The following is a 72,089-nucleotide window of genomic DNA, read 5'->3' on the forward strand; positions in this document are numbered from 1 at the left end:
AATTCCTAAAGCAATTCCCACTATAAAAAGTCATCCACTGGATAATGTGCTTGGAGACTTAAAGAAGGGAGTTCAAACGCGGTCACAAGTTCAATACCTTGTGAATCATCTTAGCTTTCTATCTCAAATAGAATCTAAGACCGCAAAAGAGGCTTTATTAGGCGATGATTGGATTTCTGCTATGCAAGATGAATTGCTCCAATTTACTCGTAGTAAAGTGTGGGAACTTGTCCCTAAGCCTCATGATACTTCTATAATTGGTACAAAATGGGTATTTTGAAATAAATTAGACGAAAATGAAACGGTAGGTCGAAATAAAGCAAGATTAGTCGCACAAGGATATACCCAAATGGAAGGCATAGACTTTGATGAAACATATGCACCGGTAGCAAGAATTGAATCAATTAGAATGCTATTGGCTTATGCTTTTCATAAAAATTTCAAAGTCTATCAAATGGATGTGAAATCTATATTCTTAAACGGGATTTTGGAAGAGGAAGTATATGTGAAACAACCTCCCGGGTTTGAAGATGCAACACATCCTGACTATGTCTATAAATTATATAAAGCTCTATATGGCTTAAAACAAGCCCCAAGAGCATGGTATGAAAGGTTGAGCAAGTTCCTACTAGACAATAAAGTTAAGATATGAACGACCGATAAAACCTTATTTACGAGGCAAGGAAAAGAGGATATATTGCTCGTACAAATATACGTAGATGACATCATATTTGGTTCAACAAATGATGCACTATGTAAAGAATTCTCTGAAAATATGAGTAAAGAATTAGAGATGAGTATGATGGGAGAATTAAACTTCTTTTTGGGATTGCAAATAAGGCAATCTGATGAAGGCATCCATATCTCTCAATCCAAGTATTGTAAAGAGATGTTGAAAAATTCGAAATGGATAATGCCAAACCCATCTCTACTCCCATGTCTACATCCGATAAATTAATGGAAGATCCAAAAGGAATTCCCGTAGACACAAAGAAATATCGAGGAATGATCGGTAGCTTGCTCTATATAACTGCAAGTCATCCCGATATTCAATATAGTGTTTGTAAGTGTGCTAGGTTTCAAGTAGCACCGAAAGAATCTCATTTATCCGCGGTAAAAAGGATATTGAGATATCTTAAAGGAACCACTGATGTTGGTCTTTGGTATCCAAAAGGAATACCATTTGACTTAGTATGTTTTTCTGATTCGGACTATGCCGGGAATTTAGTCAACAGAAAAAGTACTAGTGGTACTTGTCAATTTCTCGGTGGATGTTTAGTTTCTTGGTTTTCAAAGAAATAAAATTCGGTATCTATCTCAACAACCGAGGCTGAATATATAGCAGCCGCAAAGTGTTGTGCTCAAATACTGTGGATGAAGTAAACACTAGCTGACTATAATATAAAATTTGACATGATCTCAATCTTATGTGATAATACGAGTGTTATTGATCTTAGAAAAAATCTCGTATTACATTCAAGATTTAAACATATAGATGTGAGACATCATTTTTTACGTGATCATGTCAATAAAGGCGATATAAAAATGACTCATATTGATACTGAGATCAATCTCGCCGACATATTCACAAAATCATTAAATTCTGAAAGATTCACTAAACTCTGCTTGGATTTAGGAATGTTGGAATCTGTGAAATAATGGTTTATAAAAAGAGAGTTATAAAGAAATCTCAACGATAAGGATATTTTCCCGATCAAGTTATTAAGTTTGTCTTAAACTCAGATTCATCAATAAAGAAATTTATTGATCGGGTTAAGATAACTTATATAGCCCTAATTAACCGGGATAACTCATTTAGAAGTCACTCTCATATAAATATTATAATTGTTTCAGTCATTTATATTTATGTTATTATATATATATATATATACTCTCAGTTATTTACTTACTGATATATATATATATATATATATATATATATATATATATATATATGTTAATTCTATCTTTCCAAAATAGAAATTATATATATAAAATTTCTGTAATATATGCAATACAAATTTACAAAATAAATATATATAAGGATAAAATAATCCGGTTATTTTTGGAAAATAATTTTATAAAAGAATTACTTTTCTTAAATTGGTTCTTAATTAACCAAGCCCAAATCAAATAAATATAAAAGGCCCATATACTTTTAATTTATAAAGATATATCTATATCTTTTATTTCAGCCCAGTCATAAACCCATCCCACATTTTTTTTAAAAAAAGCCCAAACTACAAACCCTCTAATCCTGACCATTCATCCCTAACCCTAATAAATCCTAGCCATTTATCCCTAAAAATATATATTAGTACACTGTTTCTACAGTATACACGGCCTCAAACCCTATTCTCTACTCTCTTCTCACCGCTCTCATCTACTCTCTCTCTCAAACTTAAAAACCTAGTTTCTTTTCCGATCAAAAACTCTTCTTTTCCGAAAAAACTCGATTCGGTCATACAAAGCTATGCTTATATACTTATTCATTGAATCTCTGATAAATTCTATGAATTATTTTTGGGATTGGTTAAAATCAAATCGGTTTTCGGTGATAAAAATCGACGATTCGTATATAAATCGAACGAGAATCATCAAATCGAACATTAGATTAGATAATTTTAATACTTTTATGTTCATATTTTTTATTGATTTGAAAAACCCTAACATTTTTTTGAGTTTAATGACAGGAGAAGACTGGTTAATGGAATATCTCCTCGAAAACGAAGATACAACGGCTGAATGCGACGGAGAAAAGTGAATCGGAAGTTGACTCAGTCCGCGACTGAGTCAACCTGGTAAGACCTATTAGTCCGGCCAGACTATAGGTGTTAGGGAAAAAATATGCGCTAAAATTCACGCAAGTATACGTATTCACAAGTAGTATAAGATATAAATCAGATTCGTTTCCACAGATACTGGTTTAGGTTAAGTTCAATTTATGCACCTATGCAACAATGTATGGTTATCGCTCAATGCTAAGACAAATAACAAATTGGGTTTTGATTAAACTAAGAGATTATACTAAATAACATTAACTAAGAGAATTGAGGTTGAATTACTATATATGACAAACATGGGATTCTAACTTCACTAAATACTTCATTCAATAGCCTTTTCGTTCTTAACCTTAACATGTGATGGTGATGACACTAATCAGATAACACGAAACTGATAAACGCCAACTTTCGTTGCACGAGTACCATTCTACTAGACATCCACAAAAGAGATAGAAGCTGAATATGCACCAATTATATTGAGACCCTATATATCTATAGAATTTGACAACATAACGGTTTAAGCACAAGTTATCTATCTTGATTACATAGGGAAAGTAAAACGGTTAGAGTTACCTACGAATCATGCATACACATACATGAACCTATGCTAGCATGGCAAGTTCTAAACCTCTCTATATTCACTGTCGCTTCAATAGAGATTAACACGCTACCTTATATGTTAGCTACGCATATAAGACAAATAAGCACAACCAATACTAGGATATCAATAGATCACCACACACCAAGATATCAAAACAATTAACTATTGAAATCCATAAGTAAATCCGCTAGAATCCCATGACAATGATTAGTTCATAATTGAACTCATCATAACCATGGGTTCCAATAAAAGCATGGTATAAACAAGGTCTTCATAAACTGAATAATAATTAAAGTACGAATAAACGAGATCTAGGTTCAACAAGAACGAAAACGAGCATCCAAAGTTTTAACTAATTCAAAGAATCATAAGTTGAAAACAAGATCTTCTTTTTCGGAGTTGTTCTGTGCTTCTAGGTATCTCCTTGGTATCCCAATCTTCCCGGATGATGAAAACCCTTTTTTTTAAATATATATACGCCCCTAGTGGACCTGGACCCTTAAAATTGTCAAATTTTACTCAAAAAAGGTTTTTTCAGCAAAATCAGCGAAAAACCGCGCCTCGAGCGGCCGCTCAGCTCTCCGGGCGGGCGCCTCAGCTCCCGGGCCGCCGCTCAGCTCTCCGGGCGGGCGCCTAGAGCCTTTCTGGAAAAATTTCTGATGAATCTTGTTTTGGCCATAACTTGAGTTCTACTCATCAGAATTAGGCGATTCAACTGCCCACGCGAAGCTAACGAGATTATCTACAACTTGACAATGGCTTGGCTTCCAAATCTGATCACTTTTTATCATATTTCCTTTAAAAGCTCATTGCTTCATATAACTGATACCTGAAATGCAATAACACAAAAACACATCAAAATACCAACAACTTGAGTCTAAAATACCAATTTAAGCTTGTAATAAAGCATTCCAAGTGGATATAAAATCCACTTGTCACACCCCCAAACTTGAATCGATGCTTGTCCTCAAGCATAAACAGATTCAAAACTACAAAACAAACCTAATGCGGGAATGCAACTACGTGAATGCAACTAAATGATAATGCAATCGATCCCCTCAAAATAACCATAACCAAATTAATAAGCCAATGCCTCTAAGAGTGTAATGACTTTAAACAGAGCTCAAATAAATCCCACAAACCAACTCACAAACCTGAAATGTGCCTGTGTGGAATGCTTAACAGATATCTTTCGATACTAGATCAATAACCATAACTTATCTATCATCGAAACAATCAAAAGTTTATAAACAGAATAGACAATAAACGCATTATGACTCACAACACCTCCTTTCTACTAGAGTTATACAAGGATTCACACTATTATTGAACACATAACAAAGATGCTTATTTGATCATGCAATGAATGAGGTTCCAAAAGACTTATGCAATAATACCCATGTAGTGAGCGTTAGGTTAGCGGATCCCAGATTATAAAAGCCTCAGGTCACTAGGCACAAAGTCCCCTAGAACTTAATAACTCGAGTAGTAAAGAGCTCACTCTTGACCAATTATGCATAAACACATACTTTTTTTCTTCTTTTTTTTCTCTTTTTTTTTCTTTTTTTTCAAAAATTTCTGAATGAGTGCGTTTCACTCCATCTCATTTAACCCTAGATTACTCATAAAAATATGAGCTGGCTACTAGCCATTTGACGCCTAGCCTTACAATAACAAGCAATGAAATCCAAGTTTTTCTCCAGATAAAAAAAATCAGTATTTTTACGTCATTACGAAAATATCACAAATTCTAAATATAACCAAGTGATTAAATCTCAACAACAAACAAGTACGATCATGATCTAGATCAAAAGCAACCTTATAAGACTTTGTGAAAATATTTGTTTTTGGCATGCAAATCAATTTATTAAGACTTAAAAATCCCTCTATTCATCATCACCACACTGAAATCTACATCAACTTATCAAATATCATAGTTCATCTTAAGGGATCATGCTAAATATGCATGCAAATGTAACTATATAAAATCACATAAAAATAAACAAATATGTCCTAAATGACCAATCATGCAAAAATATGATGAACTACAACTAAACATGAAATATGAATCTATATGAATCTATATGGACACACACACTACTAATCCTTACATTATCACCCCCAAACTTAAAATTTTTAATGTCCTCATTGAAGGTAATAATAAGGATTTCAGGCATACCTAATTAGCGGGAGAGTCGCCCTCGTCGGGTGGAGGATCAGGTGGCCAATCAACCTCGCCACTAGTGTCTCAGAAAACAGTACCGAAAGCGTATGTCAAATCTTCAGCAAAATAACGGTGGATGACATGCATGGCCTCCATACGCCTAGTCAATCTTCTATACTATGCATCACCAACACCAGTCCTATCAACTACCTGTTGCACATGAGAAAAACACTCTGTAGGCACGGGAATATCCGTCCAGCCACTCTCTACATCATCAAAAATATATCCCAACCCTTATCATGGGGTGCACCTAAGAATGAATAACTCAAGTGATCTGGTAGTGGGTGAAGCTCAAGTGTGGAAACATCTTCAATAGACGGCTCGAGACGCTATTGAGAAATTTTCAGCTCTGCTAACCCAAGAGAATCAAATGGCATATCTAACTTCCTCTTCCACGGAGGTGCATTCAAAACCTGCAGTTGCTCTGCTCCTTCCTTGTCATCAATAACTGATGTCTTCATTAAGGATCTCTCCGAGGTCTCTGACTTTGGCAATTACTCAAGTTTCGAATTCACGACAGAGTCTACCAACTCTACTTTAAAGCACTCCTCTTTAGTTGTGGGTAACTTTATTTCCTTGAACACATTAAAAGTGACCTTTTGATCGTAAACCTTCATCGAAAGCTCTCCTTTTTGCACATCGATCATAATTCAGCCTGTAGCCAAGAATGGTCTTCCCAAGATGATGGGAAACTTCTTATCCTCCTCAAAATCAAGAATTACAAAGTCAGTAGGGAAGAATAGTTTATCCACCTTGACGAAGACATCCTCCACTAAACCTCGTGGATAAGCGATGTAACGGTGATCTAGTTGTAATGACATGTATATTGGTTTCGGATCAGGCAGACCAAGCTTCTTGAAGATAGATAAGGGCATCAGATTGATCCTAGCTCCTAAATCACATAAACACTTGTCGAACGACAAGTTTCCGATGGTGCAAGGAATAGTGAAGCTTCCAGGATCTTTAAGCTTCAGAGGCAACTTCTGTTGCAGCACAACACTGCATTCCTCCGTGAGAGTAACGGTCTCTAAGTCATCGAGCTTCACTTTACCAGAGAGAATACCTTTCATAAACTTCGCATAGCTAGGCATCTGTTCAAGAGCTTCAGCGAAAGGTATGTTGATATGAAGTTTCTTGAACACCTCCAAAAACTTCTCAAGCTGCTTATCCGGCTTTTTCTTCTTCAGCCTCTTAGGAAAAGGAGGTGGATGATAGATCTGTTTCTCCCCTGTATTACCCTAAGGAGGAGTGTGTTCCATAGTAGTCTTCCTTGGTTCCACCTCTGCTTCCTTCTACACTTATTCTTCAGCCGCAACTGCATTTTTTGAAACTTGAGATTTTGCAGGCTCTTCGTCTTGCTGAATTTGGGGGCTTGCGACCTTTCCAGACCTTAAGGTGATGGCGTTCACCTGTTCTTCAACTTCCCTATTTCCTGGATTTGTTTATGTATCACTAGGAAGCGTTCCTGGTGGTCGATTCAATAAGGCATTAGCAATTTGCCCTATTTGGTTCTCCAGAGTCTGGATAGAAATAGCCTGGCTTTGGCATATAAGAGCCTGGTTTTTGCATATAAGCCGCAACTCCTCCAATTCAGATTTTTCATTCGAAGATAGACATGCACCATGAGTTTGTTATTTTGGTGTAATTTGTTGCTAAAAACCAGGAGGGTTGAATAGCTTATTTCCAAACTGCTGGAACGGCTGTTGCATCGTATTCTGATTGTTGCTCCAACAGAAGTTAGGATGATTCCAGTTGTCAGGATGATAAGTGTCTGGAACTGGTTGTTGCGATCTCTGGAAGTTGCTCACAAACTGAGCTGAGTCACTAGATATAGCGCATTGCTCCATCACATGCGGACCGGCATACAACTCACAAACACTAATTATCTGTTTAACACCATAGTTAGCCAGAGAATCGATCTTCATAGACAACGTCTTTATTTGAGCAGTGATAGTCGTAGCTGTATCCACTTCAAGAACTCCTGCTACCTAGCCCTGTGGACATCTCTGGATTGGATACTGATATTCATTAGCAGCCATCAGTTCAATTAGATCATAAGCTTCCTCATAGCTCTTTGCCCATAATGCTCCGCCTGCTGCTGCATCGAGCATGGGTCTGGACTATGCTCCCAAACCATTATAGAAGTAATTGATGATCATCCAATTAGGCATTCCATGATGAGGACACTTCCTAAGCATCTCCTTGTAGCGCTCCCAAGCTTCACACAAAGATTCTCCCGTTTGCTGCATAAATTGAGTAAGAGCATTCCTGATTGCAGCTGTCTTCGCCATAGGGAAGAATTTAGTAAGAAACTTCTGAGCAAGATCTTCCCAAGTAGTAATCGAACCAGCTAGTAGAGAGTGTAACCAACTTTTAGCTTTGTCCCTCAGAGAGAATGGGAACAGTCTCAGCTTCACAGCATCTTCAGAAACACCGTTGAACTTGAAGGTATCGCAGATCTCAATGAAATCCCTAATATGCATATTGGGATCTTCCATTAGAGAACCCCCAAACTGGACTGAATTCTGTACCCATTGAATCAGGATTGATCTCAAAGGTATTAGCTGTGATAGCTGGCCGAACAATGCTAGATTGAATGTCATTGATCTTGGGTTGAGAAAAATCCATCAAGGCTTTCGTTCGTGCTGCTGGATCTTCCATTGTACTGAGTACCTGAAACACAAACAAATAAACTGTGAGAGTAAAAGAGTCCGAGTCAGTGAACTATAACGACCACTGAGGATAAGCACATAAACTAAAAATTAACACCGAGTCCCCGGCAGTGGCGCCAAAAACTTGTTAGGGCGAAAACATGCGCTAAAATTTATGCAAGTATACGCATTCACAAGTAGTATAAGATATAAATCAGATTTGTTACCACATAGACTGGTTTAGATTAAGTTCAATTTGTGCACCTATGCAACAATGTATGGTTATCGCTCAATGCTAAGACAAATAACAAATTGGGTTTTGATTAAACTAAGAGATTATACTAAATAACATTAACTAAGAGAATTGAGGTTGAATTACTATATATGACAAACATGGGATTCAAACTTCACTAAATACTTCATTCAATAGCCTTTTCATTCTTAACCTTAGCATGTGATGGTGATGACACTAATCAGATAACACGAAACTGATAAACGCCAACTTTCGTTGCATGAGTACCATTCTACCAGACATCCACAAAAGAGATAGAAGCTGAATAGGCACCAATTATATTGAGACCCTATATGTCTATAGAATTTGACAACATAACGGTTTAAGCACAAGTTATCTATCTTGATTATATAGGGCAAGTAAAACGGTTAGAGTTACCTACGAATCATGCATACACATACATGAACCTATGCTAGCATGGCAAGTTCTAAACCTCTATATTCACTGTCGCTTCACTGGAGATTAACACGCTATCTTATATGTTAGCGACGCACATAAGACGAATAAGCACAACCTATACTAGGATATCAATCGATCACCACACAACAAGATATCGAAACAATTAACTATTGAAATCCATAAGTAAATCCGCTAGAATCCCATGATAACGATTAGTTCATAATCGAACTCATCGTCACCATGGGTTCCAATGAAAGCATGGTATAAACAAGGTCTTAATAAACTGAATAATAATTAAAGTACAAATAAATGAGATCTAGGTCAACAAGAAGGAAAAGAAGCATCCAAAGTTACAACTAATTCAAAGAATCACAAGTCGAAAACAAGATCTTCTTTTTCAGAGTTGTTCTGTGCTTCTAGGTCTTCTCCTTGGTATCCCAATCTTCCCGGATGATGAAAACCCTTTTTTTAAGTATATATACGCCCCTAGTGGACCTGGACCCTTAAAATCGTTAAATTCCACTCAAAAAAAGCTTTTTCAGTGAAATCAGCGACCAGCCGCGCCTCAGGCGGCCGCTCAGCTCTTCGGGCGGGTGCCTCAGCTCCCGGGCGGCCGCTCAGCTCTCTGGGCGGGCCCCTGGAGCCTGTCTAGAAAAATTTCTGATGAATCTTGTTTTGGCCATAACGTGAGTTCTACTCATCAAAATTAGGCGATTCAACTGCCCACGCGAAGCTAACGAGATTCTCTACAACTTGACAATGGCCTTGGCTTCCAAATATGATCACTTTTTATCATATTTCCTTTAAAAGATCATTTCTTCATATAACTGATACCTGAAATGAAATAACACAAAAACACATCGAAATACCAACAATTTGAGTCCAAAACACCAATTTAAGCTTGTAATAAAGTGTTCCAAGTGGATATAAAATCCACTTATCAATAGGCTCAGGTGAGATTTTTGTGTTTATTTCAGTCTCATTTTTTTGAATTTGTGGTTAAGGGAATTCGACTGAAATTGAATCAAACATTATTTGATTAAATCGTATCCTAATCATGATATGGATGTTCTGTGATATGTTTTTGATAAAGTTATGATTTGATACTACTCTGTTTTTGATCGAATTAAAAGTATAAAGTTTTGGATTATTGATGTAGAGTTTGTGACTGTGATTTGTGATTATTTGTTGGATATAAAGTTTAGTCAAAGAAGCTATGTTGATCAATCTGGATTATATCTTTGAATGGTTGCTTAAAGTGAATTGATTACGATAATTACTTTATAATTATTGTAGTTTAAAGATATCAGATGCAGGTTTTGTTGATTAATCTGGATTGTATATGTGTGGTTGCTTAAAGTAATAATTCGAGTATGATCATAACTTGGTTAATTTAGAATAATTATTCTTAGTACTTGAAGCTTAATTGGATTATGAATATGATTATCAATTGTATGTTATGAGCTTAATAAGTTAATTTGTTAAAATATCTAAATTACTAAAGCTTAAGTTGAAATTTGATAGTACTCTTGTAATCAACAGAACATGTTTGGTTGAATTTAAAATATATGAGATTGTTTATTTGAAATAAGATCTCTATGAAATTGTCTGTTCAAAATGAGGTCTCTGAAAATTTGCTTGATTAATTATGGAGTTTTGGTATAATTTTGTTGATAACAGCTGAGTGTTGGTATTCTAAATAACCTAAGTCCAAGAGAGTCAGTGTCCTGGTTGATTTAATTTTAAGTCCCTTGATGATTCTGTGTACTTCATGAATTCTTATTTGTTTAATGATGAAATTACCTAGGTGTGTTAAAGAATGCTGTTGGACTGATATTTTAATATAGCTATATGCATCCATGATCTGATTATCTGATTAAGCTTTGCAAAAAAAATAATCATATGTACATGTGATCTGATTATAAGATTAATCTTTGTAGAACAACAATTATATGTGTTTGTGATTTGTGTGTTATTAAAAGTATATTACTTGATTTATTGACACAGCTAATGTGCATCACTTTTCTATAATACTTCAAATGTGATCTGTCTTGGTTGATTTTTCACAGTTCTGTCTTAACAGTTCACTACTAGTACTTTCTTTTAAAAAGAAAACAAATTCTTGTTCTCATTATCTGTCAAGTACAATATGTATAATCAAGATTAAACTTGAACCTGGTATGTTATTTCTTTAGTGATAAAATCTGTGTGAACTGGACCTTAAATATGCTACCACTTGATCCTCTTGTTTACTTGTTTGAACTGAACTATTTACATGTTAACTGTAATTGTCTTTGATAATACCTTGACTGTTTAACATTAGTCTGTTCAAAATCTACCAAATTGATCTAAGATTACTGAGATATTAATAAAGAAATAAGTCTGTATAAGTGTGTGCCCTAAGTTTTATAAATAAGTGCTCTTCTTATATTTAAAGTTTATTAATATTTATGCAAGTTGTCCTGATTGTTGTCTTAAGACTGAATATATTGTATCTGGACAAGAAATATCTTATTACTTCCAATCTCTACTTGTCTACTTGAAAGGTGTACTGAGTTTGTGCATCATGCCTATATAATCTGTGAATTTGAGTGCAACATTGTTTACTATTCTATGCATTTCTTTTGCTTATGCATCCATAAGAACTCAGATAGGTATAATCAAGACTGGTTTGTGTAATCTCAGATTAAAAAAAATAAAAATAGTATACTCACATACCAGCCCTCATAGTAGGACCTGGCAGGAGAGCCTTGAGCATCCCTGTATCTGGATCACTGTTGTGATTAATGGCCACTTAGAAAATTTAGGTGACATTTTATTCTAACTTACTACATTTAAAGTGTTATATTTGATATAAATGATCTGAGTTTTGTATTGCCTTGAATGCTATTTGAATTAAATGAAAACTGATTGTGTATTAATATAGATGCATTGTTCTATATTAAATGTATCTAACATTCTCTTGGTTGTATTTTATTAATAACAACATGTCTTGAGAAATAAATGTTATATTTTTTGTTTACATTCAAAAGTTTTCAGAAAATGAAATTCAGTCCAAAAAGTAACAATCTGTCTGCATTAATCTTTTCTCAAATCTGAACATCCTTAAATGCTTTGCTTGTCACTTGCTAGAGTCTATGTGGTAGAGTGAGCTGCTTTTCACCTTTATGTCACATATTCTCCCAAATATGTGTACTTTTTGTACTTCTAACAGTGCTAAAACAGTATTTCCTAGTACTAGTTGCATATGTCATCTCTCAAACTTTATACCCTAACTACATTATACAGGTGTAGAACTTTGTTCTATTTAATCAGTGAACCACACTGATTGATATGAACTCTTTTGTTCCATGTAATATAATCCGCATTCTGTTACTTTTGGTGTTGAAAACCCTATCATACTTGTACTGCAAGTTTGCTCTTAAATTCACTAACCAATCTATGCAGGAACAATCTGAAACTTGTCTTTAGCCACTTATAATATGATATGGAACTCATTGCAATTAACTGTTATTACCTTTTTAAGTATGTTCATTTCTGTATTATGTAGAATTAAGATAAAAAGGCAATTCCTGGAAATCTGACTTGTTGATGTACACTACTGAGTCTAACAACTAAATGCAGCTATCCAACTACTTAATGTTTATCTTAGTTCTTAAGAGTTGCTAATTCAAATTTTAGAACTGAGGAAAACTGGTATCTCTGTATTTTCTAACCTCCTGCATGCATGAAGCAAAAATCAACTTCTAAGGCATACAGGGAAATCAACTCTCAAGCCTTCCAGCCCAAGACAATCAGCAAAGCCTTGCAGACATGAGATCTCAGGTAAGAAAGGTATGAAATTTCATTTTTTCCCTCTTTTCATCACACCAACCCCAAGGAATCCATTTTTGGTTGCTCTGCACTAAGGTAAAACATGTAAAATTTCTCAAAACTGTTTGGTTAGTTACTTACATCAGGCTTGCTTAAAAGTTTGTATACTTTAGATAGTGTTTCTGCAGTTTAGGAAATCTCATATAGAATGTATTAGAATTTCTTATATGTAAACATATTTTTATGAAGTCTGTGATTTGTAGTAGAACTAGACTTCTATAGCATGAACTAGTACAGGGACTTTAAATGGTTAAGTTACCATTATCATGTATTAGTGCAAACTCTTGTGACTTGTTATCGTTTGTTGATATTTGATAAAAAGCACTGGCTTATAAGGTATTAGGTCCTTTGACATGTACTTATTGCTAAATGCTTTACTTTGCATTAGGATTGAATTGTGAGAACTACAGTCGATATAACTTGTCAGATATATGAATTCTTCTTACAATTAATCGATCCGGGATATGTTCTACAAGACACATGTCACAACTCATGTATGAATAAAAACATAGTCTCTCTCTTTAAAACATGCATGCAACACGATAATATAAATCACGTTTAAGTTAATTCTACTTAAACATAATGTTCAAAAAGAAATTCTGTCTTTACATATGAACTATCATAGTTTGCTTAAAACGAGATCAACAATTATAAACTCAACTATGATATTATTTCTTTTTAGAAAAGTATAAATACACTGTAATTTTTAATATATCTTCCAATTACATCTCTTTTGATCTGTGCAGAACTAAATTGCCATGCCTGATCTAAATCTGCATGAATTATATACAAACTATTTCTCATCAACCTCATGCTACTATCAATCCATTTCAATATGTAAACTTCTAGCCTTCACATATAGTAAAACAAAAGGGGAAGCAACAAAATGAAATTAAATGTTTATCTACATTGCTTGACCATTATATAATGTTTTCCCATGATAAACTATATATTCTTTTTGGCATGCAATAACATACTCTTTTTGGCATATACCAAACAAAAGGGGAAGAGAATTAGACTCCTCTTTTTAAAATTTTAAAATATTGCTATCTTTTTTATATATAAGGATCTATCTTGTGCTTCAATATATTATTGTATGATACATCTCACAAGGTATTTTACAGGGCCTCAAGAAACAGATTTAATCTCTAAGTAATTAAATGTTTTATGTGCAAAATATGTTTCAAAAATTCATGCATACACCAAGGGGAAGCACACACTGTTAATTTTATGTTTGTTTGGAAAATACCAAAACGGAGAAGATTGAAAGGATATCTTCGATATATTATTTATTTTGGTATTTGTACGATTAAACATAAAATTAAGAACACATAGATTCTCTCCATTAGGACATGAATTTATTTGATCCAAATCAAAGTCAAAAAGTCAAACTAGCAAAATCATTTTTTTCAAACATATAAAAAGAGATATTCCATTATTGCAAAATATCAAAATTATATCTTTATGGAATATATATATAAGACAATATGATCAAAGAATAATTATCAAGATATGATATTTCTTAGATCTATGCTGCAACAGGAATATGACAACACTCGAATAAGGAATATATCAGAAATATTCTTTAGAGGACTCATGCTATATCAAAAATATTTAACTCCTCGCTCCAAAATATATCCCTACATATATCAAAGATTTTTTATTCAAATTTTATTAATATTCATGATTCAGTTCTGCAACTCAATTCTGTATACTTACAGTAATTTTCTCATGGTTCGTAAAATCAGCATTTCTCGGAGAAAATTACTCAAAAATACTAAAACACATTTCACATCATCCAAATATATTTTATATATTAGGAAATATATTTTAAATATTTATTCAAGTCAAAACTTTGGTCAAAAGATCCATCTCCTTTATTTCAAGACCAATGATATTTTTACTCGGAAGAAAGGCTGATAAAACAGTTTTATTTTTAGATAAAATACTTCCACATGCTAGAATGACTTTCAATTTTCTATGGATCATTTAGATGGTATTTTCTAAGTATGGTAAAAATTTCATAGCATTCAGAGAATTTTTGTCCGGGCACAAAAATCAGGGCAGTTGGTCCCACAGTTGACCACGTTTGACCTAGTTACCATTGACTGAAGTTGACCAAAATTTGCAGGATATCATTTTATATTATTTAAGTATTTATCATATTTTTTATGGTATTTATTTAGGAGTTTTTAAGGTGGGCTAGTACAGTAACATACTAGTTCAAACCATCTTTTCTATACGTGGTTGGTTTCGTGGATTGTCTTATTAGTTTGGTAGTGAGGTAAAGTGACGTGATGTGATTCTCATTCTAAGATCCAAGTCCTAGACGTACTAACGGGGAGTTAGTAGGCTTCACACCGTGAAGAAGAGAAAAGGCCCAAGACCGGATCACTAAGATCCAAGAGCGGCAAAAGCTAAGGAAGCCAAGTCCACACAAAGGCTCTACAACAACTTTGAAGAAATAGTGGGGAGTTATTGTCTAAGATAAGTTGTGTAGGTAATACATTTATTTTGAGGTGGTGACCCTTGTGTTATGCACCAAGACAAATACTTGTAAAGGGTGTAAAGGCTTCTCCGCCTACTATAGGAGCGAGTTTATTATAAGGGAAAATCCCGAGTTCGGGAGAGGAGCTCGGGGCCTGGAGTAGGGGTGAGCGAATCTATTAGAGGTTGTGCCATCGCGAACCAAGATAAAATCACTGTGTGGTATTTTCTTTCCTTGCACTTTATTTTCCGCACACATAAACTGCATAACCTCTCGGTAAAGTTTTGAAAACGGATAAAATATTTTTAAAACGCCACAACAATTTTTAAATTGGTAATTTTTAAATTGGGAGCAACTGGAGCTTCACTCGACTTTAATGGCAAGTTTACCCTCGTCTCGAGAGCCTACACAAAATAATAATATCCTCATTAATATATACTCACTAACTCAACCTAATTATAAACGGAAATTACGCACATTGGCACTTAGGCCTATATACACATAAACGCTTATAATTACCTTATAAGCATAACAGTTCACATAGCCACTCATGTTCACATAGCACATTAAGTACATAATAATATATCCATACACACTATATTACATCACTAGGCTTGGATGTTCTCACTCCACTTACTCAAGTCACTTAGTTATGCTAAACTAACCAAAACTCTTAATATCGTCCTCATAACTCGAAGTGCCTTTTCTAAACCATCAAGTTCTTATGGACCCTGACTTAGGCCTTACACTCTACTGACCTCATACTATCTTACAACTATGGTGGTCAACCTAGGCCTCACTCATAAGTGCCCTAAAACTAATGGTTAAGTGATTTTGCTCATTATAGTGATTTCAGGGTGACACCAATGAGTCTATGAGTACAATTGACACCCTTACACTTTAAGTTTACCTCTAAAACTTCTACACTAGACTCTTCTAACCATAAGTCAACTCTAAAACTTAGTGTGGCTCAAGGGCCTAGCTTGGGCCTACCTGGGCCTAAGCTTAAAGTCCAATGTTTCCCTGTTTTCTGGACAGAAAAGTGTCATGTTTTGCACTAACTTATGACACATGATTCTAACTCAATTCCTATGAAATATGGATGGAAAAACTCATCTGAAACTCCCTCTAACTAGGGCTAACCAATTCCTAGTGAGGGCCTACCCATGACATTTTCAAAACTCCTCATTTCTAAGTTGCAACAAAACTGTCCCCTGCTGGACATATTCTAAATTTTGGTGTGTGCACCTCACTAAATGGTTGGGTTTCTCTAATTTGTGACTTCTAGACTCAATTATTCCCCAAGTATTAACTCCCCGTGGCTTGGGCCTAACAATGCCTAAGAAATGCCCATTCAAAATCAACATAAAACTCACATGCAAATCTGGAAAAATTTTCAGGATTCTATCCTAACCTTTCCACCTTAACTCCCACTTTAAAACCATGAATTAAATCTCAACCAAGGGAAATTTACTACTATAAGACTCTAAACTAAGGCCTCAACCAATAATGGAGATCAACCATGCCCTATAGTACCAACATGCAAAATAAAACTTAACATGCAACTCAAGATGATCACAAAATCAAGTTCGACTAAACAAGAGGGTTATTAGCTCATAAATTCGACTTAAAAAACTTAACTACTTCAAGAGATCATGCACACTACCTTTTAACAACTAAGATCAAGCATAATATCAAGGAAACAATTCGTTTTAAGCACATATAAGGTCGAATTTAACACAAACTAAGCATGCATGTACATTTTCGAAAAGAAGAGCATATATAACATGATTATACTTGAAAATAATGCCCTATCTCTAACATGAAAAGTAGAATATGACTTTACAACTAAATATCAGTAGCATGCAAAGGTTTTAAAAGAGTTTTATTCATGGAAACACTTAGTTTATGCACATAAAAAGTATATCTCATAGAGAACTCTTTAATCCACATGAATTAAGAGTTTCTCTTTGGAGATCACATAAAATCAAGACATGTAAGCATTAAACTTCATCTCCTATACATGGAACCTCTTGTAAAATGTATATTATATGAATGGGTAATGGAATTACACTAGAATGGCAAGGATTTGATGAAGAAAAATTGAAGGGAATGGGGAAAGGGGCTTCGGCCGAATGAAGAAAAAGAGAGGGGAAGGAGATAAAATTTGAAAGTGAAAATGATGAGCTTGAGTGGAGTGTGGTTCTGGGTTAACTCCTCTCTTTATGGTTCATCATGCACTAATTCAATAGTAGAATTTGGAATGTACTAAAGTGCCCTTCTCCAATTACCAAGCAAAAGTGCATGCAAGGGTATTTTAGTCTTTTGGTGGATAGAAGAAGGTTAGTGGGGTATGAATTGTCTCTTATGCCCTTTTAAATTGAATTGGAGGGTATTTGCATGCATGGGCAACTAAGTAATTTGCAATTTAAAAATCAACTAATTTATATAAAATAATTTTTATAAATATAAATGCACCTCCATAAATCACAAAATAAATATCATAAAATAGCTTATGATTTTAGAAATTTAATGATATAAAATTTGAAAGTTTATTGTTAAAAGATTTTTAAAATCGATTTTTCATATACAATGAAGTACTTTTGATTATCATTTAAAAATACGAAATAATAAGATTTTCTTTTCAAAAAAAATTTATATAAACTAATACATTAAACACTTAGTGTTAGATATATTTGAGATGTCATTTCTAATCTGATTTGTGTTTAGTTTCAGAACTTAATATCAGGACTTATTAGGACTTACTGGAAATCAGAACTTACTGAAGTCAAAACTTATATCAGAACTTAAGGCCGTCAGGATTTATATCAGGACTTAAGTGCGGGTACTTCAGATAAGGAATGTAGCTGATTTGCAAGAGAGGATCATGACTAAAACAAAGGAAGATATGCTTTAGGAGTTGGACGACTAGAAGACTTGAAAAAAAGATAATATCTGATTGATATATTTTAGGAGACAGAATTATATTCCATATCAATTAGACGATATCTTGTAACTGTGTACTATATAAACACAGCTTAGGGTTTACACTATATGCATTATCATTCATGAGAACATTATTCATTGTAACCTGGCAGCTCTTAGTGATATTGTTCATCACTGAGAGAGTAGTTTAACCTACTTTGTAACAGAGCTTATTATATTGAATAAACTTGAATACTGGTACATACTTGTGTTCTAAATCGATTTGATTGTATAAACACTATATTCAACCCCCTTCTATAGTGTTGTGTGACCTAACAAGTGGTATCAAAGCCTCTCTGTTGATATAAAAATAGTGATATCCAGTTTACAATCATGTCTGACGAAACACAAACTCCACCTAAGCCCACCAAAACTCAAGATACTCAAAACAATCAAACCAACAGTCGATATGAAAGTATTAGGGTTCCCATACTGAGAGCATCTGAGTATCCTATATGGAAGGTAAAGATGGCTATGTTTCTGGAAGCCACAGATCCAGAATACCTTGATAGAATTAATGATGGACCATATAAGCCTACCAAGCTCTCTGTTGCAGTTGCTGATCAACCAGCAAAGATGATACCAAAGGAGAAAGGTGATTGCACACCTGAAGACATATCATCTATTGCCAAGGATGCAAGGGTAAGGCATCTGCTTCATAGTGCAATTGACAACCTCATGTCAAACAAGGTAATTGGATGCAAGACTGCAAAGGAAATATGGGATGCTTTGGAGACAAGATTCCAGGGAACTGAAGCCATCAAAAAGAACAGGAAGACTATACTCACACATGAGTATGAGCACTTTGACTCAAAAGCTGATGAGTCATTAACTGATTTATATGACAGGTTTTCCAAACTCTTGAATGATCTGTCACTGGTGGACAAGGAATATGATCTTGAAGATTCAAATCTAAAATTCCTTTTAGCTCTTCCTGAATATTGGGATTTGAAGTCTACTACCATAAGAGACAACTATGACCTTGCTGAAACTACTCTTGATGAAATTTATGGTATGCTCAAGACTCATGAACTTGAGATGGATCAAAGGAGCAAAAGGCATGGAAGAAAGTCAAAGACAGTTGTACTTAAAGCTGAGGAGGAATCTCCTAAAGTGGTTGTCTCAAAAAAGGGCAAAGGAAAGGCTCTCATCATACAGTCTGATTCAGAGTCATCATATTCTGATGATGATGATTCAGAATCTAAAAATTTATCTGAAGTGGATGTTGATGCAGAGATGATGCAACTATGTGCTCTTATGGTGAAGGGTATCACAAAGATAGCCTACAAGAAATTAAGAAAGGATAAGAAGTTTTCCAGGAAAGGTGGAAGTTCTGAAAAGAAAGGGGTCCGAAAGAATGAAGGCAAAGGAGGAAAGTCTGACAGAGGAGACAACTCAAATGTCAAATGCTACAATTATGGTGAAAGAGGCCACATCTCTCCTGACTGCAAGAAAGGAAAAGGTGATAAAGGCCAGGCACTTATCACAAAGAAGAAAAACTGGGCAGACACTTCAGATTCTGAAGAAGAGGTGAACTATGCTTTAATGGTAAATGTTGATAGCAGTTATGGAACTGCTGAATTGAAGGTACCTCATTCAACTCTTGATTTTCATACTGATGATATTTCTGAGCTAAGATTATATCTTAAAACCATGTTCATTAGTTTTAGAGATCAGACTTTAGAAAATGAAAGATTAAAATCTGAAATTCTTGCTCTTAGAAACAGAAATGACTACTTAGAAAAAGAGTTAGTTATATTTCATCAAACTCAGAAAGAAAGAGATGAGGCTTTGTATGTTAAAGATGAACTGCTAAAATTGAATAAATCTCTTAAATCTGAACTGGAAAAGGAAAAGTAGATAATCAAAACTTGAACTAACTCTGGAAGAACAACTCAGAAAATCTTAGAAAATGGAAATTGCAAAGAAGGACTAGGTTGCCTAGATGATAAAGAAGAAAAGGAAACTGTGTCATCTAAACCAAACTTTACCAAGAGAGCTGAAAAGCCTAAAGTTAATCCTGTCCAGTTTGTGTCAAATTCTGACAAGTCAAAATCTGAAAAGATGAAAGACTCTAAAACAGAAGTCAAAGAAAAGTCAACTTTTGACAAATTAATACAGGATAAACCAGCTGTAGTAAACAATGGCTTAATGACAAAGAAGTAGCTTAAGTATAAGCTGAAAGAGATTAGAAATATGAACAAGGTCAAGGAAGCTAGGAAAAATAGGAATGGAAAGGAAGGTGTGAATAAAAGCAATAATTATATGCATGTTCTTAATGTTCCTAGAAAGAAATGTTATAATTGTGGAAACTTTAACCATCTTTCTTCTTTTTGCAGGAAAAATAAAGATATAAACGCTTTACCTCCTAGATCAGGAGTTAAGAGTCAGTCTGTTAGGTTTAAACCACAAAATCCTTGTTTTTATTGTTGTAGTTTATGGCATTCTATTTATACTTGTAAGGAATATCATAGTTTGTACTATTATTATTATCAAATAAAACCTTCTTTAAAGAAAGTTGGTGTAATTCCTTCTAGTGTAAATTCTGATGCAAAGTCTGATATAAAGTCTGAAAAAAAGCATGTTAGCATAAACTCTGAAACTAAATCCGCTGCAAATACTAACAAACTTAAAAAGGACAAAGGATCCAAGCAAGTCTGGGTCCTTAAAACTAACCAATAGTGGGCTTTGTGATTGCAGGGCAACAGGACAAACATCCTGGTTCTGGACAGTGGATGTTAAGGACATATCACTGGAAATAAAGCCCTGCTATTAGACTTTGTGCAGAAAGCTGACCCATGAGTTTCTTATAGAGATGGAAACATTGGAAAGACTCTGGGATATGGCAATATCAATCTTGGGAATGTCATAATTGAATTATTAGCTCTTGTCTCAGGACTTAAACATAATCTGCTAAGTGTGAGTGAAATATGTGACAGAGGTTATCATGTGGATTTCTTTGAAGAACACTGTGAAATTGTAAGTAATTCTACATGCAAAGTAGTTTTGAAAGGTTACAAACATGGTAACATATATGAAGCCAGATTTTCAACAAACTCTGATAGTTCTGCAATCTGTCTGTTGAGTAGAGCATCAATTGAAGAAGAGGTATATGTTGAACAACCTCCAGGATTTGTAGATCCAAAATTTCCAAATCATGTCTACAGACTTGACAAAGCACTTTATGGCCTTAAGCAAGCTCCAAGAGCATGGTATGAGACTTTAGCTCAATTCCTTCTGGAAAATGGATTTCACAGAGGCATAATTGATAAAACATAATTCTATCTCAAGCAGGGAAATGACTTACTTTTCGTACATATATATGTTGATGATATCATCTTTGGCTCTACAAATACAAAACTTTATGAAAGATTTTCCAAATGAATGCAGTCAAGATATTAAATGAGTTTGATGGGAGAACTTAGCTATTTTCTAGGACTTCATGTCAAGCAAACCGAAGAAGGTACTTTCATAAATCAATCCAAGTACACCAGAAATTTACTCAAGAAGTTTGGAATACAAGACAGTTCTACTACATCAACTCCCATGGCCACTGCCACTAAGTTAGATAAAGATACTGGAGCATCAGTAGATATTACTAACTACAGAGGTATGATTGGCTCTTTACTCTATGTAACTGCAAGTAGACCTGATATCATGTATGCTACCTGTCACACCCCCAACTTAAATAGCGAAATAAATATAGCTATTACATCATTTTAATGAAGGATACACAACCAATCCAAGATCTTACAGTTTAGGGTTTGGAACAGCCCATCACTACCAGCTATTACATCTGATTACAAATACCGAATCCTCACAGCTATTATTACTTATTCTACCTGAGCTCGAACATAAGCATCAGCATCACAGGTCTTACGGGCAGTCTGCTTGAATCTAACCATAGCTGCTAGCTGTAATATCAGGGTAAAGCAAGAAGTGAGCCAAAAGCTCAACAAGTGCTAACAGTACAACGCAAAACATAATTCGAGATATACCTTTAGGAATGACAATGGAAAGACATAATCAATGATAACGAGAGATAAAACTTATGTGAGTTGGCATCATTTTGCTTGCATCAAAACAATTTTAAAATCATTCTTAATCAAAATCATTTTATGACGCTACGGATTACAGCCGGTGATCAGCCGTGAAGTAATCCCGAACCTCGCTGGGTTCTAAAACATTATTGGGAATCCCTAGGCAACTTTTAAGCCTAATATAAGTGTGGAAAGGACTCGCGTCTCAGTCCAGATCCACCATTCAAAGAAAACATTTATCCCCCTTTGGGACTGAAAAATCCATATTTTAATCATTTTAAAAACTGATGCCGATTTATGACAAAATCTCTTTCGACTGTAATCATTTTTATCAAGGGATTATAGATCAACTTGAAACACTGGAAATATGACACTAAATCTCAGGGCCATGATCCACTAGACTTTACTATATTAGGGTAATTGAGAGGTTTCCATAAACAAGAACTTTGACAAGGAAATTGAGCAAGGCTATTGGATAATATGAAAGAGTAATGCCAAACTAGGCTTAAAGCAATGGTTGTAGACAAGGTATAGGTATTAGAACATCAAGAAGATAAGCATCACTGGTTCCAATAGGATAGAGGTGTTAAAATATAAAGAAAGTGATCATCAACTCAAGATATAACAGGGTATCAAGCTTTAGGGTAAGGATAGGGTTATCAAACAATCATGAATGAATTTAAGAAATGATTGGCTTTTAGGTATCAAGATAAAGTTTCTATCGAGGTTATTTCAAGAGTTGAATCAAAGCATCAGGGTGCAATATCAAGATTTCTCAGGGATCAATAGCATGATAATCAAAAGGATCAATAAAGTATTATAACAAATCTCTATTTTATCATGGCATTAAACTATCATGAAAGACTTTTGAACTACTTGCAATACGTACTCGAGGGTTCATGGCATCTCTATGTAACTCAAAGATAAACAAAAGATACGCTTGATTTAAATATATCAAAATGACTCAGAATAATTGCATCGATATATATATATGAACTGTTATAGTAAATACGAAGGTCAAGTTGAATCACTTGCCTTGAGATAGACTGGTCTGGTCTGACTGGTAGGAGCAACAACTGGAGCTTCACTCGACTTTTATGGCAAGTTTTCCCTCGTCTCGAGATCCTACATAAATAATAATAATCCTCATTATAATATATTCTTACCATCTTAACCTATTTACAACCCGAAATTAAACATGGATGACACTTAGGCCTATACGCACTTAATTCATATCCACCATTATATTTTCAAATGTACACACGTAGCCACATAATCACATATCGTATATTAATACCAAATAACATCATATACACCATAATGCCACACTAGGCTTGGATGATCTCGACTCACCACTTAAGTCACTTGGTCGCTAACTAAACAAAGTCTTCAAATTTGGGCTTCCTAACTCAATGTGCCTTTCCTAAATTATCCAAAACCTATTGACCCTCACTTGTGCCTTTTACTCTACTGACCTTATACTATCTTACAACTATGGTGGTCGACCTAATGCTCACTTCTAAGTGTTCTAAAGCTATGTGATAAGTGAAAGTGCTCACTGGTGCAAATTTCAGAATGGTAACTAAGGTTTCTTGAGTGCATTAGACACTCTTAAACTACAAGTTTTTCTTCAAAATTTTTTTACAAAAGACTCTCCTGACCTAAGGGCATCTCACAAGCTTGATGTGGCTCAAAGGCCTGGCTTGGGCCTTCTTGGGCCTAAGCTAAAAGTCCAAGGTTCCCCTGTTTTTCTGGGCAGAAAATGCCCTGACTTGAATTAACTTGTGACACATGGTTCTAGCTCATATCCTATGAACTATGGTTGGAAAAACTTCTCTGACATACCCTCTAACTAAGGCCCAATTGGGCCTAATGAGGGCCTACCCATGACATGGCCAAATCTCCCTATTTCTAAGTTGCAACAAAACTGTCCCCTGCTGGACAGATTTTGTTATTCTACTTGTGCACCTAACCAAATGACATGCAAACCTCCAACCAACTCCTAAAACCTATTATATACTCCCCATACTAACTTCTGGTAGCTTGGGCCTCAAAGTGCACATCAATGACATGGTCAAAACTCACTCTAAACCTCAGGGTACTAAACTGATTTTTCTGCAGAAACTATAACTCTCATTTTTCCAAGGCTTTGACTTGACAAACCTATCTAACAACAACTCAAAACTTAAACAAAGACTTATACATGGTATTCTACTGAACTAACTCCCTTTTTCTCAAAATAACCTTGGTGAGATCATCCTTACCTAAGGTGCAACTATGGCAAAACAAAAGAGACTACTCTTTACAAATCACAAACCTTTATGCTCTTGAAGCAACAAGATATATATATTTTTTTATAATAGATAACCACGAATTATTACCATGCAATAAGAAGTATAAATCAATATTAATACATTATTCCTACTGAAATTAAGGCTCACTAACAACATGAATCTAAATGATCAAAACTTCCAAAAAAAAATCAAAAGTGATTTACATGCATGCATGCTTTCGGATCTTTCAAGCCAAAGCAACATGATTTCGAAATAAATTTTTATCATAATTCAACATGCAAGCCTAACATGGATTACAACTAAATGATCAACTAGCATGCAAAAGGGTTTTATCAAGCTTTTACTATAAAATTCACGTTGTCATCACAAAATACACAAAAATGTAACAAGGCAACAAAACACCATCCATTCGGCTCCTATCAAGTCATGGCCGAATGGATTAGGGTAAGAACAACATTTCATAAGTGTAACACTCTTATGTCTAGCCATTCTTGACCCTATGATACTATATCTCATGGTGAAAGCCTTAGATTCACAAGAATCAAGGAGGTTCACTTTGAGTTTAACAAAAACATCACCATGCAAGGTCAAAACATAGGTTTTTCACTCTAAACTTTTGAAATATATATAAGAATAACATATAGGGAGTAAAATTACTTGGATATAAGATGATTGTTTGAGTGAGAGTTGAAGAAAGAAGGGGATGGGGCTCGGTTTTGGTGGTTGCCGAGAGGGGAGGGGAAAAACCGAGAGGTGAGGGAGGAGGGAGGGAGAAGAGAGTGAAGTGGTGGGGTGAAGTGAGGTGATGATCACTTTTTGGACTTGTTTTTATGCATTGATTTGACTATAATGTGAGTGGGTTTGAGATTTTACAAGAGTAACCCTCCAATATAGTTAGGTAGATTTGCATGCAAGGGTAAAGGGGTAAATTGGTTAGCAAAATATGAGTTAGTGGGGTTGAGAATGTCTTCTTTGCCCTTTGATTAAATAGAAGAGAGTTTGCATGCAAGGTTATTCATGTAATTTGATAAATATGACAACTAAAATTTATAATGATTTATTTTTATAAAATAAAATACAAGTTCAAAAATTATAAAATTTATACCATAAATTAACTTGTATTTTTAGAGACTTTATAAAATCATTTTCAAAATTTGTGAAGAAAATGCCTTTTAAAAGAAGATTTTTCCAAAGCTTAGAATATTTCTTATAAATCAAAAATAAAGAAATTAAATAAACTCTTGCTTTGAAAAATCATATACTACCCAAAGCAAATTTATAATGCAGAAATTTTCACTCACACAAACGTACAATCATTGAATATATTTTCATTTGACTTAATATTATACCAAATTCACAAATAATATTACATAAAATGCCGGTCGTAACACTACCTATCTTTGTGCAAGATTTCAGGCTGATCCAAGAGAACCTCATCTAATAGCTGTGAAAAGAATTTTCAAGTATCTCAAGGGTACAGCTGATCTAGGATTGTGGTATCCTAGGGAATCAGATTTTAAGCTAATAGGTTACTCAGATGCAGATTTTGCAGGATGCAAAATAGACAGGAAAAGCACTAGTGGAAGCTGCCAATTTCTTGGAGGCAGATTGGTTCCTTGGTTTAGCAAGAAACATAAATCAATTTCCACATCAACTGCAGAAGCAGAATATATTGCTGCAGGAAGCTGTTGTGCACAGATTCTTTGGATGAAGAATCAGTTACTGGACTATGGGTTAGAATTTTCTAAAATACCCATTTACTGTGATAATCAAAGTGCTATTGCTATGACTGGTAATCCAGTTCAACACTCAATGACAAAGCACATCAGTATTAGGTACCATTTCATAAGGGAACATGTGATGGAAGGTACAGTAGAATTGTATTTTGTTCCAAAAGATCAACAACTAGCAGATATCTTCACAAAACCACTATGTGAAGCTACTTTTACAAGACTGGTAAATGAACTTGGAATGGTTTCAGGTTCTTTCTCAAAATCTGCTTAGTTTTTGTTCTCATGCATCAGACTTTATGATCAGTGTTTACAGATTATCTTATCTCAATGTAATATGTGCTTAAATTGTATCATATTCAATACTGATTGTTATCTGATGTGATTCTATATACTCTGATAGTGTTTTGAATGTTCTATGACTATTCAATCCAATGAGGATTATTTTGTTAGATGCTGACTTAGTAGTCTATAACAAACTATGTATCCCATGTTTGAATTAGTTGTTCATGTGGAAATCATTAACACAAGCAAAATTTGATTTTGATCTTAGTTAAATTTACTTTCTGTATCTTATTACTAAGTCACAAACTAGATTTTTGCTTCTTAGCTGTCAAATTCTGATGTCAGTAAATCTTAAGGATGAACTACATGCTTGATAAGCCTCACTTATCTGAAGAAAATATTAAAAAACAAATTGAAATCAGGTACTCGTTTGAGATCTAGAGTAAATATGTGAAAGGGAAGATCCAAGTTCATTGCTGGTATTAAGTTATTTGCATTAGAAAAGCAAATTAATTTTTCTTGGTGACTTTTCACATTCTCTGATTACTGGAGAAATATTCTGATAACATAAATTCTGAAGGCAGTTGTAACTCATTTACACTGAGAAGCCATTGTCAAAAGAATTTCTAAAGATGTATAAAATAAGCACAAACAGTTGACGTGGATTCTTGCATAACTTTATTCTACAGTAGACTTCACAATTCAAGACAGATTTTAAGCATTTTTCTTAGTTATGCCTTATTTATAAGATATACTGAAGTTTATCAGACTTTATCTTTATCTGATCATTTGCACATGCACACACTATTACTCCATATGAATGATGAAAATTACTGTGGTGATCAAGTTGTTTATGACAAATAGTTAAGTATCATTTGCATAAATTCTGAGGACAAATTCTGATGAAAGTTCTAATGATTAAAATCTGAAGAAACCAGTTAGTATTTGTGTGAAGAATCACAGAAACAGTCATTCACTTTTTGAGTACAGAAGCCATGCTCTGATGACCATTAAATTATAATAATAGTCAAGTTCTGATGCAAATCTTGATGGAAACTCTGATGCTTACGTGGCATTATTTAATTACTTGACTTATTTTTGGTATTTACTGTTACGGTCATATTTTATCAAAAAATAATTAGGTGAGATAAAAACAGTAATAATCATTTGGTTGATGGGTTGCGTGTTTATTTTGGTAACAACATGTGAGCAATAATTACTGCACGTTTACCGTGCCCACTAATAATGTTTTGACTGATTACATGCTGCCAGATGTCCAATGTTGGTTCTGCTTCAGAATTTAGCCGTTGTAATTAGTGGAGAGTATATATATATATATAAGAGATAAAAGATTTTACAATCTTTTACCTACTTTTACTCTTTTCTAATCTCTCTTTTACTCTCTATTATTCTCTGAAGCTATTTTTCACAGGCATTTTATCAAACACCTTGCGTACACACAACTTTTCACTTAATTTCTTACAGAAATAGCACCAAAGGACATTATCTTTAATGGAGCCAAGTTCTTCCCCAACAATTATATGGCTATTCTCAGCAAGGACGATGTTCTTTCAAATCTTCACTTTATCCAAGACTTTCTTGCTCACAGTGAGATTGGGTATGCTTTGACCCAACCACAATCACTCTCAGGAACACAGATACTGGAGTTTTTGAGGACTGAAGTATATGATGATGGTGGTGAAGATGGGTCTCCAAGCATCATTTTCACATCAGGGGAAGATGAGCACCTGGTTACCTTGTCTACTATTCGATAAGCTCTGCATCTGCCAGAAAATTATACTTTCAATTCTCAGATTGAAGATCCACTGCTACATGGTATGATGGCCAATCTTGGCTATGAGAAAAGTTTGTCCAAGGTGGGACAACTGAAAAGGCCCCGCATCAGAAGGCAGTGGAGTTTCTTTTTCAACTACATTACTAGAGCTTTTGCCAACAAATGCTCCAACTCTGATGCTATTCCAATTCTGAGTCAGCAAATAGGGTATGCACTTCTAAATCAAACTCATTTTGAATATGCTACTGCTATTTTGGGTTTTATTGGGGATAGGATGAATGAGGACCCAAATACTGTTTATTTTGCTAGGTTCTGTCAGCTTATTTACAGTTTTTGTTGTTCTGATAAGCCCCAAAACTTTAGTGAGACAATTTGAACCTTTTAAATAACATAAAAGGGCTTTCACATACTTGTTATCTACTGATAATAAGAAAAACTTACTAAGACCCCTTCAAATTCCTGAATCTGTAAAACAGTTCTGAGTAAACTCTGACCCCAACACATACACACCCAAATTTTCTGAAGTTGCACCCTCTCAACCTCCACCAACACAGCCTTCCAACTCTCAACCACAGCCTACCATCAGAACCTATTTCTAACCAGCATAATTCTCTCAACCACAACCATCAACGCCTACCATCAAAACCTCACCTCTCAAATCCAAAACCAAACCAACCTCTGGTACTTCTCAAAAGGTGCCAGTTGTAAGATCTGACACATCCTTTAGGCCAACAACCAAACGAACAAAATTTGTTCCTCAATCTCCACCAAGGAGAAAGAGAAGGCTGATTCTGAGAGATGAATCAGATGAGGATGAACAAGTCCAGGTTTTAGCATCAGAACCTGTGACAATAGATATAACGACTCGTGTATTTTTTTTTTAATATTTAAAAAGTGTAATAAAGGTATAAATAAATAAATAAAAAGTGTGTATTAATTTTTTGCAGCAGTTGTTGATTGTTATTTATTTATTTGTGATATGTTGATATAAGGACTGAATTGGGCGATTTATTAGTGAGTTATACGATTTTATTTCGCTTGTAAAAGTGATTTTATTACAGTTTTAATTCCATAAATATTTGGATTATTTCTAAATTGGTTTTATAATTTTATAATTTCAATAATTATTTTTAGGACTTTATAAAATTGAGAAATTAATATCTCACTAATTATTTATTCTTAAATGATTTTCTGATTATGTTTATTGGTAAAATCCATATTTAATTCAAGAATTCTTCAAAAATCATGAAAATTATATTTTATTAAGTTTATAATATTTTGAGAAATTTAAAATTATTTTGGAAATTTTCGGGATTAATTTCACCCGCGCGTTGTTTCGTTTAATTGTTAAAAAGTGGGTATAAAGTGCACCTTAAAAACATTATTTTAAAATTTCGAGAATTATGTCTTTAATTACTTTGGGATATTTTTGATATTTTAAGACTAGTTTGGACTTATTTCGATATGTCTAAATTGTATCTTGTTCCGTTAAAATAAGAATTCGGGATAAAATTTCGGTCCCCGGGTAATCAGGGATACGTGTTAACGATTTATAATAAGAAGTTAAAATGTATCCAATGTTTCAGACACGTGTTATCTGCTGCTAACTTACAAACACACACAGAGCATCACATCCTTGTCTCTCTCTCTCTGGTTTCGCCCTTCTCTCTCGTTTCTCTCCTTCTGTCCTCGGTTTTCTTCCTTTTCTTGCTTCTAGTCGCCGCTGTTCTCAATTTTTCAGTGAACCGCCACCTGATTTTCCGGTTTGGCTTGGTTTTGTTACTAGTAATTGATATATATATATATATATATGTGTGTGTGTATGTGTGTGTAGATGTGGTGCTGTGTGTGCTTACCTGTGTTTGTGTGTGTGACGGCCGGCGTTTTTACCGCCGTTTGCTGCCCTGTTTTTCTGATTATTTTTCGGCTCCCCTGTTTCTTGTTCCTGTTGCTGCGCGTGTGGCGCGTGTGGCTCGACTTGATTTTTTAATATTTTTATTATTTTTTTGCAGGGAATATTCTTGAGTAATTTCATGAAATAAATAAATCGTGCGGAATAAATTAATTTTGTATCGGTGAAATTTTCGTGTTTGAATTCGAGGAATCGAGTACCCCGAAAATTTTGCCGCTGTACCGCGATGACTCGTTACGAGCAGACGATGGACGGTGATGACATTGTTCTGAGTCCTAAATTTTATAAACAAATTGTATTTTGGGAATTGTACAGAAATAATTATGAGATTGTTGAATTAATATTATGACGTGATTGTGAATTGTTGTGATTGTTGGCGTCGATCATAATCGACGGGTAGGCTTATAAACATAGGAGTTGTTGTCAAAATTTTCTAAAAATTTATTTTAAAACATGCTATACGTGTTACCCCTATTTGTGTTCGGATTACGTGATTACGTGATTATATGTGTAATAGTTATACGAGTCGGGTTATCGGATTAGGTTATTAGGATTTCAGGATATTAAGCATGTCAGTATAACTGATTAGGGTACTCTGTATTTGTAGATCCCAGTCGAGTTTCACCAGGACCGAAGTCAGCGTGAAAGCTACTTAGGGTTTGTAAAGCATTGCAAGGCAAGTACTCCTAACCATTCTTTTATGGTTCAGTATATATGAATAGCTAAATGTTTTATTCTTGTAATGGAACATAAATGTTTAAGTTACGTATCCCCCGTAGTTATAAAACACTGTTTCCAAATTATTTTGGGGCAAAGTAACTTCGAAAGGTACCTATCTCGAATGAAATGATTTGCAAACTGGATTTTATATGTATGCTGGTAAAATAAATGATTTTTAACATGAGATAGGTACAAATGTTTTGGAAACTGGATAAAATGATCAGATATGGGATACATAGGGGCCAGAGTAGGTCTATTAAGGTGGCGTAAGAGGCTAATTCGGTTGTGTGCATTATATAACTGATTAGTCCAGCAGGTTAGAGACCTAGCTAGTCTCTGAGTTTCGGAACAGGTAAATGGGATGACAGTTAGAGCCGTCTAGTATTGATAGCCTGATCAGTTGTCTTCACATATCCGTACGAATCTGATTTGGATTTATGATTTCTGTAAGGGAATAAGTGGTTGATACAGTGATTTTATAAATGTGAATAGCATGCTAAAATTGGACTCTGTTACTTACACCGCACACTACTACGTTGTTTTATTAAAATCATGCTAGATAGTGAAATCCAGTTATCTCAGTTTTTCCTTATATTATGTTGTTAACATGATTATACCTCTGTTCCTACCATTGTTTACGCTACTATTTTTATCCTGTTATTCATATATTGGTGCTGCTGAGCGATTATGCTCACCCTTGCAACCTGTTATGTATACATGTCGCAGATGCCTAGAAGACCAGTCAGACAGACCCGTGTTCCCGCCCCTTCAGGACCCGACTCCTCAGAGGTAGTGTTTCAGGCCACATGCGGTCTGATGAGTTGCTGAATAAAGTTAGATTGTGTTAGATGTTGAATAAATGGTTTGTAATATTGTGAACCTGAATCATACTTGAACCTGGATCGGATCTTGGTTTGGGGTCAAGTTAGCATATAATAATAATAATTTTGTTGTTTATATTTCTAGTAATTGTGTTGATGACGTCAACTCCTGACCCCGGGGTTGAGGCCGCCACAGTTGGTATCAGAGCTACAGGTTCAAGTCCCTGATCCAGGTTATGGATTGTATCGAATAGGTGTTAAAGTGAGTCTTAAGGTTTGAGTCAGCAACTCATATAGAGGAGCAAACCTTTAGAGTCAGTCGAGGGTTCCGACGGAGTTACCCTGGCATCTATTAAATGTTTTGATAGAATTGCCTTGACCTGGTTGTGTCTTCCCTGTATATTTATTATGTTGGCAGTGGCCTATTTTGATTTCAAGTTCTCCATCTCGGGAGAATCCCTTTGACCCGGATAGCTCAGATTCTGAGAGGACTATGGATGTTGTTGCTGAGGAGACCCCTATGCCTCCTCCACCAGTTCCTTCCTTTGTGCCGAGAGACATCCCTGGACCTGGTACTCGTCCCCGTTGGGTACGTAGGTCTGTTTCTGCCGTTAGGGATTTTCCTCCCGGTTGTGGTCCCAGTTCCTCCTCTTCGAGACCTCCAGTACCTTCTGTGGCTCCTAGTGGTACTTCTTCACCAATTCCTTACATGTTCACCGGGCGGTGAATACCTCTTTTATCAGAGAGCAGAGTTTGGGTTTGGCTGCCCAGCTCGATCAGATACCTATTGCACCTTTCCAGGGCATCCCTGCCCCTTCCCCCGAGGTGCAGGCCCGTGTACGATCATTGACCCAGATGGCTGTTGAGAGGGCTAGATCCATTGAATGTTTCATTAGCTCGGAGTTCGGGGATGTGCAGTATCAGGACCTAGTGAACTGGTTAGTGTTTGAGCTAGGTTCCATCGGTGGCAGTGGTAGTGGTTAGACCAGGATTGCAGCAGAGAGATACAGAGCTCGGAGTTGGTTTCCAGGAGTTCTGTAGCTGTTTTCCTTGTATATGTATATTATGTTGTGATAGTTTGTAGTAGGCGGAGGCTGCTATGACATCCAATTTTGATGTGTATTTGGATGGTTTCTTTTCAGTTGGATTTCAGTTGTACTAGTTGGATTCCTGTTGGTTATTGTATTGTAGCTGCTTCATTTCATTGTTCAGTTTTATATATATTTGTGCGTTGTTATTATTGTTGTTACTATTATTGTTGCTTCTGTTGCTGCTGATGTGCCAAAAATATACATTTTAAATTGCAAGCGCACAATTTTCGTTTTAATATTTTGACATTCGTTCCGTAGAGACTATGTAATTTTTCGCAACCTTAAATTTTAATTTAGGCGAACTAGACCAATTAAATTTTGAGAAGGATTTTTATTCCAATTAACAATTAAGAAGGAAAAGGACAAAAAGATTTATTAAGAAATCAAATTCAAAATGTGAAAATAACGCTAACATGTGAAAATGATGCTAATCTTTTATCAACTTAATCTACAGCTCGACATGAAAATTAATTAAATCTAATGTTAATTAATTAAATAAGACAGCGGGATGACAAATAAACTATACATAAACTATTTGGCTAAGATAGGAAAAATAAACAAGTGAAACGGAAATGGGTCAGAAGAAGAAATTATAAAAGATGGGCTTTATATAATTTAGATTAGACTAGCATAAATAGCAAGTTGGGCTAAGGAAGGAAATGACATGGACCTAGATATTTATACTAGTAATTGACGCTAAAGCTGTTAGTAAAGAGTTGGGCCAGAAAACACAAATGGGCCCGAAACTAAAGAGAACAAGGATGTTAAATCTAGAAAAGTCACCCCGTAAACAATTTACATAGACATTAATTAATGGTATTAAACACTATGCTAACATTAATGACAAGTTTATTTAACAATAATTAATGACTCAAACAAGTAGGCTACACAAAGAGAGTAATGAAAATGGATCAGACATATAAAACTTAAACATGAATATGGGCTAGTTTTGAACTAATGGTGATTGTCCAAATTAATTAAAGTAATGATTAGTGAATTAAAACAACCACTGTACTATTTTATCATCATGCTGCAGAACACCAACCAAGCCAAACAAGATAATGTATTATTCTAAAAATCAAGACAGCAGTACATAGTGTGTTCAGGAAATGCGGCCATGTAATAAACAAGAATATAAAATAAAATAAACTAGAATGAAATAAAGTCACTGTCAATTGACTTTCGAAGGGAAAGAAAACAAAAACAAAAAAATGAGCTTCCAGTAAATTAAATCAAACAAGTAAATCGGAAAAAACCCCAAACACAAATCAAGCTTTGTGTCGAAACTTCTCAGAAATTTAAGTCTCACCGGAAAATGAACTTTTACCGGAAAATTTAACAAGAACAAGTACTAAAAGTAGATCTAGAAATTAAACTAACAATTTAGTACAAGCCAAAATTAAATCTAGAATATTAAATCAACAATTAAACTAAATCTATAGGGTTCCTTCCAAATCTCCAAATTTGTAACTTCTGAGATTTTAGAAGATATCATAACCCAATATAAAAATAAAAGGACATAAAAGTAGAGGTAAAGATGTAATAAAAAGGCTTAGATGATATTAATTGAAGAGAGTGTTTACAAGAGAGCAATTACAAAAGAAATGAAAACTAGATCTAGAAATTGAAAAGAGAGGCTACTACTAAATTTTGGGTAAACTAATATATATCTAGGTTTTTTCAATACAAGGGGGAAGGGGGGGTATTTATAGCTAAAAAGTAGGGTTTAGGGTAGAGTTGGGTGAATCTTGACCATCCAAGTGAGAGGTGGCTTGTGTTGATCTTGACCATTGATTTCCACCAACTATCTCTTTTGGCTTTTTCTCCAAGTTGTTTGGTGACATTATAATTCTTCCATTTTTGCCATTTTCTTCTATTTTCTTCACATTTCTCATTTTTCCAAATATCTACAAAATGATGAGAATGCAACAAATTAATTTATTAAAAATACGAAAGCAAGTAAAAAATAGGTATAAAATTATATAATAATTCGTGATTATCAAATGCCCCCATACCTATCTTTTGCTCGTCCTCGAGTAAAATCAAAAATAAAAATGCTAACTAAGAAAAATTCTATGCTCCTTTTCGTAGGCGTGACGGGAAATTTTAGGTTTACCAACCCGTTAAACCTATAGACAATCTCTATAGGAGGAGTATTGTCTCCTAAGGGTTTACAGAAGATATACCCATAAAATCTTTGAGACAATATAACAAGAATCTACCTCAATTTTACTCTAATGTTCATTGGTGTTAACAAGAAGATTTTTATAAATAAAATACAAGCCTTAAAGACTCTTTTAATAATAGCCAAGATGTAGGTGACTCAAATCTGCTTATGTCGACTTAGAATTTTTACAAAAGGTCCCAAGGTGTGTAGTGAATTCAAGGCCTTTGATGGATTTAACTGTCTAAGAACATTTTCTCTTTTTCAACTAATATTGAACTGACCCATTCTCTATCAAAACAAGTATCTAGCCAAACTTCACAAAATTATTCTTTTTTTTTCCTTCCTTTTTTTTCCAATTGACTTTATGATGTCTGTTTTCTTAGGCTTTCTATGTTACCCATGTAGCGAGCTTTAGGTCAGTGACTCCCAAACCAGATGGTTTTAGGGCACTAGGTTTTAAAATCCCCCGACGAACTTAATAACTCGAGTAACAAAGGCCACAAAACAAGATTAGTCAATTCTACTTGTGCCCATTATCTAAAGATTTTTGTTTATAAGAACAATGGGTATTGAAGTAGTTTTATTCATCTTTTTTTTTTCTACTCTTTTTTTTTCTCATTTTTTTTCTTTTTACAAAGGCTTGATTCGACATTGTTTCAACATGTGGGTTCTCTCTCAAGTATCGAATAACATCCCTAAACAATCTCTCCAAAAAAGGTCTTGTGCAAAAGTGTCGTCTTGGAATCTAGAGTGAAAATCAGTCGACACAAGATTCAAAAAGACACCTTACTCAACTACGTTTAAATAATCTAAAAGGCACTATATGTATAAGTTTTTGAAAACATGTTAACACCAACTGCTACTAAAGTTCAAGAGAGAGTAAGACAACTTAGCTAAAAATGTCTCTATTTTTTACTTTTTTGATTTTTTCAAATTTTTTTTTTTTTTGGATTTTTTTGTTTTTTAATAATTACACTAAAACCCTCCCCCATACCTAAATCATTCATTGTCCTCAATGTATGCAAAAGAGAGAAATAAGCAAGGAAAATGATGAGAATATACCTGATAAGGGATGAAGAGAGTTAAAACTACCTACTGAAAGAGACTTACTTGATCATGGGTCAATGAGGTGGATGACCTCTTCCTCGGAATCGACTGGCAACTCTAAAAATGGTTTGAGACGTTGTCCATTAACTTTGAATATTTCACCATTTTTAGGATTTTCAACTTCTATAGCACCATGAGGAAAAACTACTTTAACAAGATAAGGTCCCTCCCATCTAGATCTCAATTTTCCGGGAAATAAATGAAGCCTAGAATTGTACAAAAGAACCTTTTGACCGGGAGAAAAGGATTTTCTCAAAATTGATTTGTCATGAAAAACTTTGGTTCTTTCTTTATAGATTTTAGCATTTTCATAAGCATCATTCCTCATTTCCTCTAACTCAGACAATTGCAACTTCCTATGACTACCGGCAGTGGGTAAATCAAAATTCAACTCCCTAATGGCCCACAAGGCTCGATGTTCAAGTTCAACCGGCAAATGACAAGCTTTACCAAACACAAGCCGATAAGGGGACATACCCAAGATAGTCTTATACGCGGTCCTATAGGCCCATAAAGCATCTATCAACTTAGTTGACCAATCCTTCCTATTCGAGTTGACAGTCTTTTCTAAAATCTGTTTGATTTGCCTATTTGAGACTTCAACTTAACCACTAGTTTGAGGATGATAAGGGGTGGCTAATTTATGAGTGATCGAGTACTTCTTTAAGAGAGATTCAAATTGATGGTTCTTGAAATGTTTGCCTTGATCACTAATGATAGCTCTAGGCGTACCAAACCGAGAAAAGATATTCTCTTTTAAGAATTTAAGAACGACCTTATTGTCATTAGACTTAGTTGGAATGGCTTCGACCCACTTAGATACATAATCGACCGCTAAGAGAATGTAGAGGTTGCCAAATGAACAAGGAAATGGGCCCATAAAATCTATCCCCCAAACATCGAAAATTTTGATAATTAAGATCGGATTCATTGGCATCATATTACGTCTTGTGATCTTTCCTAAATGTTGACACCTACTACAAGCGGCACAGAATTCCGCGAAATCTTTAAACAAACTAGGCCAATAAAAACCACTTTGGAGTATCTTAGCCGCCGTCTTTTTGGCACTAAAATGTCCTCCACAAGCTTGATCATGACAAAAAGAAAGGACACTTCTAAACTCGTGATTTGGGACACACCTTCTAATGATTTGATCCGGGCAATACTTGAAGAGATAAGGGTCATCCCAAAAGAAGTATTTGACTTGTGAAAAGAATTTGGATTTATCTTGCTTGGACCAATGAGTCGGAATGTTGCCGGTGACAAGGTAATTAACAATTTCGGCAAACCAAGGGAGGGTAGAGATAGAAAGAAAGTGTTCATCCGGAAAAGATTCATTCAAAGGCAAGTCAACGGTTGACTCTACTACCAATCGAGAAAGATGATCGGCAACGACATTTTCAGACCCCTTCTTATCCCTAATTTCTAGGTCAAATTCTTGGAGCAACAAGATCCACCTAATCAAACGAGCTTTTGAGTCCTTTTTCAAGAAAAGATATCGAAGGGCGGCATGATCAGTGTAAACAATGATTTTCGAACCAATAAGATAAGACCGGAACTTCTCGAGGGCAAATACTACGGCTAGAAGCTCTTTTTCGGTGGTTGAGTAATTAAGTTGGGCATCATTTAAGGTCTTGCTAGCGTAGTATATGACATGAGGTATCTTATTGATTCGTTGCCCTAAAACTGCCCCAACTGCATAGTCGGAGGCATCACACATCAACTCAAAAGGCTCATTCCAATCGGGAGATTTAATTATCGGGGATGAAGTCAGTTCTTTCTTAAGGTGTTCAAAAGATTGTAAACAATCACTATTAAACTCAAATTTGACATCTTTTGAAAGAAGATTGGTCAAGGGTCTTGCCTTTTTACTAAAATCCTTAATGAAACGCCTATAAAACCCCACATGTCCTAAAAAAGAGCGAATTGCTTTGACCGATTTTGGTGGAGGGAGACTAGAAATGAGATCAATTTTAGCTTTATCAACTTCAATTCCCTTTTCTGAGATTTTATGACCAAGGACAATTCCTTCTTTAACCATGAAATGACATTTTTCCCAATTAAGAACGAGGTTCGTTTTTTTACACCTTTTTAAAACTAAGTCAAGATGGTTTAGACACTGATGAAAAGAAGAACCAAAGATGGAAAAGTCATCAATGAAAATTTCTAGGAATTCACCTACCATATCGGAAAAAATGTTCATCATACATCGTTGAAATGTAGCAGGGGCCGTGGTCAAACCAAAAGCTAGACGACGATAAGCGAACGTTCCGAAAGGACATGTGAACGTGGTCTTTTCTTGATCTTCGGGAGCAATGGGGATTTGAAAATAGCCGGAAAAACCATCTAGGAAACAATAATAGGAATGACCAGCTAACCTTTCTAACATTTGATCGATGAATGGTAAAGGAAAGTGATCTTTTCTAGTTGCAGAATTGAGCTTCCTATAATCTATACACACTCTCCAACCAGATTGAACACGAGTGGGAACTTGCTCGTCATTCTCGTTGGTCACTACAGTAATACCCGATTTCTTAGGTACTACTTGAATCGGACTCACCCACGAGCTATCAGAAATGGGAAAGATGATCCCATTATCTAGGCACTTAAGAATTTCTTTCCTAACAACTTCCATCAAAGTTGGGTTCAACCTCCTTTGTGGCTCCCTAACTGGTTTAGCATCATCAACCAAGTGAATCCTATGTTGGACAATTGCCGGACTAATTCCTTTAATATCAGAAATACTCCATCCTATGGCTTCCTTATTCTCTGTAAGCACACTTAAAAGTTCCTCTTCTTGAGATGGGGTCAAATTAGAAGAAATTATAACGGGAAAAGATTTATTAGGACCAAGAAACTTGTACTTAAGAGTGTTAGGAAGAGGTTTGAGTTCTAATTCTGGCGGACTTGGCTCAACTGGTTCACTAGCTTGATAAAGAGACAAAGGGAGTGGTTCAGGCTCTTGGTTAGTTGTAGGAATGGTGGACTCTAACATCTCATTGACCTCATTAGTGTAATCGAAATCAACCCAATTTTGACCAAAATGATTTAAGCAAAAGTCAAGAGCATCATCGATACTCATGGTTTCATGATCAAGTATTTTATCAATTAAATTAATTTCCATGTGTTGGTCAAAATAGTCATTGGGTTGGTTTCCGACATGAAAAATATTGAGATCAATGGTCATATTCCCAAATGTTAGTTTCATTAAACCATTCCTATAATTAATCAAGGCATTGGATGTGGCTAGAAAAGGTCTTCCTAGAATGATCGGAATTTGATTTTTAGGATTTTTGACCGGTTCAGTTTCTAGGACCACAAAATCAACGGGAAAAACAAAATCACCAACCTTAATCAACACGTCTTCAATTATTCCCTTAGGAATTTTGATAGAACGGTCAGCTAATTGAAGTGTGACATTGGTCTTTTGAAGTTCACCTAGACCTAATTCTTGGTAGACAGAATACGGAAGAAGATTCACACTAGCACCTAAGTCAAGTAAAGCTTTGTCAACAAAAGTGTTTCCTATGACACAAGAAATAGTAGGACAACCGGGGTCCTTATATTTCACGGGAATTTCATTCGAGAGAATCGAACTAACTTGAGATGTCAAAAAGGCTTTTTTAGGAACATGAGTGGTTCATTTATGAGTGCATAACTCTTTTAGAAACTTAGCATACAAAGGAATTTGTTGAATGGCATCTAAAAGAGGAATGTTGACCTTAACTTGCTTGAAAACTTCTAAGATCTTGTCTACTTGAGCCGATTGTTTGTTCGAAATAAATCGTTGAGGATACGGAGCTTTCGGCGTAAAGACTCTTTCAGTAGACAAATTGGGGCTAGGTTTTGAAGGTGGTGCAATCGAATGAGGTGTTTCACCAGACCCGAAATTCTCGGGTTGCTTCGAGTGATCTAGACTCGTACTCAAAGGTGAAGGATTAGGTTTCGAACTCGAATTCTCTTCTTCATTATCATCAACACCAACTCGATTTCTCACTTGATTTCCCGACCGTAGAGATATGACGGCGTTCACATCATGAGGTCTTTGATTAAGTGGAAATTTAGGATTCACCTCGGGTTGACTTGGAAACTTATTCTTCTCGCGCTCACAAATCGTGTTAGCTAATTGACCCATTTGAACCTCTAATTTAGATATGGCTTGGGCATTGGAATTCAATAATTGCCTATCTTGGGTCATGGTTTGCATGAAGGCTTGTTGAGATTGAGTCAAATTAGTTTGAGATTTTAGCAAAGCCTCAATGCTCTTTTCTAAGGAATTAAGTCTCTTATCCGAATCATTAAACCCGGGAGGATTCAAGGGTGCTTGAATTGGGTTTGGATAAGGATTTTGACTAGAAGTGGGATAAGAGTTTGGATTAGGCTTTTGAAAAGTGGGTTGAGGAGATTGGTAGTTTTGGCCTTGGGTCCATGAAAAATTTGGGTGGTTCTTCCACCCGGGATTGTATGTGGGTGCAAAAGTGTCATTCCTAGGTCTAGGTTGAAACATAGCATTCACTTGCTCAAACTCTTGAAAGGTTTGAGGTCCATGACTATGAGAGTTATAGTTCGCACACATAGATGCCTGGGAAGGGGCATTACTGGTTTCTAAAGCTTCTAATCTTCTAGTGAGAGTAGCTAACTTTGCTTCGGTTGCTATAGAATTCCCAACTAAATGCAAGCCTTTGTTAGCTAATGAACCGAGTGTTTCATTGTGCTTACTAGGCTCCCTATTCGGCTCCCTAGTAGACTCCCACAACATGGTCTTTTCTGCTAGTTCCTCGAAAAATTCCCAACCCTGATCCTCGTCTTTTTCCATGAATTTTCCTTGGCACATAGACTCTAACAACGCGGTTGTAGAACTATCTAAGGCCTCGTAAACAATCTTACAAAGTCTCCACTTTTCTATTCCGTGGTGCGGACATTGGGACAAAAGATTTTTAAATCTATCAAAATATTTCTAAAAAGACTCATTTTCCTTTTGATGAAATTGATTAATCTCATTTGTAAGTCTCATAGTCTTATGATTTGGAAAATATTTTTTTAGAAAAATGACTACGAATCCCTCCCAAGTTGAAATAGAATTAACCGGTAGGCTATATAACCATTTTTTAGCATTTTCTTTAAGAGCGAAATTGATTAGTCTAAGCCTAATGGAATCCTCGGTTAATTGTTGGAGTTTTTGTAAGGTACAAACCTCCTCGAATTCATGAATAAAAAGATACGGATCCTCACCTTCACTCCCGGTAAATTTAGGTAACATGCTAATGTGATGACCTTTAATTTCAAAATTATTACCATTAACCGGTGGGAGAGTAATACAAGAAGGTTGGGCCGAACGGGCGGGGTAACAACGATCCTTAAGAGAAACTGTCATGTTTACTACGGGTTCAAGAATTTCTACGGGTTCGGATTCCGATGAGGAAGTACGCTCAATTGGTCTCACTAACCTAGATGAATTATCTCTAATCCACGTAGTACGCATAAACAGGATAGGAATCAAGTAGCAAATAAGTGCAGAAATTTAAAACACACAAAAGAAAGGGTGAAAAATAGCAAGAAAAATTCTAAATCTATGGTTCCCTAAAAAAAACTCTAGACTTGCTCCTAACAAAAAGATATTACTAAAATTCACAAAACTAAAAGTATTCTTTCTGATTTGGCCAGGTAGGTGCAAGCATTGCCAAGAGGCTAAACACGAGCCTAGTCACCAAATCTAAATGGCCAGGTAAGCTTTCGCTAGCCTAGACACCAAAGAATGAATACTTAGAGATTTGATCGTTTCAGGTTTTCTTCCTAGTTGAGCGCGAAGTCCTAGGGGCTAATGTCTACTTAATTTTATTAAAAAGGCTATGGTATGCAAAATGATGGATTTAATGGTTGTGGGCCAAGGAAAGAGTGATGAAATCCCTCCCCTTTATCTTGTGATATGGTTTTTCCCTTAAAGTTTATTTAAATGATGCAACACACAACGAGATATAAAAGCGATAAACAATTATGGATGCTCTAAACTACGTGTCTTAACTAAAGAAAAGAAGAAATTTAACGTACCTTGGGTCCTCCAGCAATCACCACAATTTATAAGGTACGAAAAATTAAAAATAAGAAAATAAAATCTAAGATGATGTGCTCCTAGGTGAACAAATGCATGATGCAACAACTATGTATTTAACTAACTAATTTTTTTTGTATTTTCAATTTTTTTGTGATTTTTTTTTCTTACTAGTGAAAAATATGAAAAGAGAGAGATACGGGTTACCCAAGCAAGCTTCCAAAAATTCCTTCGAGCCTCGGCAATTTTTGAAGTTCCAATGAGCTTTCCAAATCTTCAATTTTCTAAAAAAATTAAACAAAGAGAGCAGGTAAAACTAATTCGAAAAATTAAAAATTAAGGCGCGAAAAATAATTGTAATCCCCAGCAGCGGCGCCAAAAACTTGATGTGCCAAAAATATACATTTTAAATTGCAAGCGCACAATTTTCGTTTTAATATTTTGAGATTCGTTCCGCAGAGACTATGTAATTTTTCGCAACCTTAAATTTTAATTTAGGCGAACTAGACCAATTAAATTTTGAGAAGGATTTTTATTCCAATTAACAATTAAGAAGGAAAAGGACAAAAAGATTTATTAAGAAATCAAATTCAAAATGTGAAAATAACGCTAACATGTGAAAATGATGCTAATCTTTTATCAACTTAATCTACAGCTCGACATGAAAATTAATTAAATCTAATGTTAATTAATTAAATAAGACAGCGGGATGACAAATAAACTACACAGAAACTATTTGGCTAAGATAGGAAAAATAAACAAGTGAAACGGAAATGGGTCAGAAGAAGAAATTATAAAAGATGGGCTTTATATAATTTAGATTAGACTAGCATAAAAAGCAAGTTGGGTTAAGGAAGGAAATGACATGGACCTAGATATTTATACTAGTAATTGACGCTAAAGCTGTTAGTAAAGAGTTGGGCCAGAAAACACAAATGGGCCCGAAACTAAAGAGAACAAGGATGTTAAATCTAGAAAAGTCACCCCGTAAACAATTTACATAGACATTAATTAATGGTATTAAACACTATGCTAACATTAATGACAAGTTTATTTAACAATAATTAATGACTCAAACAAGTAGGCTACGCAAAGAGAGTAATGAAAATGGATCAGACACATAAAACTTAAACATGAATATGGGCTAGTTTTGAACTAATGGTGATTGTCCAAATTAATTAAATTAATGATTAGTGAATTAAAACAACCACTGTACTATTTTATCATCATGCTGCAGAACACCAACCAAGCCAAACAAGATAATGTATTATTCTAAAAATCAAGACAGCAGTACATAGTGTGTTCAGGAAATGCGGCCATGTAATAAACAAGAATATAAAATAAAATAAACTAGAATGAAATAAAGTCACTGTCAATTGACTTTCGAAGGGAAAGAAAACAAAAACAAAAAAAATGAGCTTCCAGTAAATTAAATCAAACAAGTAAATCGGAAAAAACCCCAAACACAAATCAAGCTTTGTGTCGAAACTTCTCCGGAAATTTAAGTCTCACCGGAAAATGAACTTTTACCGGAAAATTTAACAAGAACAAGTACTAAAAGTAGATCTAGAAATTAAACTAACAATTTAGCACAAGCCAAAATTAAATCTAGAATATTAAATCAACAATTAAACTAAATCTATAGGGTTCCTTCCAAATCTCCAAATTTGTAACTTCTGAGATTTTAGAAGATATCATAACCCAATATAAAAATAAAAGGACATAAAAGTAGAGGTAAAGATGTAATAAAAAGGCTTAGATGATATTAAATGAAGAGAGTGTTTACAAGAGAGCAATTACCAAAGAAATGAAAACTAGATCTAGAAATTGAAAAGAGAGGCTACTACTAAATTTTGGGTAAACTAATATATATCTAGGTTTTTTCAATACAAGGGGGAAGGGGGGGTATTTATAGCTAAAAAGTAGGGTTTAGGGTAGAGTTGGGTGAATCTTGGTCATCCAAGTGAGATGTGGCTTGTGTTGATCTTGACCATTGATTTCCACCAACTATCTCTTTTGGCTTTTTCTCCAAGTTGTTTGGTGACATTATAATTCTTCCATTTTTGCCATTTTCTTCTATTTTCTTCACATTTCTCATTTTTCCAAATATCTACAAAATGATGAGAATGCAACAAATTAATTTATTAAAAATACGAAAGCAAGTAAAAAATAGGTATAAAATTATGTAATAATTCGTGATTATCAGCTGCCATTTTTAGATTATGATCACTCACTCAGGATGGATTCAATTAAACTGGGGATGAGGATATTGTCTTAGTGGCAACGCTCTCCTGATGCATAAATATAAACTGCTTGGAGCTACCCGTTTTCTTATATATGACTAATATGTTTCAGGAGATGCCACTAAAGAGGAACTCTCAACCCAATAACGGATCTGCTGGGGATCCTTCCATGAGTGAATTGATGAACTTGTTGCGTTAGCAGTCTACCAGCTGGCCCAATAGCAACAATAATTCCAGCAGCAACAACAACAATTGCAGCAACAACAATAACAGCAATAGCAGCTCATACAGCAACAACAGCTAATCCAACAACAGTAACTGCAAATCCAGCAGCAACATGAGATGTGGGGGACAAATCAAGGTGTTAGTTTTAAGTCTTTCCAGGAAGTGAAACCCCCGGAGTTTAAAGGAGAGGTAGATCATGTTGCTGCCAGGATATGGTTAAAGGAGATGGAAAAGGCGTTTGCGCTCACCAAGGTGAGTGAGGATTTAAAGACGGATTATGCTAGTTATTTTCTGAAGAATGATTCGAATTATTGGTGGGAATCTACGCGAGCCCTAGAAGGAGAAGGTCCTGTTCCATGGGCCAGATTCACAGAGTTATTTTTGGAGAAATAATTCTCGGACTTTCTCTAGAGTCAGATGGAAATAGAATTTTTAGAATTGAAACAAGCAGATAGGAGTGTTAAGGAATATGAAGCGAAGTTTACGGAGTTGGCCCGTATAGCACCGAAATATGTGAGTTCGGAAGCTCAATGAGCGAAGCGGTTTCAACAAGGGTTGAAGCCAGAAATAAGGAGTGGAGTTGTAGCCTTACAACTCAAAACATATACTTCGGTAGTCCAGGCTGCCTTAGTGATAGAAAATGCTCAGAGGTTGGCTTACAAGGATCAGGGTGAGAAGAAAAGGAACTTGGAAAGTGGACCTGCTAGGTCAGAATCAGGAATAGCAAGTCGAAAGTTCCAGCGTTGGTTTGGGAAGAATAAGAATAAGAAGTTCAAGAGGCAGAATTTCCCCCAGGCTAGACCCAGTACTACTTTAGTTAACTCTACCCCGATACGGGTTAGTAAGCCAGTGGTTGATTGTAAGACATGTGGAAGGAAGCACAGTGGTCAGTGCCGAGAAAATATCAACTATTGTAAGTATGGCCAGAAGGGTCATTATTCCACGGAGTGTAAGTCTGAGACTCAAGGAGTAACTTATTTTAGTTGCGGCAAAGTGGGACATATAGCTAGAAATTTCAACTCGATGACCCAAGGTAATGTTGGAAGGAGCGTGTCCCAAGGACCAGCAACCAGTACTGCTAGAGCTAGGACCTTTAAGATGACCAAGAAATCTCCAGTTCATGATTTCGATGTGGTTGCAGGTACGCTTTCTCTTAATTCCGTACCTGGTAATGTTTTCTTTGATTCGGGAGCGTCCAAATCTTTTATATCTCTGAATTGTGTGAATAAAATGCAATTAATGTTAGAAGACTTAGAGGAACCTTTGACCATAGAAGTGGCTAATAAAAATAAAGTGCCCATAAGTCAATTTTGTCCTAAATGCTCCTTAGAGATTTCAGGATATATATTCCATGTTGACCTAATACCTTTCGAGTTGGGAGACTTTGATGTTATTCTAGGAATGGATCGGCTGTCTCTATATAAGGCGAATATTGACTGTAAGAAAAAGAGAGTTGTTATGTACACCCCAGATAATAAAAGAATCAGCTATCAAGGACAGAGGCAAGATAAAAAGTTCCTTTCAGTAATGCAAGCAAAGAGATTGTTGCGGCAAGGATGTGAGGCGTATTTGGCTCATGTGGTGGATACGAAGAAACAAACCCTTACTTTGGATGAGATTCCCATAGTGAGAGAATTCCCTGACGTTTTCCTAGAAGAGTTACCGGGAGTACAACCTGATCGGGAGATAAAGTTCTCTATTGATTTGATACCTGGAGCTGAACCAGTTTCCAAAGCTCCATACAAGATGGCCCCAATGGAAATGAAAAAATTGGCTAAGCAACTTCAGGAACTATTGGATAAGGGAGTCATTTGACCCAGTGTTTCTCCGTGGGGTGCTCCAGTGCTATTTGTGAAGAAGAAGGATGTAAGTATGAGATTGTGCATTGACTACAGAGAGCTGAACAAGTTGACAATAAAGAACAAGTATCCTTTACCACGCATCGACGATTTGTTTGATCAGCTTAAGGGGGCATGTTATTTCTCAAAGATTGACTTAAGATCTGGCTACCACCAATTGAAGATAAAGCCCGAGGATATCCTCAAGACTGCATTCAGAACAAGGTATGGCCATTATGAGTTTTTACTGATGTCATTTGGATTGACAAATGCGCCAGCGGCGTTTATGGATCTAATGAATAGGGTGTATAAGGAGTACTTGGATAAGTTTGTTATTGTATTTATTGATGACATCCTCATATATTCAAAGACTCTAGAAGATCACGCAACGCATATGCGGATTGCCCTTCAGAAGTTGAGAGAAAAGCAATTATATGCAAAGTTCTCCAAGTGTGAGTTTTGGCTGACAGAGGTACAGTTTCTTGGACATGTGGTGAGTAAGAAAGGTACCAAAGTAGACCCAACAAAGATTGAAGCCGTATCCAGGTGGGAGCAACCGAAGACTCTAACGGAAATAAGAAGTTTTCTTGAATCAGCTGGAAATTATCGCAGATTTTTGAAAGATTTCTCGAAGATTGCATCCCCGATAACCAAGTTGACCAGGAAGAATGAGAAGTTCATTTGGACGGAAAAGTGTGAGGAAAGTTTCCAGGAATTGAAAAGGAGGTTAGTGACAGCTCTAGTATTAGCATTGCCAGATGAGATGAGGAACTTTGTGATTTATAGAGATGCTTCTTTGAAAGGATTGGGTTGTGTATTAATGCAACATGACAAAGTTATCGCCTATGCCTCCAGACAACTAAATCCTCACGAGCAAAAATATCCAGTTCATGACCTTGAGTTGGCGGCTATAGTGTTTGCTCTGAAGTTATGGCGTCATTACTTGTATGGAGAGAAATGTGATATTTATACGGATCATAAGAGCCTGAAGTACATATTCAAGCAGAAGGATTTGAACATGAGACAGAGAAGGTGGTTGGAATTGATTAAGGACTACGATTGTTCAATTAATTATCACCCCGGTAAAGCCAATGTGGTAGCGGATGCCTTAAGCAGAAAAGAAAAGTTAAATATGGTTCTGATTACGGACGAACTAACACGAGATTTGGAAAGGATGGAGATTGAGGTTCGAGTACCAAGTGGGAGTCAGGAGAATCTATATAAAGTTACTTTCCAGCCGGCATTAATGGAAAAGATCAGAAGGTGTCAAGAAGGAGTTATGGAACAAGAGTTCGATACTTTAACGGGAGAAGAGTTGTGTACTCACAAGGATATCCAAGGTTTGTATAGATTTGCATCCAAAGTTTGGATTCCTGATGTAACAGAATTGAAGAATGAAGTGTTACACGAAGCGCATAACTCTAGGTTTTCTATCCACCTTAGTAGTACTAAGATGTTCCAAGACTTGAAGAGAAACTTTTGGTAGCCAGGAATGAAGAAAGATATTGCAAATTGGGTTAGCAAGTGTCACGTATGTCAAATAGTGAAAGCGGAGCATCAACGACCAAGTGGATTATTACAACCATTGGAAATTCCCCAATGGAAGTGGGAAGAGATTGCTATGGATTTTGTAGTGGGATTGCCAAGGACGAGAGCAAATCACGACACTATTTGGGTAATCATTGATAGATTAACCAAGTCAGCGCATTTTCTTCCGATCAATGAAAGGTATTCGTTGGAAAAGTTAGTTAAGTTATACTTGGATGAGATAGTTACCAAACATGGAGTGCTTGTGTTTATAGTGTCAGATCGAGACCCGAGATTCAATTCCAGGTTTTGGACTAAATTCCAAGAGTGCCTAGGAACAAAGTTGAATATGAGCACCGCTTATCATCCTCAGACAGACGGCCAAAGTGAAAGAACGATTCAAACCATAGAGGATATGTTGAGAGTCTGTGTTTTAGATTTTAAGGGTAATTGGGATGAACAACTACCTTTGATTGAGTTCTCATATAATAACAGTTATCATGCCAGTATCGAGATGCCGCCTTATAAAGCTTTGTATGGACGTAAGTGTAGATCACCGTTGTACTGGGATGAAGTAGGAGAGAAGAAAGTGTTAGGTACCAAGTTGGTTCAGCAAACCAGAGATGCAATAGTATTGATTCGGAAAAGGTTGGAAGCAGCCCAAGATAGATAGGGAAAGAATGCAGATTTACATAGGAAATATATGAACTTCGAGATAGGAGCTCTGGTGTTACCAAAGGTATCACCTTGGAAAGGGTTAGTGCGATTTGGCCAGAAAGGAAAACTTAATCCCAGATTTATAGGATCATTTGAGATTCTGAAGAAAGTGGGAAAGGTTGCCTATGAGATAGCGTTACCACCGCAGTGGCAACACATCCATAATGTGTTCCACGTATCTATGTTGAAACCCTATGTCCCTGATTCGAATCAAGTCATAGAATATGAACCGATTGAGCTACAGCCAGATTTGTCCTATGTGGAACAACTGATCCAAATCCTAGAACGTAAAGAGCGAGTCCTTAGGAATAAGTCGATCCCCAAAGAGAAAGTCTTGTGGAGAAATCCTCGAGTAGAAGAGTCTACTTGGGAATTAGAGTCAGACATGCTTGATAAATATCCTCATATATTTACATGAGTCAGATTCTGGGGACAGAATCTTTTTAAGGGGGAAATGATATAATGACTCGTGTATTTTCTTTTATTTTTATATTTAAAAAGTGTAATAAAGGTATAAATAAATAAATAAAATGTGTGTATTAATTTTTGGCAGCAGTTGTTGATTGTTATTTATTTATTTGTGATATGTTGATATGAGGATTAAATTGGGCGATTTATTAGTGAGTTATACGATTTTATTTCGCTTGTAAAAGTGATTTCATTACAGTTTTAATTCCATAAATATTTGGATTGTTTCTAAAATTGGTTTTATAATTTTATAATTTCAATAATTTTTTTTAGGACTATAAAATTGAGAAATCAATATCTCACTAATTATTTATCCTTAAATGATTTTCTGATTATGTTTATTGGTAAAATCCATACTTAATTCAAGAATTCTTCAAAAATCATGAAAATTATATTTTATTAAGTTTATAATATTTTGAGAATTTTAAAATTATTTTGTAAATTTTCAGGATTAATTTCACCCGCGCGTTGTTTCGTTTAATTGTTAAAAAGCGGGTATAAAGTGCACCTTAAAAAAATTGTTTTGAAATTTCGAGAATTATGTCTTTAATTACTTCGGGTTTTTTTTTGATATTTTAAGACTAGTTTGGACTTATTTCGATATGTCCAAATTATATCTTGTTCCGTTAAAATAAGAATTCGAGATGAAATTTCGGTCCCCGGGTAATCAGGGATACGTGTTAACGACTTATAGTAAGAAGTTAACACGTATCCAATGTTTCAGGACACGTGTTATCTGCTACTAACTCACAAACACACACAGAGCATCACAGCCTTCTCTCTGCTCTGGTTTCGCCCTTCTCTCTCATTTCTCTCCTTCTTTCCTCGGTTTTCTTCCTTTTCTTGATTCCAGTCGCCGCTGTTCTCAATTTTCCGGTGAACCGCCACCTGATTTTCCGGTTTGACTTGGTTCTGTTACTAGTAATTGATATATATATACATAAATGTGGTGCTGTGTGTGCTTACCTGTGTTTGTGTGTGTGGTGGCCGGCGTTTTTGCCGCCGTTTGCTGCCCTGTTTTTCCGATTATTGTTCGGCTGCCCTGTTTCTTATTCCTGTTGCTGCACATGTGGCGCGTGTGGCTCGACTTAATTTTTTAATATTTTTATTTATTTTCTGCAGGGAATTTTCTTGAGGAATTTCAAGAAATAATTAAATCATGCGAAATAAATTACTTTTGTATCGGTGAAATTTTCGTGTTGGAATTCGAGGAATCGAGTGCCCTGAAAATTTTTCCGGCGTACCGCGATGACTCGTTACGAGCGGACGGTGGACGGTGATGACGTTGTTCTGAGTCCTAAATTTTATAAACAAATTATATTTTTGGAATTGTACGGAAATAATTATGAGATTGTGGAATTGATATTGTGACGTGATTGTGAATTGTTGTGATTGTTGGCGTCGATCGTAATCGACGGGTAGGATTATAAGATAAAGAGTTGCTGCCAAAATTTTCTAAAAATTTATTTTAAAACATGCTATACGTGTTACCCCTATTTGTGTTCGGATTACGTGATTATGTGTATAATAGCTATACGAGTCGGGTTATCGAATTGGGTTATTAGGATTTGAGGATATCAAGCATGTCAGTATAACTGATTAGGGTATTCTGTATTTGTAGATCCCAGTCGAGTTTCACCAGGACCGAAGTCAGCGTGAAAGCTACTTAGGGTTTGTAAAGCGTTGCAAGGCAAGTATCCCTGACCATTCTTTTATGGTTCAGTATATATGAATAGCTAAATGTTTTATTCTCATAATGGAACAGAAAAGTTTAAGTTACGTATCCCCCGTAGTTATAAAACACTGTTTTCAAATTGTTTTGGGGAAAAGTAACTTCTAAAGGTACCTATCTTGAATGAAATGATTTGCGAACTGGATATTATATATGTGCTGGTAAAATAAATGATTTTGAAAATGAGATAGGTACAAGTGTTTTGAAAACTGGATAAAACGATCAGATATGGGATACATAGGGGCCAGAGTAGGCCTATTATGGTGGCGTAAGAGGCTAATTCGGTTGCGCGTATTATATAACCGATGTGTCCAGTCTCTGAGTTCCGGAACAGGTAAATGGGATGGCAGTTAGAGCCCTCTGGTGTTGATAGCCTGATCAGCTGTCTTCACATATTCGTACGTATCTGATTTGGAATTATGATTTCCGTAAGAGAATAAGTGGTTGATACAGTGATTTTATAAATGTGAATAGCATGCTAAAATTGGACTCTGGTACTTACAAATCACACTACTACATTGTTTTATTAAAAGCATACTAGACAGCGATATCCAGTTATCCCAGTTTTTCCTTATATAATGTTATTAACATGATTATAGCTCTGTTCCTACCATTATTTACGTTACTATTTTTATCCTGTTATTCATATGTTGGTGCTGCTGAGCGATTATGCTCACCCTTGCAACCTGTTATGTATACATGTCACAGATGCCTAGAAGACCAGTCAGACAGACCCGTGTTCCCGCCCCTTCAGGACCCGGCTCCTCAGAGGTAGTGTTTGTCAGGCCACATGCGGTCTGATGAGTTGCTGAATAAAGTTAGAGTGTGTTAGATGTTGAATAAATGGTTTGTAATATTGTGAACCTGAATCATACTTGAACCTGGATCGGATATTAATTTAGGGTCAAGTTAGCATATATTAATAATAATTTTGTTGTTTATATTTCTGGTAATTGTGTTGGTGACATCAACTCCTGACCTCGGGGTTGAGGCCGTTACAATAGAAGCTGAAAAGGTAATTTTTCAGAAGGAGGTTGAAGCTAAAGAGGTAACTCCTCAGAAAAAGAATGAAGCTGATGGTTCTGGAATTTAAAAAAGGAAAAGAATTTTAAGTTTTGATGCTGCTCAAGCAACACCTTTACAACCAAAGTCCAGATCAAAGAAGAAGAGAGCAGGTGTGAAAATTATACAAGCTCAATATGAGGATGCTGAAGAAGCTTTGGAAGCGGATCAGGAATCTCTGATCTCATCAGAACCAATAGTCATTGAAGCCCTTCCAGCACCTGAAGACACTGTTTGAGACACATTGATCACACCTCCTATCTCTCCATTTAAAGAATCAGGTACAGTTGAAGATTCAGGATTAAGTCCTGAAATATATATTCACAGGTTACATATACCAACTGTCTTGTATTTGGAAGCACCAGAAGCAAGGGAGTCAACTCCACCTGTTTCTCCATTAAATGCTGATATTCTTACTACTCGAATTCTGGATTTGGATCCTGAAATAGATGAAGTCGTTCCAGAATCTCCTTCAGCTACACACACTCTTATGTTATCAGAAGATGAGGAGATGATATCAAAATCTGGAGACAGTGCTCTAGTTAATGCTCCAATTCTTGGAAAGGAGGCACTACTTAAATTTGTTTAAGAAGATGCGCATGTTCCACGGGAAGAAACTCATAGAGGAGTAGAATGGACCAAGAAGTGGAATGAACCTGACTTCATTCCAAGCTCAAATGTTCTGAAAGATCATATTTCAAAAGCTGATGAGTTGCTGACAAATTCTAATTTTAAGACACAACTTAAAGTCACTGCTCTCAGTACTAAATCTCTTCAAGGTCTACACTCCACAACTTAAGCAAAGGTTGATAAACTTCAAGAAATAGCTGATAAGCTAGACATAGAGATCAAATTAGACAAAAAGAGGTTTATCAAACCTATTCAAGAGAAAGTGGAAGCAATTGAGAAAGTTCAAGAAAAGCAGCAGGCCCAACTGGATGAGATCTTGCAAAATCAAGCTGCTCAACAAATTCAATTAACTGAGATCCAATCTTCAGTGGAACTCCTTCTTTCTCTACTCCTATCAGATGATGCGAAAAAGGGGGAGAAGGTAGTTAAGTCCAAATGCTCAACTAGCCAAATTCTGAAGAAGAAGGATGATAAAAGAGATGACCAGGGAAACTCTAGCAAGGGTAAAGGTCAAGTTCAAAGTAGCAAAGTTTCTTCACAGAAACTAATTTCTGATTCTAGAAAATCTTCTACACAGAAGAATACAAGTTCTGAAGCTGTAAATGCTCAAGTTCTGAAAGCAAGTTCTGATGATCAAAGTCTGATGACAAAGCCTGATATTCTGATTCGGTCTGGAAGTCAAGACTCTCAGAAGTTTTTACAAACTCTGAAACTTAAGGGAATGGAGACTACTGTCTACTATAAGGATCCCAAGATTCAGACTCTTGATGAAGAAATTGCTAAAAGATTATTTCTCAAGCATAATCCTGGAATGGATTTAGAGACTCTAAAGGAGGAAGAAGCTAGAGTTGCAGCTGAGAAGACAAATCTTAAATCTAAAGCTTCTAATGCAAAGAAACCTCCAAGGCCTAAGGAAAAAGGCATTGTGATCAAGGAAAGGTCAACTTCTGAGGCTTCAAAGCCCAAGACAAGATCACAAGTTAAAATTGATCCCAAGGCAAAAGGTAAAGGAAAGATTGATGAACCAACAAAAAAATAGGAGATTATGATTACTCAAATCCTGATGGATCCTGTGTGCAAAATGGTTCAGGTTTTTAATGATACAGCTGCAGAAGATGAAACTGTTGAAACTCTAAAAAGAAAGAAGATAACAGAAGAATCTAAGACAACCTCTGACATAGCTCAAGTTTTTCAGAGTGAAGACATTTTAGAACATCAAGGTATAAATGAAACAGTAAATCCTGATCAAGTCATCAAGACATCAACCTCTAACAGAGCTCAAGTTGATTTGAACAAGATGACGATTGCTGATAAGAAGAAGCTGCTATGGAACAAAGCTACTCCAGTGGAACCTAAGTCCAATCTAATGATTAATCAACTTACAACGTTTGGGTTAAGAGCCAAGCAACCTAGAGATAGAGCTGGATTAGGTCCTGATGAAAAAAAGATACAAACTGGAGTAGAAGTTATTCTCAGAGATCCTTTTATGTTGATAGAGAAACCATATGAACAAATCAAACAAAAGCACCTTGACAAAGTGTTGTCTGCTCAAATTGTAATGGATGCCCATGATAAAGATGATCTAGAAAAGAAATTGATCTTATTTCTCAATGATGGCAGAACTTACAGACTAGCTGATACTGATGTGCTAAATAAGTCTGTCAAATAGCTTCAATATATTCACTACCTTCTGGAAGTAAAATCTGATGTTACAAGAAGATGGTCAGAATAAATTTTGAAGGCTATAAGAGATCTTCTCAGAATCTCTGGTACAAAGGCTTCTCAGTACATTCCAAAAATAACTGAAGATGATGGAAGAGAAATTCCTATGAGGAAGAACTCTACTAAGGTGGAAGTTATTCTGAAAGGAAAGTGTCTATGCTACAATGAAGACTCTTCACATCCTAGAGTTATCAGATTTGGAGATGGTCTTGAAAGAACATCTATTCCAGCACTCAGAACAACCATTTATCAAATTGGTATTAATAAAGATGAAGAACTAATGCAAGTCAAAGCACAGTTAGTTGAAGTTATGAGAAAAGCTGAAGACAAACTGGTAAAAGACTTTACAAGGAATCACTTTGGATTCAGATTGATCCAGTGATATTGGTAAAGGTACATGTACTGTAAATTGTAGTTAGTTGTCTAAATAAACTCTCATTGCATTTGTACTTAAATGTTTTTGACATCATCAAATTTATTAACTTGTATATTTTTCATAATTTACAAGTTGGGGGAGATTGTTAGATATATTTAAAATGTCATGTCTAATATGATTTGTGTTTAGTTTCAGAACTTAATATCAGGACTTATTTGGACTTAATGGAAATCAGAACTTACTGAAGTCAGAACTTATATCAGAACTTAAGGCCATCAGGATTTATATCAGGACTTAAGTGCGGGTACTTCAAATAAAGAATGCAGCTGATTTACAGGAGAGGATCATGACTAAAACAAAGGAAGATATGCTTTAGGAGTTGGACGACTAGAAGACTTGAAAAAAAGATAATATCTGATTGATATATTTTAGGAGATTGAATTATATTCCATATCAATTAGAAGATATCTTGTAACTGTGTACTATATAAACACAGCTTAGGGTTTACACTATATGTGTTATCATTCACAAGAACATTATTCATTATAACCTAGCAGCTCTTAGTGATATTGTTCATCACTGAGAGAGTAGTTTAACCTACTTTGTAACAGAGCTTATTATATTGAATAAACTTGATTACTGTTATATACTTGTGTTCTAAATCGATTTGATTGTATAAATACTATATTCAACCCCTTTTATAGTGTTGTTTAACCTAACACTAAGTTTATATGCACTCAATCATATAGATCATCCATATTTATAATTCCATACAATTTAAATTTTAATTATAAATACACAATTATATATAGATAAGGTTTAGAAATACCGGTCGTAACATCCTCTCCCCCTTTTAGGATTCTGTCCTCAGAATCTAGGAGAATAAGTGAGGATACCGGCTACGCATATCGGACTCTAGTTTCCACGTTGAATCTTTAACCTTGGGATTTCTCCAAAGTACTCTTACCAACTTGACCAACTTATTTCTAAGACTCTTCTCTTTCCAGTCGAGTATTTTGACAGGTTGCTCCACAAATGACAGGTCTGCCTGAATCTCTATAGGTTCATATTCTATCACATGGTTGGCATCAGGATTATACTTCTTAAGTAATGACACATGAAACACGTTATGCACATACTAATACTGAGGCAGTCAAAGGTAATTCATAGGCCACCTCCCTACTTGACTCAAAACTTCAAAAGGATCAATATATCTAGGTGTTAACTTCCCTTTCTTGCCAAATCGAGAGAATCCTTTCCTCGGTGATACTTTCAGCAATACAGCTTCACCTACTTAGAATCTGATATCCTTACGTGCCGGGTATGCATACTTTCTTTGCCTATCTTGAGCAGCAAGTAATCTCTTCTGAATCAATTTGACTGTCTCATGCATTTGTTGCACCAATTCCGGGCCAAAAATCTTTCTTTCTCCCTCTTCATCCCAGCTGGTTGGTGATCTGCATTTTCGTCCGTCTAAAGCTTCGTATGGTGGCCTGCCAATACTGGTGTGATAGCTGTTATTATAGGAGAATTCTACCAATGGCAGGTGGTCATCCCAACTTCTCGCAAAATCAATCGCACAACTACGCAACATGTCTTCAATTGTTTGAATTGTCCTCTCGCTTTGACTATCAGTCTGCGGATTATACGGTGTACTCATATTCAACTTGGTGCCAAGACTTTCTTGAAATTGCTTCCATAATCTCGAGTTAAATCGCGGATCTCTGTTCGAAACTATTGATACAGGTACGCCATGTCATAATATGATTTGACGCACATACAGGTGGACCAATCTGTCCAATGAAGACCTCTCATTAATCGGAAGAAAATGTGCCGACTTCGTAAGGCGATCAACTATAACCCATATAGTGTCATGTTCGGATTTCATTCATGGTAATCCTACTATAAAGTCCATGGCAATGTTTTCCCACTTCCATTCTGGAATCTTTAAAGGCTAAATTAATCCACTTGATCTTTGATGTTCTGCCTTCACTTTCTGACAAGTATAGCACCTCGCAACCCATTCTGCTACTTCTCGCTTCATATTTTGCCACCAAAAGTTCTGCTTCAAGTCCTGGTACATCTTGGTGCTTCCCGGATGGATCCAAAATCTAGAATTATGAGCTTCTTGCAATATCTCATTCTTCAATTCAGTCACATGAGGAATCCAAATTCTTGAGGAAATCCTTAATATACCTTGTTCATCCCTTTGAGTACAAATCTCTTCTCCTGTCAGTTGCTTATTCTTCTGTTTCATCACTTCTTCCTGATATTTCTTTATCTTTTCCAATAATGATGGCTGAAAAGTCATAGTACGACAAATCTCCTCAGCTTTTCCGCAAACACACAGTTCTAATTCAAATCTCCCGATTTCTCCAGATAATTCCTTTGATACCGCTGCCATATTCAACCTCTCTTTCCTACTCAAAGCATCAGCTACCACATTTGCCTTTCCCGGATGATAATTTATCGAGCAATCATAGTCCTTAATTAATTCCAACCATCTCCTTTGCCTCATATTGAGCTCTTTCTGAGTGAATATATACTTCAAACTCTTGTGATCCGTGTAGATCCCACACCTTTCTTCGTAAAGGTAATGTCTCTAAATCTTAAGTGCAAATACTATAGCTTCTAATTCCAAGTCATGTGTAGGATGCTTCAATTCATGTGGTTTTAAATGTCTTGATGCATACGCAATCACCTTGTTGTGTTGCATTAGCACGCAACCCAGGCCCTTATGTGAAGCATCACTGAAAATCACAAAGTCTCCTTGATCGTTTGGTAATACTAGTACCGGAGCTGTAACCAACCTCTGTTTCAATTCTTGAAAACTATCTTCACATTCTGCATTCCATTCAAATTTATGATTCTTCCAAGTCAATTTAGTCAATGGCCTGGCGATTTTTGAGAAATCTTTAACAAACCTTCTATAATATCCCACCAATCCTAGAAAACTTCGCACTTTCGTAGGTGTCTTTGGTCTCTCCTAACTCATAATTGCCTCACTCTTTGCCGGATCCAATTTGACTCCTTCATTTCCAATAACATGTCCCAAAAATTGAACTTCCTTTAACCAGAACTCACACTTAGAAAACTTGGCATACAACTTCTCTTGTCGGAATATCTCCAATGCTAACCATAGATGCTGCATATGTTCTTCTTCTGACTTTGAATATATAAGAATATCATCAATGAATACCACTACAAACTTGTCCAAATACTTTTTAAATACCCTGTTCATCAGATCCATAAATGCTGCAGGAGCATTAGTGTAACGATCGAGAAATTACGCTTGTATTATATTATAATAAAGATAAATTATGTGTATTATTATGTGATTAAATGTGTGGAGTCGTAAAACCCTAATTGCTATGTGCTACATGTTGTCTGTTTTGATCTGAACGTGTTTTCTATATTTATTGAGTGTTTTATCGTAAGTAATATGTTTTATATTAAACCCCGTACGGCTCAAAGATGTTTTAAAAGCCCTTATTTCAAACAAAATCATTGGCCCAATTTTGCCAAAAATGACCTATACCATATCGTTATTCTGAACCCCTAGACGTTTTACAAATTTACCTTTTTTCAAGAAAAACGACTTTTCCGGACCCCTTCGGGTACCAAAACCCCCACAAAATCACATATTAATTTTTTTATATTCATGAAATTATCATACATCATTTTTCTTTTCATTTTTGTAATATTCATAATTTTTGAGAATTTTTAGCATTTATTTTGTATTTATTGGATATTTAAAAATTCATTATTAATACCCAAAAATTATAAAAATTGGGGCCAAATATTTTTATTAGGAGTGTAATTAGCCCCTTAATTTTATTTAGGGGTATTATTTTCATAAATATAAATAGCTGATTTATTGATAATTAATTAGATTATTAATCATAAAAAAATCAGAAAATCAAGAAATTAGTTTGTTGGTGAAGAACACTCAAGAAATTAAACCTCATATTTGAAGGTGATTCTGTGAACCAAATCCTTCATGTAAGTAGTCAAATTAAAGCTTGTGACTTCTATTTTCTGTTTATAACATCAGTTTTTCATTTTGAAGTTTTGATTTTCAATCCGAAAATTAGGGTTTATACCCAAATTTGGGTATTTTGATTCCTGTGATTTATGCTTGAATTTGATACTTCATATAGTTTCCTGAGGATTGTTATAGTCGACTACAATTGGAATTAGCGTCGAATGATACCTATATAGTGTAGTTCGAATAACAAGGTTTTTACGAATTTTCAGTTAATTATTGTGTTATGTGGATTGATTGTTGGTTTGTTAGACGATAGGGGTTAGATTTCTCAGGTTACGAGTTTCGTTTTGGTGTATTGATATTGAAGTTTGGTGTACGATTGTGGTAAATCATGGTTTGGCCAGTAAAACGCCGATGGTGGGCCATCGATTGGCTGGAGAAGACGGAGCAGAACCTGGGCTTGCTTTCCGTTGCAGCGACGAGGAAGAGGAGTTCGTGGCGATGGAGAACGGTGAAAGAGGGAGTCGAAACGGAGGGGTTTTGAGGCTTAATTGAATCGCCGGACTTTGGTCGGAAAAAGCCCCGCCGGTGCCGGATTCTGGGCAGGTCGGCGGCTGTTCTTCGTGACCCGGGTTCGACCCGGTTGCAACCCGGAAATCGACCCGGGTTTGATCTTCAAAACACTGATTAAAAACCCTGAATTATGTTTCTGATTTATTTAATTAATTAGTTATATTTTAGAAAATCAGAATCAGTTTTTAATAATTCTAAAAATTAATTAAAAATCAGTTTTAAATTCTGAAAAATATAATTTATAATTTCAGAATTATTTTATTAATTTAGAAATTCGAATTTAATTATTTAGTTATTTATCTAATTATTTATTTATTTATCTATTGCTTAATAATTAGGTAATTAATTAATAAATAAGGATTAAAAATAATTGAATAATATGAATAATAATTCGTTAATTAGTTGATTATTGCGAGTGTTATGGATTAAAACTACTATATATAATTGCTGTATTTAATACTAAGGAACGTGAGCTTCGAGGCTCGATTTGACTGCTCTTGTGTTTCGTGACTCAATCTGCCTTAACAAGATGCCTACGTACCTTGCTGATTGCCAAGGATCAAGTCAAAAAACGTAGTTCTAATTTGTGGGGTGAGGCCCCTTATATAGATGCGGGAGTCCTTGAATTGGACTTGGTATAGGAGGCTTGGTGGATAAGCCTCTGAATTAGGATAGACTTAGGAGTCCTAGGAAGTAGGAAGTTGATTCCTTATCCTTTCAGGTCCCCTTGAGGCTAATCTCTAAGGATTTATATCCTCATCGGGACTCTTTTCAACATCTGATTTCTCCCTTATTAATTAATTACGAAATTAATTAATAATCAGGGCTTTTTGGGCCTCTTTTATTCCACCAGGCCTAATCTGGTCCGTCAGACTTAACCTTTCTGGTCTGAATATTATACATCTTATTATTATTGGGCCTAGCAGCCCATTAATTATAAAATCAGGACTTATTTATCCCTATCATTTGCCCCCCAACTTTTGGGAAACATTGATTAGGTTTCGCAGAAGTTAAATCTATTCGTTCCCTTACAGGGTTTCGTTTTTGCGTAAAGTGTGGAGCGACCTACACATTTACAACGAATCTTCCTTTTATTCAGAAATTATCTTAATTTCCAGGAATTTTTCCCTAATTTTCTGGGATTTTCCCTAATTTTCTGGATTTTTTCCCTTAATTTCTGGGATTTATCCTTAATTTCCGGATTTTTCCTTTAATTTCTGGGATTTATCCTTAATTTTCTGGATTTTTCCTTAATTTTCTGAAAATATTACCATTTTTCAGAAATTATTTAAGGAATTTCCTTAATTTCTGGATTTTTCCCTAATTTCTGGGATTTATCCTTAATTTTCTGGATTTTTCCTTAATTTTCTGAAAATATTACCATTTTTCAGAAATTATTTAAGGAATTTCCTTAATTTTCTGGATTTTTCCTTAATTTTCTGAAAATATTACCATTTTTCAGAAATTATTTAAGGGATTTCCTTAATTTTCTGGATTTTTCCTTAATTTTCTGAAAATATTACCATTTTTCAGAAATTATTTAAGGAATTTCCTTAATTTCTGGATTTTTCCCTAATTTCTGGGATTTATCCTTAATTTTCTGGATTTTTCCTTAATTTTCTGAAAATATTACCATTTTTCAGAAATTATTTAAGGAATTTCCTTAATTTTCTGGATTTTTCCTTAATTTTCTGAAAATATTACCATTTTTCAGAAATTATTTAAGGGATTTCCTTAATTTTCCAGGATTTTTTCTTCTTTTTTTTTTTCTCTCCCTTTTTTCTTTTTTTTTTTTTTTTTTTTTTTTTTTTTTTTTACAATTTTCGACCAGGAATCCATTCGACCAGGATCCTGGTCGAATTAACCTTCAGTATGCCTTGGTCGATTGAATTTCGAGCAGGTTGGGTTCGAGCAAGATTCCTGGTCGAATTTCGGCCAGGATTTTTTCCTATATATATATATATATATATTTTTTTTTTTTTTTTTTTTTTTTTTTTTTTTTTATTTCGAATAGGATTTTTCGACCAGGAATTTTCGGTTAAGATTTTCGGTCAAGATCCCCATTTTTTGACCGAATTAACCACCATCTCTTGCCTTGGTCGAAGCTATTTCGGGCAGGTACTATTCGACCAGGATTTTACCTTGATTCCTGGTCGACAGTGTCAGGAAATATTCTGGTCGAACCAGTAAAAATTTTTTTTTTTTTTTTTTTTTCGAATAGGATTTCTTCCCTTTCGGTCAAGATTCTTACTTTCTGACCGAATTAACCTTCCTTCTAAGCCCTGGTCGAAGGATTTTCGAGCAGGAACATTTTGACCAGGATTTTTCTGTGTTTTCTCTTCGAAAGGTTCAAGAATACATATATATTTTTTGTATATCCTTGGATTCTCAATTCTGGGCTAAGACTTGGGCTCATTTTAACTGGGCCTATTCTCTAATTTGGCCTACCCTTTTTCCTGGGCTACAATAGAAAAAACCTTGGCCCATTTTCCTTGGTCCAACTAGTTTTTTGCAATTGGCCCATTGCTTTAACTGGGCTCCCTTCCCACTCTTTTTTCTTAAACATCATTTGGGCCTCAACATGGCTTGATTTTTCTAAAATTAGGCCCTTTTCTGAGATGGGCTTTCATTTTCTAAGCCCAAATTCCAAATCCTTCTAGGGTTTTTCTGGATTCTTCCAGATTCTTCAAAAACTTTAATTTTCCTCTGATTTTTGCTAGAACTTCCTGGATTATTCCAGAACCTTCTAAGTTTTGGGCCCAAATGGGCTTTTTTAAGGCCCATTTTCCTTCTTCCTTGGCTATATAAAGGTGGGGTGAGAGTTTTATTTCTTCACACCTCTCATTTCACCTCTCATTTCATTTTACAACTTCTCCTCATCCCTCCTCCAACTTTCTAGCCTTTCCTTTCTCAAATCCCTCCTTTAGTTTTCCAACCTCTCCTTCAGGCTTTTTCTAGCTTTCTAATCTTTCTAATGGCTGACAAGAATTCTGAGAGGGCGGCCAAAATTGCCTCGGCTTCAAAACGAGGTAAGGATATCGAGATCCGCTCTTCATATATGTCTTTAATTGATATGATTAATACTAGGGGGGATGAATATCCCTCCACTGCACATCTCGACTCTTTTAATCACTGTAATACTTGGCATAACATAGATTTCAATAAACTAAATGCTCGTTATAACGTCCCTCCCCCCTTTAGACTAGTTCCAGTCTCTGGTGGTGACCGTACTTGCCACTGGAGGCCCGATACTCTTTTCATCTACACCGACGCCCTTAACGCTGGGCTTAGGTTCCCTTTCCATCCTTTTATCCCTCATCTTTTGGCTGACTTACAAATCAACCCGTGTCAGCTTCCTCCAAACGCCTGGAGGAATATTCTATGTTTTATGGTTTGTTGTCTTAGGGAGGGCTTTCCTCTTTCGGTAGCCGTTTTTAGGAAAGTCTTCCAATGTTACAATAGTTCTTCTAATATTTGTGGCTGGGTTTATGTCAAACAAAGGCCCAAAAGCAAACATATCTTTAATAGCGCCTCTATTCCTGATAATAATCCAAATTGGAGGAATAGTTTCGTTGGGTTACGTTGGGAGAATGGCGACTGGGGCACGCTCTTTCGATCTTCCTTTGGGAAGGTCAGTGATGGTAGCCTCAAATCCATTCACTTAACTCCTGAAGAAACTATTATTTATAATGGCCTTACTCAGGATGATGGTACGACTACCAGCTGGACTCTCTTAGAGGAGTTTTCCCTAATTCATGTGGGACTATCCTCTGTTTCTCAACAGGGTATTTTTCTTCCCTTCTCAATTTTACTTCATTTCATGCGTTATTAACTTCACTTATTTTGTCCTTTGTTTTGTTTCAGCTGCTAAGGAGATTAACGAGGACAACGTTCCTTTGGTTGAGGAGACAGCTAGGATGAAGAAAGCTCGGCTCGCAGGCCTAGACACCCGGGGAAAGGCGACAGAGCCTATCTTCTTGAGAAAGCACAAGGAGCCTATGGGGGAGGCTTCAACTGAAGGAGCTGAGGGCCATAATGCTCCTATCACTGCTGCTGCCCCTGCTGCTGCTGCTACAGGCGCCTTTCAGCCTCTCTGGGGATTCCGCCGAGGGGATACCGTGGTTGGTTCCACGAAGCATGCTTGGGATTGGTCCTACCATAGCGTGACCCCAAAGGACTTTACTGATGTGGTGGCCACCCCTGACCTTGAGAGGATTAAGCTCATGGGAGCCCAATCTCTGGCTTCGGTATGCCTTCTCTTTTTTAAACTTATTTCTCGTTCTTGTAGCACTTTCTTGCCTTATACTTTGTTAATTGTTTTGTTTCAGTCTAACGCCTACTTTCAAGGCGCTGTGAGGCAAGCCGAATCATGGAAGCGGGCTTCTGATAAGGCCGATAATGCCCTCAGGAGGCAGCAGAAGAAGTATGCTACCCTGGAGAAGAAGCTCAAGCGCAAGGAGGAAGAACTCGGAGAGTCTAACGCCGAGCTGGTGGTACTTCGGGCGGAGAAGGATAAAGCTATAGACAATTATCTGGACTCGGAGGAGTTTGCCCAATCCATGAGGATTAGGGATGATTCAGTCTTTCCCGAGTTTTTTAGGACTGGTTGGGACACGGCCCTTGGGACCGTGAACGAGGCTTGTCCTGATATTAACCCGGCGGACTACATCTGCCCTGACGATGAGGCTTTGCTACAGAGGTTTCGTACCCGAGTAGTTGTCTCGGATCATGTTCCTCAGGATCCACTTCTTCCTCCTCCCGAGTCTTTTTCCAGACCTGCTGAGGATGACAGCTCTTCCTCCTCCGAGACAACGGAGACATCTAGCGAGAGCGGAGAAGACGATGATATGGACGCCGAGGGCACCTCAGCTCCTTAGAGCTTTTTCAGCCCTGCGTGGCTTTTTTATTTTCGAGACTTTATTTATCAAACTTTTGTAACATCTATCAGATCTATCTCATTTATCACCTTTTATGCTTTGCATCCATGCATTTGATTTTTATTTGTTAGGCCACAATCATACTTTGAAGAACTTATGAATTTCATAAAATTGTCTGGGATTCGTCCCTTACACAAGTCTTAATAAATTTCGTAATAAAACTAAAACATATAAATCCTAAGCAAGCAAAGCTTCAAGGTGCTTTTCAACCTACTCGCCATCCTGACGAGTGAGAATCGTACTTCGACCATCTTACACGTAGTAAACCTTCAGGTTTTGTGCGTGCCAGGTTCTCGGGACTTCAAAACCATCCATAGTCTCCAGCTTGTAGGTTCCTCTACCCTGAACGCTCTTGACTCTATACGGCCCTTCCCAATTTGGGGCAAGCTTTCCTTTCTGTCCGACACCAGAAGCCTCTATTTTTCTCAAGACTAGGTCACCTTGTTTGAAAAACCTCTCTTTAACCCTTAGGTTGTAGTAGAATGAAGCCTTTTTCTGATATTCTACTATCTTTGCGTGTGCTTTATCTCGTACTTCATCGATTAAATCCAGGGCTAACTTCTGCCCTTCCTCATTTTCTTTTTCATCAAAAGCCTGAATCCTTGGAGAAGAATGTGATATCTCCACGGGAACTACTGCTTCCGCCCCATATGCCAACATGAAAGGAGTTGCATCTGTCGTGACTCTACAGGTAGTCCTATAAGCCCATAATATGGGAAGTATCTCATCTACCCAATTATTTCTCGACTTTTCGATCCTCTTCTTTAGTCCATCCAGGATTATCCGATTTGCTACTTCCGCTTGCCCATTGGCTTGCGGGTGAGCCACAGAGGTGAATCGTAACTCAATTTCATTTTCTTCACAATACTTCTTGAATTCCTCATTGTTGAATTGCGTTCCATTGTCAGTGACGAGGATACGGGGAATTCCATATCGGCACATGATGTTTTCCCACAGGAATTGTGCAACCTGCTTAGTTGTGATTTTGGCCAAAGGTTTGGCTTCGATCCACTTGGTGAAATAATCAATGGCTACAATCAGAAACTTCCTTTGTGCTGTGGCCATAGGAAAAGGCCCTAGAATATCCATCCCCCACATAGCAAAGGGAATAGGTGAGTTGATAGAGGTCAGCATCTCGGGGGGTTGTCTGGCGACTGGTGCATGCTTCTGACAACGATCACACTTCTTTACATATTCTTTGGCATCAGCCATCATTTCTGGCCAATAGAAGCCTAAACGAGTTATCTTATGAGCCAAGGCCCTGCCCCCCAAGTGTTGCCCACAAATGCCTTCATGCACTTCCTCAAGAGCCAAGCGTGCCTCATCCGGCCTGAGACACCTCAAGTAAGGAACCACGAAAGATCTCTTATACAGAATCCCATCTATCAAGGAGTACCTTAGTGCTCGAACAGTTAACTTTCGTGCTTCAGTTGCATCGCTTGGCAACCATCCGGTTTGAATGTGAGCCTTAATGGGATCGATCCATGACGTCCCCAGGCCTATGGGAGCCACAAGCTTAACATCTATGCTTCGCGTCTTTAAAACACGAAAGTATACACTCCCTGAACTTTCTTCTATCTCAGATGAAGCAAACTTTGATAGCGCGTCTGCCTTAACATTTTCTTCCCTTGGAATGTGCTCAACATGACATTCATTAAATTGGGTCATCACAGCCCTTACTAGGCGGACATATTTAGCCATTGTATCATCCCTTGCCTCAAATTCTCCCTTTACTTGGGATATGATCAGCTTTGAGTCTCCACGGACCTTTAAGTTTTTGACTCTAAGTGTCCCAGCTAGACCAAGGCCTGCTATCAGGGCTTCATACTCTGCCTCATTGTTTGTGGTTGGGAAGTCTAGCTTCATGGCATACTCAATTAAGAATCCATCAGGGCTTTGCAAAACCAACCCTGCTCCACTGGAATTTGTTTTTGATGCTCCATCAAAATAGAGAACCCAATATTCTTTCTCCTTGTCCCCATTGTCGACTCCCTTGTCTTGAGGTGTGGTATCTTCCTGCCCCCCGACTTCTTGGTTGGGTATGGTACATTCCACCACGAAGTCAGCTAGTGCCTGGGCTTTTATGGCTATACGTGGCTTATACTTGAGATCGAACTCTCCCAACTCTATTGCCCACTTAATTAGTCTCCCACTTGCCTTGGGACTGTGAATGATATTTCTCAGTGGCTGATTTGTTAGCACTTCAATTTGGTGAGCTTGAAAATAAGGACGCAGCTTTCTTGAAGCCATCACCAAGGCTAAAGCAAATTTCTCAATGGCTGAATAATTCAACTCAGCACCACGCAAAATTTTGCTGACATAGTATACGGGTTTCTGGACTTTCAGTTCCTCCTTAACCAACACCGCGCTCAAGGCGCTTTCTGAAACAGCCAAGTACAAGAATAAAACTTCACCCAGAACTGGCTTGGCCAACAACGGGGCCTGGCCCATATACTTCTTTAACTCTTCAAATGCCTTCTGATTTTCCTCACTCCATACAAAGTCTTTAATGTTCTTTAATGACTTGAAGAATGACAAGCACTTGTCTCCTGACTTGGAGATGAATCGCCCTAGCGCAGCAACCCTTCCTGTGAGTTTCTGAACATCCTTGACAGTTTTTGGGGGTTCCATGTCCAGGATTGCCTTTATTTTATCGGGGTTAGCCTCAATTCCCCTCTTTGAGACCATCAATCCCAAGAATTTTCCAGATCCTACTCCGAAAGCACACTTCGTGGGATTCAACATCATCTTGTGGTACCTCAGGACCTCAAAAGCTTCCCTCAAATGGGTTATATGATCAGTCTTTACTAGACTCTTGACTAGCATGTCATCAACATAGACTTCCATAGTCTTCCCAATAAGATCTTTAAAAATTTTATTCACCAACCTTTGATAGGTGGCTCCTGCATTCTTGAGACCAAACGCCATAACAAGATAACAATAAACACCAAAGTCAGTGATAAATGATACCTTTGGAATGTCATCCTTATGCATTTTGATCTGGTTGTATCCGCTAAATCCATCCATGAAACTCAACATCTCATGTCCAGCGGTGGCATCAATCAAAGTATCAATTCTAGGCAGCGGAAAATAATCTTTGGGACATGCATCATTCAGATCGGTGAAGTCTATACACATCCTCCACTTTCCATTAGCCTTCTTCACCATTACAGGGTTTGCTAACCACTCCGGAAATTGAATCTCCTCAATGAAACCAGCCTCTAAGAGCTTTTCCACTTCCTGCTTTATAGCCTCTTGTCTTTCCGGGGCAAAATTTCTTTTCTTTTGTTTTACTGTCTTCCGGCTTGGATCCACGTTTAACTTGTGGGTAATTAACCCCGGGTCTATGCCTGGCATATCAGCTGCTGACCATGCAAACACATCACTATTTTCTTGCAAAAATTTCACTAACTTCCCTCTAAGGGGCTCCTCTAATGTAGCTCCAATGAAAGTCATCCTCTCAGGATTCTTGGGATCTAAAGGAACCGAATCCAATTCTTCTGCTGGCCTTCCTCTATTCTCATCATTTTCTCGAACATCCATATCTTCAATAGGAAGAACCTGCCCCCCGACTCCATCTGCCCTCAAAGAGGCCACATAACAGCTTCTAGCCATTTTTTGATCTCCCCTCTCTTCTCCAATCCCGTTTCGGGTGGGAAACTTCATGACTGAATGGTAGGAAGAGGGGACTGCCTTGAAGGCATGTATCCCTGTTCTCCCCATGATAGCATTATAAGTTGAACTAGCCTTTACCACCACAAAATCCAGCATCTGCGTTGCTTGCCTTGGCTCCGTACCTATGGTGGTTGGTAATTTAATTATCCCTTCCACAGGACATTCTACTCCAGCAAATCCATATATCGGCATGTCGGTTGGTGTCAACTGGGAGTCGTTATACCCCATCCTTAGAAAGGTGTCGTGGAGCAAGATATCCACAGAAGCACCATTATCCACAAGGACCCTCTTAACCGGGCTATTTCCTATTATCGGCGTTATGACCAGCGGGTCGTCATGGGGAAACTTCACACCCTCTAGGTCGGAATCATCAAAAGCCAATGTTACTTCTGTCCTGGCCCTCTTCGGGGCTTCTCCAACAATATGCATAACCTCTCTAGTATATGCCTTTCTGGAATTTTTGGACAATCCAGCAGCAGTTGGACCTCCAAAGATCGTGTTTATCACAGGCCCTCGAGGTCTCGGCCCTCCATAAATGGTGTTTATAACTGGTCCTCTAGGTTGGGGATTCCGCCCCTGATCATCTTGGTCCCTCCTACGATCTTCAAAGTTCTTCCTTCCATTATTGTTTCTGTCTCCTCCATCTCCAGTATACTTGTTCAGCCTTCCTTTTCGAATCAAAAACTCAATTTCATCTTTCAACTGCCTACACTCATCGGTGTCATGACCAACATCTTTGTGAAACCTGCAATACTTGCCCTTATCTAGCTTGGCGGGATCAGCCTTCAAGGGCTTAGGCCAGCGAATATCTCTGTCTTTCTCAATCTCCATCAAAATCTGACTTCTGGGGGCATTCAGCTTAGCGTATTCAGTGAACTTTTGCCCAGGTCCTCCCTTCTTGGGGGTTGAATCAGGGTTTTGTTCAGTTCTAGGATACTTATCCTTAGCGATGTACTCCAAATCAGTTTTTCGTTTCTTGCCTCCAGTGGGCTCATTACTTACTACGGTCTTCCTCATACTCTCTTCAACCTTGATATACTTCCCTGCCCTCTCTTGGAGCTGCAACATGCTCTCAGGGGGTCGTTTGGCCAAAGACATCTTGAAAAACTCATCCCTAGTTCCTTGTTGCAGCGCTATCATGGCTACCTTATCATCAAGGTCTGGGACTTTTAAAGCCTCCTTTGTAAAACGATTTAGGTAATCTCTTAAGGATTCTTTAGCTCCCTGCACAAGACTCATAAGAGATGCTGAACTTTTCTCATGGACTCTTCCACTGATGAATTGCTTAATAAAAGCCTGACTTAATTCTCTGAACGATCCAATAGAGTTTGGGGGCAGGCGACTGTACCATCTTTGAGCCATACCCGACAGGGTTTGAGGGAAGGCCCGACACTTTATAGCATCATTCACGGGTTGCAGCAGCAGTGCATTAGAGAATGTCCTAACATGATTAGCGGGGTCTCCCGTGCCATCATAGGCTTTGATAGTGGGCATCTTAAATTTTCTTGAGATATGGGCATTCATTATCTCTTCTGTGAAGGGTGGAGTTGGATCATCAGGATCCCCAAGGGGAAGGAGATTGCTTGGATCAGTTCTTGGGACAGCAGCCCTTCTTCTTACCGGACCATCCAGGTCTATGATAGGAGGAGGATTTCTCCCCCTAGGAGGTATGTGGGGTCTGGTGGCTTGGTAAGCCTCCAAATCACGCCTCAGCCTTTGGATTTCAGCCTCATGAGCCCTGATCTTTTCCTGCACTTCTTGGGGATTCGCCCCTGGGGTGCTTTGGGGGCGTTGCCTTCCATCGGCCATTGGCTCTTTTCCAGGACGCCTCCTTCTTGGGGCCACTTCATCATCCGAAGATTCGGAGTCTCTCTCAGTGTATGGACCAGAAAATTCCCGATCCTCAGGGATAGGATCCAAACCTCGTATATAGGGGGGCGACCGCCCTCGTGCTTCGCTTCGCCCAGCATATCCACTTCCTCCAACCTCAGGGTGAAGGGGCATCCCATAAGGGGGGTTAGTAGTAACAATAGTTGAGTATTCATACCCGACGGGTCGAGAATTCACAGGTATATGTATTTGTTGAACTTGAGGATTCGTACCTTGAACAGTCGGGGGAGTTGTCCCTTGTGGCTGAGGATGAGTTGCCCCTGTCTGGGCTTCCCCCTGAGTAGATGCATAAGTTGAATGGGGAGGAACCTCCACGGTTGATGAAATCACCTGGGTTGTCCCTGATGGTGTTCCCTCCTCCAGAGTGCTGGTTGTTCTCCGTGTTCTCGCCATGGTTGTTGTTGCGTAATTTCCCACAGACGGCGCCAAATGTTATGGATTAAAACTACTATATATAATTGCTGTATTTAATACTAAGGAACGTGAGCTTCGAGGCTCGATTTGACTGCTCTTGTGTTTCGTGACTCAATCTGCCTTAACAAGATGCCTACGTACCTTGCTGATTGCCAAGGATCAAGTCAAAAAACGTAGTTCTAATTTGTGGGGTGAGGCCCCTTATATAGATGCGGGAGTCCTTGAATTGGACTTGGTATAGGAGGCTTGGTGGATAAGCCTCTGAATTAGGATAGACTTAGGAGTCCTAGGAAGTAGGAAGTTGATTCCTTATCCTTTCAGGTCCCCTTGAGGCTAATCTCTAAGGATTTATATCCTCATCGGGACTCTTTTCAACATCTGATTTCTCCCTTATTAATTAATTACGAAATTAATTAATAATCAGGGCTTTTTGGGCCTCTTTTATTCCACCAGGCCTAATCTGGTCCGTCAGACTTAACCTTTCTGGTCTGAATATTATACATCTTATTATTATTGGGCCTAGCAGCCCATTAATTATAAAATCAGGACTTATTTATCCCTATCAGCGAGTAACTCGTATCTATACGAGTATTGATTCGATAGGTTGGAATTATTATTTGAGTGATAATTTATTAGAAGAGTTTCGTAATAATTATTCGTAATAAATAATTAATTATAAATGATCAATTAATCGTATAGGTTATAGTAATAATAATAATAGTTTGATAATTATACGAGGAATGCGAGTATCTCGTATTCATACGAGTAGTTAATCGTTGAATTAGATCATGATGGAGTAATAATTATTTATTCGATAAATAGTGTATCAGTTAGTTGTATCGATTATTTAATTATAAATAATCGATCTAATCGAGTAAGTGATAATAAATTGTAATTAATTGTAATAAATTGTAATTAATCCTAATAATTAGGGATTAATTATTTTAAAATACAATAATTATTAATTATTTATTTAAAAATATAATTAAGGATTATTTAATTATAATTAATTATTTATAATTAATTAGTAATTAATTAAATCTTGTTTAATTCATAATAATTAAACCGTTAGTCCGATTTGAGCGAAACGAAGACCCCTAGACTCAGAAAAATGAAACGAATTTAATACAAATAATTGTAAATTATAACTTCTTCCGAAAGAGAGTCGTATTGTGATAGTTAATTGTTTATATGCCCTAATAGAGGTAGAATTGAGTCAAATAAATTCCGAAAAATGATAATAAAATCAAATAGGGTTAGTTAATACAGGTATGCGTCTAGTATCGATTCTAAAAATATTTATAAGTCCAAAAATCAATTATGTGGTTTATGTGCTATGTGCTTTACATGGTTATGTGAACCCTATGTGCTAAATAATTATATTTTTATATATGCGAGTCAGATAAAAACGCATGGGTAGATTGATAGGGTTGTGTAGTATCAATTCGAGATACGTGTATGTAGTAAGTTATCTAAACGACTACCTTTCTATGATTGATTCAGTATCAGCAAGGCAGATAAAGCAGGAGACCGAAGGCGGTGAGTTGAACCAGGTTAAGTACACGCCAAGCAAGTTTTTCCCCTATTCTAAATCCAGAATAGTGAATTATACCCCATTTTCCATATCAATTACACTTTGATAATTCTTGTTCATATACACTGTTACACAATTATTGATTCTTGTTCCTATTTCATTTCGATTCTTGATTTCTCCCAAGTTATTGAATCCCCTATTCATATTCCAATAATTTTACCCTTGTTATAT

At 36.4% G+C, this 72,089-nt stretch overlaps 1 protein-coding gene, 2 non-coding genes and 1 pseudogene across 4 annotated transcripts; 3 read left to right on the top strand and 1 right to left on the bottom strand.

Annotated features, from left to right (window-relative positions):
• The first annotated feature begins 7,777 nt into the window (after positions 1–7,777).
• On the top strand, positions 7,778–7,884 carry LOC141681991 (small nucleolar RNA R71). The gene has a single exon (XR_012559396.1). It is a non-coding gene; the product is annotated as a small nucleolar RNA R71 (small nucleolar RNA).
• A 28,381-nt stretch (positions 7,885–36,265) lies between these two features.
• Positions 36,266–41,074, bottom strand: LOC141679561 (uncharacterized; annotated as a pseudogene).
• Positions 41,075–41,162: 88 nt separating this feature from the next.
• LOC141681820 (small nucleolar RNA R71) lies at positions 41,163–41,269 on the top strand. The gene has a single exon (XR_012559243.1). It is a non-coding gene; the product is annotated as a small nucleolar RNA R71 (small nucleolar RNA).
• Positions 41,270–62,270: 21,001 nt separating this feature from the next.
• Positions 62,271–64,434, top strand: LOC141678748 (uncharacterized). 2 transcript variants are annotated; one of them, XM_074485119.1, is made up of 3 exons: positions 62,271–63,118; positions 63,273–63,655; positions 63,737–64,434. In XM_074485119.1, exons 1-3 carry the CDS (start codon positions 62,383–62,385, stop codon positions 64,283–64,285), a joined length of 1,668 nt encoding a protein of 555 aa, XP_074341220.1. In that variant the 5' UTR covers positions 62,271–62,382; the 3' UTR covers positions 64,286–64,434. The 2 variants fall into 2 exon arrangements, with proteins under 2 accessions (XP_074341220.1, XP_074341221.1); XM_074485120.1 differs by having other exon boundaries at positions 62,271–62,437.
• The last annotated feature ends 7,655 nt before the right edge of the window (positions 64,435–72,089 follow it).

The sequence above is a fragment of the Apium graveolens genome, chromosome 8 (assembly GCF_009905375.1).
Source record: "Apium graveolens cultivar Ventura chromosome 8, ASM990537v1, whole genome shotgun sequence".
In the NCBI taxonomy this organism is placed as follows: Eukaryota; Viridiplantae; Streptophyta; class Magnoliopsida; order Apiales; family Apiaceae; genus Apium; species Apium graveolens.

Excerpts from the sequence above, each read along its gene's own strand:
- LOC141678748 (XM_074485119.1), top strand. The coding sequence starts at position 62,383 with ATGGCTGACAAGAATTCTGAGAGGGCGGCCAAAATTGCCTCGGCTTCA. Across the intron at positions 63,119-63,272 it reads TGGCCTTACTCAGGATGATG|CTGCTAAGGAGATTAACGAG; the intron begins GTACGACTACCA and ends GTTTTGTTTCAG. Across the intron at positions 63,656-63,736 it reads GAGCCCAATCTCTGGCTTCG|TCTAACGCCTACTTTCAAGG; the intron begins GTATGCCTTCTC and ends GTTTTGTTTCAG.